The sequence below is a fragment of the Lissotriton vulgaris genome, chromosome 8 (genome assembly GCF_964263255.1).
Source record: "Lissotriton vulgaris chromosome 8, aLisVul1.2, whole genome shotgun sequence".
Classification (NCBI taxonomy): Eukaryota; Metazoa; Chordata; class Amphibia; order Caudata; family Salamandridae; genus Lissotriton; species Lissotriton vulgaris.
In genome coordinates this window covers 1,011,804,822-1,011,876,910 of record NC_141696.1, presented here as the reverse complement: position 1 = coordinate 1,011,876,910, position 72,089 = coordinate 1,011,804,822, and positions in this window count along the sequence as shown.

Here is a 72,089-nt window from a genome sequence, read left to right as displayed (position 1 = left end):
CAAGGCTGATTTGCATATGTCCTTGTCTGAACTAGGGTGGTGTGGAGTGCAAAAAAACGATGGATTTAGACCCAGATCTCTGTACTGGGGTGAATCTATGACATTGTTCTGCATTCTGTCCATCAACTGTTATTTTTACATTTGTCACCCCGAGTGGGATGGGTATGCTCAGACAAGAGTCCCATGCTCTCCACACCTCTCGAGTCAAGCTATCCTGGCTAAAGACGGGTGATAGCCAGAAACCGGTCCTAGGATGCTTGATTCCAGTCCAGGAAAGACATGGCTTGGCAGTTCGGGCTGGACTGTTCCCATGAGGCACATGTCAAGGCTGATTTATATATGGCCATGTCTGAACTGGGGTGGTGTGGAGTGCAAAAAAACGATGGATTTATGCCCAGATCTTTGTACTGGGGTGAAGGTATGACATTGTTCTGCATTCTGTCCATCAACTGTTATTTTTGCATTTGTCACCCCGAGAGGGATGGGTATGCTCAGACATGAGTTCCATGCTCTCCACACCACTCGAGTCAAGCTATCCTGGCTAAAGACGGGTGATAGCCAGAAACCGGTCCTAGGATGCTTGATTCCAGTCCAGGAAAGACATGACTTGGCAGTTCGGGCTGGACTGTTCCCATGAGGCACAGAGTCAAGGCTGATTTGCATATGGCCATGTCTGAACTGGGGTGGTGTGGAGTGCAAAAAATGATGGATTTAGGCCCAGATCTCTGTACTGGGGTAAAAGTATGACATTGTTCTGCATTCTGTCCATCAACTGTTATTTCTGCATTTGACTACCCCAAACGGCATGTCTCAATCCAGATTCGGTGAGGGTTCCCTGTATTGCCGTGCAACGAGCTTCCCGTCAAACTTATGGAAGTCCGACCTCCGGTGCGTTCCAAGTGGATGAACCAAAGATCCAGGTCAACTAGAGGTTGAAGGCAGGTGGCGTGGCTCTCGCGGTTCCTCCCCGTCACCTTTTCTCCGTTCGCACTTAGAAACTTTTACGGAGCTTTTTCTTGCGGGTTCCTTCGATGCTCTTCACCAGGCCGTAATTAGTGAGGGTTTGCCGGCCTCAGATTTTGCCTACTCCCTGTCAAACTCTGTAAATCAGACCTACAGAGCTTTTCAGCGAGACAAACTGGACTGCAGGCCGGCTCGCTGTAGAAGGCAGGCAGATTGGCTGGCCAGGTTGAGTCGGCCCACTAATGTAGCTTTTTCCCAAAGTTGCTCCAAACTTGTCCAAACTTCTGAACTTCTTCTTGAAGTTCCCCAAATGGTCCCAAAGTGTCTCAAACTCACTCCAGGGTCTGGAAGCTCCAAGATGGTCCTTGAGAGTTGAGGACCTCAGTTCCCACAATCCACTTGGACAAAACCCTTACAAATCCACTCGTAATGCTCCAGGTTGAGGATTCTTGGTGGTGTTGTTTCAGGTGAGCTCTGTTAACCTGTAGCTTGCAGGGAGTCCCCTCTTTAGTCCTTTTACAGCAAGGTAGTCCACAAGGCTGTAGTACTAGATGGTGCAGAAGGGGCAATCTTTAGAGCGCATGCCTTTCTTAGGTTTCAAGCAGCAGATCTGAGAGACTCTGCTCCTCTCAGATACTCATTCCAAGTTCACTGGGTCAAGCAGAAGATCATTCCTGTCCAATTGGGACAGGGTCAACCCCAAATTTATAACCGCAACCTGCAAAGTGTGGCACTATTTTGTCCCAGAGTGCACCAATTCCTTCGAATTCATCATGGCTAATTTTCCAGCAAGAGAAGAGTTGTCTAAACAAACACACCTAGGATGGTTAATCTCCATAGTCTTTCCTCCTTGAATCTGCTCATTCCTTCCTTAAGCCTAGCATCTGGCTGGGTTCAAACGAGTAGGGTTGTAAATGACCCTGGTGTCTTTCTCTTACCTTGAAGTCCATTGTTTATGACTCCTCCCCCTGCTCTGGCATTCCTGTGTAACTGAACACTACCCTACCAGCAGAGCTGGTTAACTCCAGGGGCTTTTTATCACCTCTTCAAAGGAGCCTGGCTAATCCACTTAACTCAGACTAATCAGGACAGACCTCTGGCAGGCTGAATCTGGGCTTACACACAAGGAAGTCTTATAACTTCTTGTCTGTTCATTTTAGGAGAAATTCAATAATATCATATTGTTGGATTTAATAATACCATTCTGGGAAGTCTTTGAATGCTTGTTTTATCATTCTCCTAGCAGGACCTATTAGTTAATAACTTCTTGCCATGTTAATCTATGTGTCAGGGGATTTGCAATGGGAAAACATGACTAGGGCCAATTTTTATAATAACATACTTTATAAGTGTTCTGCTATATCTACAGGCCCCCCACCCCTTTAACACCTAGGAGAGACTTTAGGGGTTCAGAATATGTAAACATATTGCAGATCCTCCCTCCACAGTGATCCTAGCACCAAAGTCAATTTTGTGCAGCATTTAATCACAATGTGTGGAGTAAAATGTGCAATTATACTTAATTAATGGCATATAAAACTCATTTTATGAGGGTCCTCCAAAATAAATACCTGACCCCCACCCCTGGGATGCCTAGGGGTCACCCAGGTGGTACCTAATATGCCCAAACATTGTAGGTTATCCATTTTTAGGTCGAGTTTGGGCACAATTTACTTTTTAAAAGCAGTCCTGCAACACAGAGCTACTTTTAAACTGACCTCAGGCTTCAGCACATATGCAAATGCAGAAAGGGCTGCTGGTCTCTAAACTGGTATGCCCTATTTTGCACTAGGGACTTAGAGGTAGTTTCAATCCCCCTGACATATTATGTACCAGGACCTTATAGGGTAGGTCATACCAATCAAAGGAGTACCCCAGCCCATAGTGTACCCTAGCGTATGTAGGTGTTTTCACTGTATTCTAAGTGTCTCTTTTAGCATACCACTGGCCCTTTGCCTGGTTAGGCTGAGTCCCGGGTCAGTCGGAGTCAGTTACCACCAGTACCAGTGAGCAAAATGTTGGCCCAGGGCACAGGATGACTTTGCAACAGTGTATGTGTGAGTGAATGGTCATCTGAGTGCTTCTAGGAATGAGTGAATGAGTATGTAAGTGGTTGTGGGAGTGTGTGAGTGGGTGTGTTGGTAGTTGTATGGGTGTGCCAATAGCTCTGATGAGATGCTGTATAAGTGAGTGACTGGCCGTCTGTTTGTATTATTGATTAACTGGGTATGTGAGTAGCGGTATAAGTGATTGTATGGCTGTGTACGTTGGAAGGATGAGTAAGTGGCTGTATCACTAGCTGTATGAGTGAGTGAGTGGTTGTGTGAGAGGCTGTATGACTGAGTAAATGGGTATGTGAGTGGCTGTATGTATGAGTCAGCTGGAGTGTGACAGGTTTTATGGATATGTGAATGGTTCTGTGGGTGGAAGAGTGAGTGCATGAGAGACTCTGGGGATGTGAGTGAGTTTGTGAGTGGTTCTGCAGATGATGTCATCAATGAAGTAATCTGTGATGTCACTGACCATGTCACAAGTAATTTAAAATGTGAGGACATAAGCAGTACATTGTGGGGGTGTAAGTTACAGTTAGGCCAGGTACCCTCAACTCCTGAATTTCTATGGGTTTGTATGAGTGAAATCTGAGCCTAGCTATATCATTTTTGTAACCTTTGATTTTTTCAGTAAATTTCCAAGGTAACTAACTAGTGAAGAAATGAGGCGGGGCTTTCCACAGTCTCCCAGAAATCCTGCAGTGTGAGGGTTACTGGAGTTAACAGGATGGGTTGTTGGCACCCAAGACTTCTCAGCATTCAAGGGGACTTCACACCCCAACAAGCATTGCGACTTGAGGCGTGTTTGCAGAGTGGTGGAGAAAGTGGGCCGGGCCTCCCATGAGCTCTCAGCAATCCCCACTGTGTGGGACTAACCGTGTTGTATAGCTTTTTATGACCCTAGTGTAATTTTCCCGATTCTTGCCCTTATAGAGGTATAATTCACATTACCCTTATATAGGTATATAAATCATAACCATATTTAGACCTAACCAATCCAGTCCAAATATGACAGGGCTACTTCCACTAGCTCAAAAAAGCCACAACGATTTCTTGGAAAACTCAGCTTCAGCAGTCAGGGACATCCCCTTTCTTGAATATTGATTTATCCTAGAAATCATGGCGTTGTCAAAGAACTACCGTTCTTTGGTGACCTTATTATGCCCGAACATACGTCAAACAAGGCACCTTCAATGTATAACTATGCCTACACTTGCCCTAGCAAACACACAGTGGTTTGGAGCAGTTCGACTATCTACTTGCTCGACTCATCTCGCTACAGCAAGTGCTGAAGGAAGCCGACCCTCCAGCTGACGCACTGACAGAGAGGCTGCCTTTCTCTCGCTGACAATCCAGCTCCAGTTTTTCCAAGCTCCCCTTGCGGGGTGTTGGAAATCGAGTCCGGAGACAGAGATACCAGACCTCCTTCATTCTAAACCAAGAAACGGAGCTGATTAGACCCTAAGTGAAATCTTGGATAGATTCTTAACAAAGAAACTAAAACCTATGCTACACCATTACGTCTTCCCTTGTACTAGACTTAGGTTAGGTACCTCGGGGTAGGCGTATTTTAGAAGCACCAGTTGAGTACTTTTAGTCCTTGTCATTTATGTATGTATTTTATGGCTTAGAAACCATACCATGCTTTTACAGTATTATTTTATAATACTCTTCTTGCTGTACACATTATACTTTACAGCCAGTATTACGATTGCAGCACTTCATTTCTTCTGCATGAGAAAGAAGACTGTTCAATAAATACTTTTATTGAAAACGCCCGTCTCTCTATTTCCTTGCACCTCTGATGAAACGAAGCATGCACGATTGACTGAGTAAAATATCTATCTATTGTTTCCACGACTCTGAAGATCAGTTTTATTCTTGGGGAAACAAAGTTATCATGTTTATGCGGTTGTCAGAAACGAATCCCTTCTTGTTTATTCGAGAAAGTTTCTAGTGACCGCTGAGCTAGCTGGCACTCACAATTAAGTCTAATATATTCGATAGAGACCTAGTCGAATTAAGTCCTACGTCAAATCTATAGGATATAATATTCCAACGCGCAGAGCCTATTGGGAATACAGGAACTACACTACATGGCGCCCAACGTTTGGTAAGGCACTAATTTAATGCTAGATACTAGAGTAACTCAGTTGTGCTTTTCACAGAGACCCCTTTCTCCCGTAAAATACTCCAATAGACTTCTGGAGTGGGTAAAAGGCTAAAATATCCGCCACAACTGAGTAGGATGAAAAATCCTATGTATTAGTTTTTGGTTTGATTCAACGTCGAAGGATACATTGTTCCAAAATATTGTGCACCTTATCTTTGTTTCCTTGAATCTAGCTCTGCAAACTTTTAGTCAACAAAATGACTGAAAACAAGACTGGTGGAGCTGCAGCCAGACCGGGCTTAGACTTTACAGGTTTCCAACAAAATGACCCGGATGCTATAATGATCCCAGGAAGATACGGGTTCATGTACTTAACTTTTAATGAAGGTGAAAAAGTACCAATTGCTTATAAATCACACTTGTACACACAAGCTGAAATGAAATTCACTTCAACAGAAAAAATTCTGACAGCGGTTCAAACTGCTGTAGCAAAAGAGAGAGCTCTCGCACAGGGAAAACGCATAAAAGTCGTAACTCCTATACCTGCCTTAGAGGCAGTGACAAAAGCAAGCATTCTGAATGCAAAGGCTTTACATCCGAGATGGATACAATGGGTTAACTTTCTTGCTGCAACAGACATTGAATACGTCTTTGACCCCTACTTGAAAACTCAAGAATTTTTACAATATGAACAAGAATGTCCTCTGCCGACTGAAATTCTCCCTCTAGAACAGTACAAATGTAAACATTGGGGGTAAACAAGCTTATAGTGCTGCTTGCACGATTGTTAAAGGTCACTGGTGCGATGGTAAATTCAGACCCATGGTCACAATAACTCAATCTCTAGGAGATTGTACAGCTCAGCAAGCTGAACTGCAGGCTTTCAAGATGGCGCTTGAAAATACCGATCGCGAATTCCCCACACTCATAGTGTGTGATTCTTATTACTGCATCCAATCTTACAGTGAATACTTGCAGAACTGGGTTCAAAACGGCTTCAAAGATGCAAAACGTGAAAACAGTTGCTTTGGGAACAAGTAGTTCAATTCCAGAAAGAACTTCAAAAGACTCACGGGATCCATACACTGAGTTATCAGTGTGATGGTGTTCCAGTTGAAGGGAATTCATTGGCTGATGAAGCCGCGAAGGCAGCTGTGCAAACGGCCCTTCTAATTACAGATAAACCATTAGCATTTGTTTATCTGGACCACTGTGGTCCCTTACAGAGGGATGGCAACTATATCATGGTCGCAGTGGACTCATGCTCAAGATTCATTTGGATGTGGCCTCAGCGCTTCGCTGACACCCGAACTGTTATAAAAGATTTGCTAGTCTTTATCGGCACATGCGCAATCGGCATGCTACATTCTGATCAGGATCCTGTGTTTAGCGCTCGAGCTTACAAGGAGGCCATGGCTAGTCTGGGCGTTGCATTGCGGTACTCAAGTCCATTCCATCCTGAGGGAAATTCGGTTGTGGAAAGAAAAAACGGTGACATAAGCAATCTATAACAGCTAGTGTACTAGGCTCAGATGATGGGTGGATCAAACATCTAGTAAGTGTCCAACGTAGTCTTAATAATCTGCCAAAAAATTCTCTGGGTGGAATCACTCCATATGAAATACTTTTTGGTACTAGAATGATTGTCAAAGACCTCGATCGTCATACTTCAGTGGTAGGACAAAAACCTTTTGATATCAAAGACCGTTTGGCTGTTTTGCAGGACTTAAATGAAACAAGAAGAAGTCTAAGCAACACATTACAGAAGCCAACAACCACTGAAGAAAAACCACCTGTCCCAGCAAGACCTGTCTGGATTCCAAAGATTGGGGATCTAGTCAAAGAAAAGATCGCGGATAAGAAGGAATCTGGGCCTTCATATAGAAAACCAGTATCTGTGCTATCAATCTACGGGTCAAGAACAGTGTTACTGCCGCCCCTTGCTGGAAGAAAGGAGAACAGGTTTGTATCAATTGTCCTGGTAAAACCACACCATGTGGCTGATAATAAGTAGTAGGCCCAGTGGACTCCAAAGATGTAGCAGACAACCAAATCTGGCTACTATCCAAGAGGTTCAAACTGAGAGACTCATCACGTTTGAAGAATCTGCAGTAAGAAAAGATGGACTATGCAACAAAGCAATGGAAATTGTGCCTCTTGAAACCCAAATAACAGTTCGTCAAGACACTCCTGTTTACAATGATGTAGCCTCGGACTACACTAATATGGCAAGTGATCCAGTAGCTCCAGCGATTTCAAGTAATTTGGATGCAATACCAACAATTGACAGAACTGCCTCTGGCTATTTCATCAACTTTGATACATTTTCTGAGGATTCCAGTGAGCCCGAAACAATGCCAGGAAACAAAACTTTCACAGACAAAATAACAGCACTTTTGCAGCAACTAGACTTATCTGGTTTCACCATGGGTTGAATTCTGGATTGTGTTAGGTGTACTTTTTCTCCTACTTTGGCTCATTCTTGTTTTAAGTTTGGGAAAGATGATAGATGGAAAATATAGTAAAATGGACACAGCAAGTAAGAACATCAACTTGCTCCTGAAGCCACACAAATCATCTCATCGTGAACAAAGAGACCTAACATCAGTGAACAACACAGCCGTTCCTATACCAGGTGGTATAGCATGGGACAGAACCAATTATGACATTCATTGTCTGGCCGAGCTGCTGAAGATTCAACATCAATTCAAGGTTTCGCTGAGTGACTTTCTTTCACCCAGCACATTTTCTGATGATTGGGACTTTGAGACTGTTAATAACATGATGTCAAATCTAGAAATGTCTGCAAAATTTACAAAACATGAACACTTAGAAGGTTCATCAGATTATGCCCAAATGTATTGTTATATTCATTTTGGTCATCATTACTTGCACAAATCTGCAAGCCCTAGAAATGTTTATACTTTCAATCAATGGGAACATTGTCCAACGCCATCAAAAGGTAGCTCAAAAACATTCTATAACAAATTTCCATACTTCTCAGGTTTTAATACCACAAATCCAGAAGAATTTTACTTTAAAAATGCTAATAAGACAGGAATGAAAAGTATGTTGACAAATACAAAGCAAATTTATTCTGCAGCCTTTTGTGCCCAGTTGTCCTCATTAGGTTTTGACTTTTGAAGAGACAACATAGAAACGAAAACTGTCTGGGGTTCAAAAGAAGGCAAGTGCAGGGAATATAAGCCTTATTCTGAGCCTGCATTATTCCTGAGCAAATAATGTTTTTGAATGACACTGTTCAACAAACATCACGTCTTGGCCTAGCCAAGATAAAAGATCTAAACAAACCGAGCATACCTGTACCTACAGCTGATAGTAAAAACACTTCAGAGGGAGGGGTCGACGTAAAAACTATTTTACTTAAAAACAGAACTGATCCTGATTGGAAAAATGTGTTAATCTGGCCCACAGACATTTATTTATTTTTATTTATTTTATTTAATTTTAAGAGTTTTATATAGCGCTGGCTAGACCCAGAGGTATAAGAGCGCTTTACATGAGGTTCCACAAAATTAGGAGGGGGCAGGGAAGGTGCGAAAGGGAGGACAGGGGAAGAGACAACAAGGAGAGACGAAATGAAGTCTGTCTAAAGGCCGACTGGGTATGTGACTACCAAGGGAGGGAGTCCACGGCCCATCTCCCCTATAGCTAAACCAGGTAGCTCCATCGGGCATCAGACAAAATAGTTCAGTCTCAATACATTGAGAGAGGAGAGAAGGAGAGACATAATAGAGGGAGGATGCGGGAAGAGACGACAGGAGAGACGAAAGGAAGTCTGGCCAAAGACCGACTGGGTAGGTGACGTCCAAGGAGGGAATCCCCGACCAGTCTCTCCTATAGCTAAACCAGGTAGCTCCATCGCGCATCGGACAAAATAACTAGGTCTGAAATGACGAGGGAAAATTCACAGATAAGCAGGGTGGGGATTAAGGGCCAGAACAGAAGAGGGCAGAGGTCAGTAGCAGGAAAGTAGAGAGGAGGAGAGCGGGGAGGAGGGAGATACAGCGGAGAGATGAAGGAAAGCCTGTCCAAAGTCCGGCTGGGTAGGTCCTATTAAGAAAAAGGTTTTTAATGGAAAGGGGGAAATACCAGGCGCACAGCCCTATGGACACACAACCGGTAATGTAGTGGAAGTAGTGGTGGTGTTGCAAACAGGCGAGGGGATAAGCCCTGTAACCCCTCAATAAGTGTGTGGTAAGAACCACACGCTCAGACAAATACCAATTGGATGCCTATTGCACATACCCGGAATACAAGAGTGTAGACGTTCTGCCTTAATAGACACACACAAAACCAAATTATAGCTGTTAGAGAAACACCAATGTCCTTGTGGTTAAATCTTCATTAAATATTCTTGATTGCCAGCCGACACGTGTTTCGTCACGGGAATGTAATAATTCCGCGACTCATCAGGGCTGGAAGGATACAAACAATATATATGGAGCATACAGTAATACAAAAAAAAACACTTTTGTTGTATATGTAAAGTGACTTGGTGGTTATCCTGTGTCATTGCAAAATTCTGAAAAAACGTGACATAGGGCAATTCGCTAGTGTAGACTAAGACAGGACCCCACATACGAATGTGGGCGGTAGCGTGTAGAAGAAGGTGCATATTTTACAAACCGACATACAATTTGAGAATGGGTGAACAAAAGTAGCGGTGCCTAGAACCGAGTTTCAGATTGAGACCAAGTTGAAAGAGCAATTCAGCGATATAAAAAGAGACCCCTGTGAGTAAAGTGGAGACACAAGAGGGGAGGGAGGAGAAAGTTGGCGGAACAGCGACTATCCGTTTGGGTGTGCTGTATGCTCAATCATCCTTAATCTAATTATACTCCCCTTATACTATTAAAAGGTGTGCATTTTACCTGAAAAGGTTGAGGTGAAGTGCTCTAGGTCTGTAGGGGTTCAAAAATAAAGAGAAGGAACAAAGGAGGAAAACGGTGTTTAAAAATTTGAAACAACCGTTAGATTCAACACAGTATTCCAAAAGTGGAAGTTCCGTTGGATTGCATCATATAACGATGACCATAGGGGATTATTTGTAAGAAGCATAGTGGAGACTCACCGCTAGGCCGGTGATACTTCCAACCTGGCCCCGCTCAGGACCAGGTGAGCACGCACGGTTCTTGATCTTATCCGTGCGTTGCTGTTAGTGTGTATGGGTAGGTAACAGAAAAGAAACACCAAGGCGGAAAGGAAAAAATGGGGGGGAGGGAGAGGAAGTAATTTAGGTTGACGGTAGCTAAATGGATGAAAATGCTAATTATTGTGGAGGGATGGGGAAATTTTCCACCTTACCTCAGGTCAAATGCCTTGTGGTTAGTTCAGTAAATGACTCCGGTTAGAAGTTAGTAACAAAGGTTGCTTAGCCTCTCTTCAGTCTATGCACGAGTTACTGGAAAAGTCATTAAAAAAAAACCCATAGAGGTCAAGTGGTGAAAGCGAAATGAAAGGCACAAGCATAATGTGCTTTCATCGCGCATCCAGAGAAAACTCCACATTCATAAAAGGTACCTCTTGTGTAGATATGATGAGTTGCCTCATGTACAGTTACACCTCGTGTGTAGGTACGAAATGTGAAATGCTGAGCAGGTATTGGGTCCTCGGGTACGGAGGCTCCCTGTAGATTCCTGACCCTGCAATCAGATTTAGAACATGCCAAGGAGAGCGAGCATCATTGCTACTCCTTATCTGCATATTAAACCCAAGGTGAGAGAAGCTCTCATCCAATATTCAAGTTTGAAGAACAGTGCCGGTCGTGCGGTTTTCCTTAATATAAACGCTTACCCAGTGCGGGACTGGAAATTCGGAGCTTCTTTTCCGTAGCGTCTTTGAATAAATCAATGAGGTTGTGGGCCCTCGGGTGCGGAGGCTCACTGAGTGTTCTTTGCCCTGTAATCACAGTTAAAGTCCGTCAAGGAGAGCGAGCGTTATGGCTACTCCTCGATATGGCTCTCGCCCTGCTTTTATTGTACCATTTATCAAGTCATGATAGCAAAGTGTGATTAATTCTAACTTCATTAGCTTACCGGATGCGGGGGAGGGAGAAGTTTGAAACGTCTTCTCTGTTGTTCCTCTCGAGAATCTGATTCCGGGTTCGGACACGTGACCCGGAATCCGGAAGTGATTTTAAAGGGGTAATCAGACCCGGATGAACAAGACTAGAGCGGCAAGCGCACCTAGTGTTCCCAGCCCTGTCGAATTAAAGTCGTCACATGACTCGTCAGTGCACGCCCGCTGGACAATCAAATTAGTTTTATGATGTCCGTATTAAAATGCTCTGCACTATTCAAAAAATATTGAAAGGTGATATAAAAGAGAAGAGTGGGAGGAAAGAAAAAGAAAATGGAAAAATAAGGGGCAAGGTGTATCGGGTAATAGAAAATGAGTGACTTTCAAGCAAAAGTACGCTATGTTCACAATGGGTCATGGTGGCTTAGATCCACATACTTGAATTGACGTCATATTAATACAGTTTAAATTATTTATAGTATATATAAAATATCAATCTTTTCTCCTTGCAATAGAAGTGTCAGGTATCATACTAGGCAATACATGCAAGCGTTGTGTGCAAATTCTTGTCTGGCAGTCTAACATAAAAAGTGGTTCCTAGAAATTGCAGTGGGCATTTTAAAGTATACCTGCCAGAGTGGGGTTGGAGAGAAAAATTCTTCTATACGTATACATGAAACTATTGTTTAAATACATAACAGTAGGCAATGACAATACAAAACATGTGCCCACATGCATCAAGCATTTTTGGAATCGCAAACGGTGCGATTCCTTAAAATCGGCCGTTTGCGATTCCAAAAATGCTTTTTGGGATGCATCATTGCTTTATCTTGAAAATCGCTAATTTTGCGATTTTCTAAAATGCGATTGCATTTAAGGAATCGCAATTTTGCGATTCCTTAAATGCAATGCATCATTCTTTAAAAAATTGCGATCTTGAAGATTGCAAGTGCAATTTACCACGAGGTTGAACCTCGTGGTAAATTGCGAAAAATGTTTAAAATGGTCAAATTTACATTTTAAACAATGTCATGTTACAGACACACATGTCCTTAGGACATGTGTGTGTGAAACATCCATTTAAAAAATCATTTCAGGGGTGCAGGGGGGGGTCCTTTGGACCCCCCCTGCACCCATGGAATGCATCAACATTATGCGAATTCAAAATTGCGAATTCGCAATTTCCATTGATTCCTATGGGCCTTTTGGTCCATAGGAATCAATGGGAATAGCGAATTCGCAATTTTGAATTCGCTTAATATTTGCGATTCGGTAAAAATTGCGATTTTTACCGCATCGCAAAAATTATGCACTTTCTGTGATGCATCCCGTTTTGCGAATCCATATTTGCGATTCGGTAAAAATCGCAAATTTGGAAACGCAAAACGGGAGTTTGATGCATGTGGGGGTAAGTGTTTTGGTGTGACCGAGATTGTGATTGTTTAGGTTGCGTCGTAATTTATCTCTCATGGAAGTCTCATAAAGTAGATAACTATCTGGACAGACACCAGAAGAATACTTATTGGACAGGGATTTTTCTCTATTATAGCACAATAATGCAACATATATTTAAAACCACACCTATTATTTATGAGCAACTTTTAAGTGCGTTGGTCTTATAGTTAGTCACCTAAGAAATACTTAAGCTCCTGGTCATAATTGTATAATTGAGGCCCTGCTCTACTGTACGTAGGCGCAGAATCCACATGGCTTCTAGGCGTCTTCACTTTAGTTCTCTGTTGCCACCCCGAATTCTTGGTTGTACAGTATAAATTCGAAAGAAAGTTACTTTCTTGTCCGTCATTTGATCCTGACATGCAGCCGCATGCAGTGCCACCGGGTATTTCGGATCTTGTTTTTGGATGTCCCTCATGTGTTCGGAAATTCTGTCCTTCAAAGGTCGGATCGTACTACCTACCTATACTTTCTTACAGGCACACTCAATATTGTATACTACAAATCTTGTTGAGGAATTAATGTTAGTCCTGATATTGTAGAATTCCCCTTTGGGGCCCTGAAATTGTTGTGTGTTATGTTTTGCCCACCAACACATGGAGCTAAATCCACATTTATAGAATCCTATGCTACGGGTTGTCAGCCATGTGGTTGTTGTGGTTCCTCTAGGAATAGTTGGACTTAGTCTACTTCTGAGGGTTCTGCCCCTCCTGAAGGTGATCTGTGGGTGCTCTCCAATGAAATCTTGAATATTCCTGTCAGCTTTGAGTATATTCCAGTGTCTTGCAAAGCTCTTACGAATAGATCGATGCTCACTGTTAAAACTTGTGATCATTCGTATTTGGGTTGAGTACTTCTTTGGTTTAGTATTAATCTTGAGTGTGTCCGTTCTTTTGATTTTTTTGATCCTTCTTGTGGCTTTGTTCAGTGTGTCATCTGTATAACTTCTCTTTCTGAAGCGATCTTTCATTTCCCTCAAGTTACTCGTGAAGTTTGTATCCTTACTGCAGTTTCTGCGTGCTCTTAGAAATACTCCATAAGGAATTGTGTTGATCTGGTGTGGTGGATGAGAGCTTGTTGCGTGTAGAATTGCTTTGCATGCTGTGCTTTTCCTGTAAAATCTACTGTGTAGGTTGTCATCTTTTATGAAAATCTCTAGGTCCAGAAATTCTACACTTTCCAGACGTGCTTCCATAGTAAAACTCATCTCCCAAGTGTTGTGGTTCAGGTATTTGTGAAATTCTATCACATGTTCCTCTGTACCAGACCAAATGAGGAAGCAATCGTCGATGTATCTTCCCCAAAAGAGTATATAGTCTATGAAGTTGGCGCCTTTGGGTCCCCAAATCAAGTCTGTTTCTAATGCGCCCATAAACAAGTTAGCGAATGAAGGGGAAAATTTCGAGCCCATGGCTACACCTTTAGTTTGTCTGTACCATGAGTTGTCGAACATGAAATAGTTATTTGTGAGGATGAGCTCCAGCATGGAGACAAGCATGTTAATGTGTTGCCACGTAGTGGCAGGTCTATTGTGTAGCAACTTGGTAAATACCTTCATGCCCAGATCCAGGTTAATGCTGGTGTAGAGTGCTACAACATCTAATGTGGCTAAAATGTTTCCTGATTGCCATTGTACATTAGCGAGTTTGTTTAATATGTGTTTTGTATCTTGGATAAAAGACGGTAGGTTACGTACTAAGGGTCCTAGAAATAGATCTACGTACTCTGCCAACCTCTCTGTGGGGCCACCAATGCCTGATATAATGGGTCGACCCGGGGGTAAAGGGAGGTGTTTATGTACCTTGGGTAATGCATACATCCAGGGATAAGGTGGTCTAAAATCCTTCAAGTAAAGGTATTCGTCCTCATTAATTAGACCTTCCTCCTTCCAGGTGCCCAGTAGTCTGTTAATTTCAGTAGTAAGTGAGGCCATGGTGTTGTGATCTACCTTTTCAAAACAAGTAGTATCTCAAAGTTGACCCAAGATGTCTTCGTAGTAGTCCTTTTTATCCATGACCACCACGCTGCCCCCCTTATCCGCCTCCCTGATAATGATATTGTTGTCTTTAGTGAGGTCGTTCATAGCTTGTCTTTCCCCTGCCGTCAAATTGTCATTGTATTTAAAGGTTTCTTGATCTTTCTTGTTATCTAGTTTCTCTTTATCTTCCAGAACTCTTTTATGGAAATTATCCATTTGGATTTCGATTTGAGTCCACTCACAATACTAAAGTCCGATTCAATATTCAGTTTCTCAAGTAACCTTTCCATATCTTATGGTGTTTGCTCTAGATCTGTCAGAGAAAGTAAGAGCTCGGTCGCTTGAATATCATTAATGGATAGAACACCAGATTCAAACTCAGTTGGGATGTTTTTAACTGCTTTATTAGATTTTCTGTTGTTTGCTAAATATTTCTTCAGTTTCAAATTGCATACAAACTTGAACAAATCAATTTTCAGTCTGCAAATGTCAGTAGTGGCAAAAGGATTGTAATTAAGGCCTTTACTGAAAAGGGAAATCATGTTAGGGGACAGGGTCTTAGAGGAGAGGTTAATCACCTGTACTTCTCCCTCACCTGTATCTGTTATTTCTGGGTTGTGCCCGATCTGTTTTTTTTGTACCCTTCCACGTTTCCCCCTGCTGCCCCTACGGATTTTGGATCTTGGATTTGGTTGCCCCTTCTGATCCATTGTATTTTGCATAAAAAAGGCAATTTATCCTGTCCTGCACTGTCCGGGTATTCAGTCTCATTCTCACTAATGCTGACCTCACTCAGTGATGAGTTGCTGGATGAGACTGAGCTAGGTCCATCCTCATTCTGCCTGGTCCTATTTTGGTGTAGGTTTTTGCTAATCATGTAGTCATATTTTTTTGCATAGGTAAATATCCTGCCCTCGGTGTAGTCTGCTTCATCCCGTTTAAGTTGCCTGGCTTTACGGTTCTTGATTTCATTTTGGTGTTTGAATAAAATATCATCAAAAATTGTATAATTCTTTACAGTGGCTTCAGGAAGATTGAGATCCTTAATCTCTTTTTCGAAAAACCGCAATATCTGACTGTAATTTAGTGACTTTCCGGTCTGAGTTCTCTATGAGAATATCCATAAGAATATTCGAGTTACTTACTAATGCCCCCTCCCATTTGCCTAGAAAATCACTATCTAGATCGTCGTAAGTTGGGAAAATTTGGGCCCTTAGGCCCCTAGGGATCCGTTTGAGTCTCATGTATTGCTTGAGCACGGTGCGATCCCACCATTTTGAGTTTTCTTGCTTTTTTAATTTCTCAAGTTTTACAAATTTATCCCTGAGACCTTCTTTTATAGGTTGGTTTCCACTAGTGGTTGCCCTTTGTGTAGACATACCTTTGGCAAGATTATCAAAAAGTCCTGCTGCAGCTTTATCCCTGTTCATTATTGTACCAAGGGTTGGATCTGCCTAACCCTTCAATTGTTCAGAATATGGTGTGTGGCGGCTCCCCCCCCCTTTGAACCTAATAAGAGAATCCTATTAAGAAAAGGGTTTTTAATGGAAAAGGGCAAATACTGAGTACACAGCCCTATGGACACACAACCGGTAATGTAGTGGAAGTAGTGGTGGTGGTGCAAACAGGCGAGGGGATAAGCCCTGTAACCCCTCAATAAGTGTGTGGTAAGAACCACACGCTCAGACAAATACCAATTGGGTGCCTATTGCACACAACCGGAATACAAGAGTGTAGAATTTCTGCCTTAATAGACACACACAAAACCAAATTATAGCTATTAGAGAAACACCGATGTCCTTGTGGTTAAATCTTCATTTAATAATCTTGATTGCCAGCCGACACGTGTTTCGTCACAGGAATGTAATAATTCCGTGACTCATCAGGGCTGGAAGTATACAAACAATATATATGGAGCATACAGTAATACAAAAAAAAAACCACTTTCGTTGTATATGTAAAGTGACTTAGTGGTTATCCCGTCTCATTGCAAAATTCTGAAAAAATGTGACAAAGGGCAATTCGCTAGTGGAGACTAAGACAGGACCCCACATACCAATGTGGGCCATAGCGTGTGGAAGAAGGTGCATATTTTACAAACCGACATACAAGTCGAGAATCGGTGAACGAAAATAGCGGTGCCTAGAACCGAGTTTCAGATTGAGACCATGTTGAAAGAGCAATTCAGCGATATAAAAAGAGACCCCGGTGAGTAAAGTGGAGACACAAGAGGGGAGGGAGGAGAAAGTTGGTGGAACAGCGACTATCTGTTTGGGTGTGCTGTATCCTCAATCATCCTTAATCTGATTACACTCCCCTTATACTATCAAAAGATGTGAGTTTTACCTGCGAAGGTTGAGGTGAAGCGCTCTAGGTCTGTAGGGGTTCAAAAATAAAGAGAAGGAACAAAGGAGGAAAACAGTGTTAAAAATTGGAAACAACCGTTAGATTAAACACAGCATTCCAAAAGTGGAAGTTACGTTGGATGTCATCATATAACGATGACCATAAGGGATTATTTGTAAGAAGCACAGTGGAGACTCACCACTAGGCCGGTGATAATTCCAACCAGGACGTTACAAAATCTTCGTTCTGGCTATGTGCCTTGGCGTCTAATCAACACCACATCATTGTTTACTGGATTTAACCTTACAGATAAACAAATCTTTTTGCCACAAATGGGAGCAGATAATACGGTACAGAGCATAGAAAAACTGGGAAGATTACCATTAACTGTTTCTGAGCAACCAGCCATAGAATGGATAATACATGGCACCATGACGCTGCCAGTGACGATTTACCAGTTTCACTATTGCTTGGTACACATACCAGCAGGCCTGTATGAAAGGTTGGGTAAACAATACATTAGGTCAACCTGGGATTTACCATACACACACAAATGTTAGAGTGGGGGAAAACAAATATTTCTAAGTGGCACACAATGTAACAGCACACTAAGCGGTACACTTTTATGTCAGTGTATTAATTTACATTGAGCCTGTGATGGTTCTTCGACCAATTTATCCTAGCACCTGCAAGGTTCTCTGGCAGCTGTGATAGATACAATTTTTAGGCAGCTTTCCAATGGGAGCTACATAATGTTGAATGATCACAGCTGTTGCGGAATGATGCCAGGAATTGCCTATCTCAAAAGTGTGTCAGCCAGGGTAACTTGTTGTATGCATGTATTGTTTCTTAAAGGAAAGACAGATGGGGAGTCGCCATTATGTCCTTCACTGAACATCTCTTCTATTCGAATTGATACTTTAAGCAGAATGAAAGCCATTCCTTTACAAAAAAACTGTGCCAATGATCTCATCCATCAAGACATATGATCTGAAAGTTGCAAGGTCCTCTGCGCGATACATGCCTTATTATCAACAAACTGTTTGATACATTTCACAGAAATGTTAGGTTATATCTTAAACATGTCTGATACCAGTGGTATTGTCCACGTATTTAAGACAATTTTTTGGGGACTGTTAGCACCTTTTGAAGCAGTCCTCAGCATATTTCGAAACTTCGTGCACTCAGTGTTTGGCGGACTGCCTCTCGTTTTGGGACTCACAGCTGGAATTTTATTTTTGCTACTTCTACTTCGATATGGCAAGCCAATCCACCAACGACGCCCAGATTACCATCAAGAACACTCTCCTGGTAATGAAGTGGTGTCGTGAGTGCATAATCCAAATTTTGGGCTTGGCTCGTTTAAGAGATCTGAATACCACATGGTTTCTTTCATTCAGACCAATCTGTCAAAATTGCATGTTACCTTTTCTACGATGCCTGCTATGTGGAGAGGAATGCGTGCTAGACATCTGTCTAACACTTCCATCAGCCCTGCCAACGGATGTTGACTCTTTGCTTGGTTCTGTAATGGCTCATGCATTGTGTTGTCCCCAACAGCTACCTATCCTGATGACGGCATTCATGGAGGTCTCACCGGCACAACCAACTGACGGTGAGATACGTGGACCGACAGGCACACAGGTACCATCTACTGCGAACATTGCTAATGCAACTGACCCTGACGGCGATGCTTCTCATCTGTGTACAATTGATCTGCTTAACGAGGTAGTCCAACTTTCCCCTACAATAGTAGACACATTCTTTTCAAACTTAGAAGACTTCATGTTTTCTCCTAACAGCAAGAATGACTTTTGAAGTTAGCACACACCATTCTGATGAACTCTGAATACGACTTTCACTTTTCAAAACAAAACTTCTAACTTTAGAACTAGATTTTTATTAAATTTAACTTTTTTCAAATCGAACTTTTTTTGGCACAAAGTAATCTGCTTAAAGAAGAACTATTCTTAGAGAACAAGAATTCTTGGAACACTTCCAAGAGACAATATTTGACCTTGTTCACAACCAAAACAGTTTATATATTCTGTCATGGAATGGTCTCGACCTTTCTTCTGTATTTTAGAGCCATTTCATAAATGTTATTCCATGACTCATTCTGATAAGCATTTTTTCCAAATGTCACACTACATGCTTTATATGAAAATAATGTTTTTAAATATACGTGCAGCACAAATGCTAATTTTCGTGTACAACCATTTCAAATGCATTTTATATATTTTTGGTGGGATTGTAAACACATGATTTAGATATGTTTTTGCTTAGTATTTAGTAATATCAAACATAATTAAGTGGAGTGGGTGGGCCTCCCATGAGCTCTCAGCAATCCCCACTGTGTGGGACTAACTGTGTTGTATAGCGTTTTAAGACCCTAGTGTAATTTTCCCAATTCATGCCCTTATAAACGTATAATTCACATTACCCTTATATAGGCATAGAATTCATAACCATATTTAGACATAATCCATCCAGTCCAAATACGGCATGACTACTTCCACTAGTTCCAAAAAGCCAGAATGATTTTTTGGAAAACTCAGCTTCAGCAGTCAGGGACATCCCCTTTCTTGAATATTGATTTATCCTAGAAATCATGGCATTGTCAATGAACTACCGTTCTTTGGTGATCTTATTATGCCCTAACTTACGTCAAACAAGGCACCTTCAAGGTTTAAATATTCCTACATTTGCCCTAGCAAACACACAGTGGTTTGGAGCAGTTCGACTATCTACGTGCTCGACGGATCTCGCTACAGCAAGTGTCCAAGGAAGCCGACCCTCCAGCTGACCCACTGACAGAGAGGCTGCCTTTCTCTCGCTGAGAATCAAGCTCCAGTGTTTCCAAGCTCCCCTTGCAGAGTATTGGGAAATCGCGTCCCGAGACAGAGATACCAGACCTCCTTCATTCTAAACCAAGGTACGGAGCTGATTAGACCCTAAGAGAAATCTTGGATGGATTCTTGGCAAAGAAACTAAAACTTATGCTACACCATTACTTCTTCCCTCGTACTAGACTTAGGTTAGGTACATCGGGGTAGGCGTATCTTAGAAGCACCAGTTGAGTATTTTTAGTCTTTGTTATTTATGTATGTATTTTATGGCTTAGAAATCATACCATGCTTTTAAGTAATATTTTATAATACTCTTCGTGCTGTACGCATTACACTTTACAGCCAGTATTATGGTTGAAGCAGTTAATTTCTGCATGAGAAAGAAGACTGTTCAATAAATACTTTTATTGAAAACGCCCGTCTCTCTATTTCTCTGCACCTCTGATGAAACGAAGCATGCATGATTGACTGAGTAAAATATCTATCTATTGTTTCCACGACTCTGAAGATCAGTTTTATTCTTGGGGAAACAAATTTGTCATGTTTATGCAGTTGTCAGAAACTAATCCCTTCTTGTTTATTCGAGAAAGTTTCTAGTGACTTTAAGCAGCTGTCACTCACAATTAAGTATAATATATTCAATAGAGATCTAGTCGACTTAAGTCCTACGTCAAATCTATAGGATATAATATTCCAATGCGCAGAGCCTATTGGGAATATAGGAACTACACTACAACTGGAGGTAACAGGAGGCATTCTTGGGCCCCCAAAAACCCTTCAGCATCGAAGGAGACTTCATCCACCAACCAGTAGTGGGTCAGGAAGCGTGTTTGTGTGGTTGCGGAGAAAGGGAACAGGACTCTGATGACCTTGAAGCAATGCCACAGAATGGGGTTTATTGGCAGTTTATTGGCGTTAGGAGGACTGATTGTTGGCTCTCAAGGACCCTCAGCAGCCAAAGGGACCTCATCCCCCAACCAGTTGTTAGCCAAGGGGCCCCTTTGCAGAGTGGTTGAGAAAGGTGGCGCGCCTCCAACGACTTCCCCCGTTGTTTGTCTTTACATTTTTTTATATTTGTTAGGAAAGGACCGCACGGCCCCCTCCCAGGGCTGATTTCTGCCCCTGGGACTGCATCCCCCAGGGCCACGCCTTGTTAATAAAACATTTTATTAGGGAAGTGGGCAATGCCCCATCCCCCAGCGCCCGGCCTTGGTTTTTTATTCGTTTTTATTAGGGGAGAATGGCTATGCGTCCGCCCTCCCAGGGTCGATTTCAGCCCTATGGACCCACACCCCTGATCCCCAGTTGGGTCACCTGGGTGCCCTTAGGGCACCTACTGTGCAACTGCAACATGAGGGAGCCTCAAGGCCCTCACGTTTCCATCCGGCTACCCACATCATGCGGGAGCCAGAATTTTTGTGACGGACAGGAGGCTGCTGAGAGGTCAGAGCAAATGTTTTCATCTATTTCCCTGCATGCATATTTTGCGTGCAGGGGAATAGATGGAAACTCCACTTTCTGCAAGCCAGAGCTGTCAGTTCCCACCAAGTAAAAGCAAACTGCTACCTCCTGGGGTTGGGCACCTCAGAAGGTAGCTGAAGCCGATCCTCAAGGTGTGGCAGTCATGCTGGACCCCTGAATTAGTTTGTAAACATTTGTAAACATTTGTCCAAGGAGATGGCAGTCCCTGGCAGCAGAGGGAGCTGGTGAGCATCAAGAACGCGAGGACGCCATTCTGACCTGGTCGGCTGGTCGCGGGGTGTCTGTTTGTGGTCCCAAGGTTTGGGTGAGGCTGTTGCTGTGGCTTGGAGACCTGGGGGCTGCCACAACCCCTGTACCGCTGTACCGCTGTACCCGCGCTGACGACTGGCGTTGCTGCGCCGCCACCACTGCACCGCACCTCACGCATTTGGCAGGCGCGGCTCTGCGGTTCTGCGGCTCTGCGGCTCCACGGCCGGACTAAGCAGATGAGTGGGGAACACGGGCGGCAGGCAGCGTGTCCTAGGCTGCCAGTAAAGTAAAGTAAAGTCGCGTTTGGAGCGGGGAGCTGTGACCTGGGTGCTGGTAGCAGGTCTGAGAGACCGCATCCCCGAAAGGATGCCTGAAAAGGACTTTAAAACACGGACAGAATGCTGCAGTGGCTCAGTGGCTCCTAAGGAAGAGCGCTAAGGAGTTCTAAGGAGCAAAAGTGAGTCACCACTCCGGAGGATCGCCATTCTGCATAGCTGAAGGACCCCCAGCAAAGCTTATTTTCTTTACTTACTTTTCATACTTGCTGAATCTTGCTGGAAAAACGGCAAAAAAACGGGAAAACAACAGTAAAATAATTGGTATTGTGACGACAGAGCCAGTGAGCCTACTACCCTTTGCCTGGTGCTCTCCTTCTCAACAGTCACAACTCAGTAAGTACAATTGGGGTGACTGTGAACTGTGAACTGTATACTGTGAATCGGTGAACTGTGAACTGTGTACTGTGGGAGCTGCAGGGGGGGAGAAAGGTCTCAGAAAGCTCTTCGAAAACTTGGATAACTTTGATAACTTGGTCCTGGTAAGCTAGGTGGATAACATAAAGGGTCACCATTATCTCGCCGAGGACCCTTGCTATATTTGCTATATCACTACAGTGCTCAGCTTTTCCTTCCCGCCCTTGTCCTTGCTCCCTCCCTGACGGCAGCTGTCCATTATCTATAGGGCAGACGGGCTTGGTAGGGTGAGCGCCCAAGGGTGAACGGGAGGCAGAGACATGTAGCAAATTTGAGCGGTCATCAGTGGGGGGAATATATACCACCCAGTTTCTTTCCCCATGACAAACTTGGATATTGGAGAAGCCTGCCCACGATTCTTATTGAAAAGTTAAAAGAATAAGAAATCGGGGGGTCGAGGGCTTGCACCGGTGAAACGCAGGTGGGATGCAGGTTGTATGTTGGCGTGAGCGCGGAGATAAGCGCTGGGAAAACAGCGCCACAGCAAATTAAAGATTCCCTGGTACACAGCAGCCCACAGGTGGTGTCAGGCTGTAAGTGGGTTGAATGCAGGCGTGAGAGCTGAGAAAAAAAGTGCTGTGATAACAATGCCGCTGTAACTCACGGGCCGCAAGTTTAGAACAATAGTGTGCTTTCCAGATAAGAACTTTTTATCCTGCAATAAACTGTTAGCAGCAGCTTGAATTCTAACTTAATTGTGTATACCGCCCTCGCCAGAACCGGGGACCGGGGATAAAGTGCGGACTTTATAGGAAGAATGTAAGGAATGATGCGCTCTGGCAAAGTGAGAACAACGGGAACAACTGTCAGACGTACAAAGAAAATACAACAGCCAAAGGTGAAAGCAAATATTGCAGGAGCAAATCAAATTTTAATTTCCCCAATAGCCAGAATGTTCGCAAAATCAGGAAAAATCCCGGATAAGTTTGAGTTCATGAAAGATCCAGCTGGTGCTCTTATCACTATGCATAAGAATAGGGAAAACGATCAACTTCAAATTCCAATAAAGCCGACGAGTACGGAAAAATATAGTAGACAAGTCATCCAAAGTACTCCCCAAAACGGAGATTGCAACTTACAAAGGAAGGAGCATGAATTCCAAATTACAGACCAGGATATCTTAAATGTAACTATCTATCCTGATACAAAAAATGATAAATCAATTGATCTAGAGAATTTAGAAATATTGGATATACAGGATACACAAGACGTACATATTAAAAGTGGCACGATGGAAACAAAGCTAGCAGTAATTCCCATAGATGTAAATGTGGAAATTATGAAAAAACCTCAGAATGCAGTTGATGAAAACAAGACCAAATCAACTAGTACATGAAGGGCCCCATTAGGATGACGGGCGGACTTAGTCCGCCCACCATCCTATCGGAATTGGGGACCGCCCGCCATAAGGGCAGGGGTCCCGTGGGGGGTATGAGGATGCGCCCGCCACAGTGGCGGGCGCATCCTGCATTGTTACCATTGTGGTGGGCGGTGCTCTCAGCACCGCCCACCACAATGCTAAAAATGCACATTTGCATTTACATTAACAAAGCGGCAGGCACCGCGCGATGCCTGATGCTTTGTTAATGCAAATGCAGAGGGGTACCACAGGTACCCCCCGTGTGCTCCCCCCACCTGTCCTTCACTCCGGGGGCCCGCAGGGGGCCCCCAAAGTGAAGACCGCATGCCTTTCCATGGCGGCATCGCCGCCACGGAAAGGCATCTGTTCTGGGCAATGCTAATATGGCTGGCGGTGTCTAATAGACACCGCCACCATATTAATCCTTTTCCGCCCGGCCGCAAGGCGACCAGGGCGAAAAAGCGGCGGACGGTCTTTCCGTCCGCGGCGGTCCCCCCCGGGGGAATTTAGGTGTGGATGGCGGGCGGATTGCCCCCGCCAGGCCGGTGGCGGCTACCGCCAGCCTGGCGGGGGCAATCCGCCAGCCATCTTAATGGGGCCCGAAGTCACAATACTGGGTATGACAAAAAAGAAGAAAATGAAATGCTGAAAATATGGCAAAACAATAAAATTGAGGATGTGTTCCCAAAAGCAAACACCTTCCTTACATCAGATTGTGCTTCACTAACGGAACAAATAAACAGAAGGTCAACTAAAAGTGATCTAAAAGAAACAAAAATGCTGGATGTTTGAATAAATTGGGGTATATTCTATCAAACATCGACACTAACTCTAGAAGCGTTAAAATATCAATCGAACAAGAAGGACATTCAGATTGACCTACTCACAATGATGGCAAATGCAGTTACAGGGATAGATAACAAACTTACACAGCTTAACAATCTGATAATCAGGGTCTAAAATGATAAACAAAAAACGGACATTGAATGTATTTGCACCCCACGTATGGATAAGCTTGTAGCAATACCTGATGTTTTGCATACCATAATAGAAGACACAAAAAAGGCTATAAAAAAGAAACTGGCCAGGAAGTGAACATAAGGAAATATAAATGGGAAGAGATGGAAATAGCAAAAAAGGAAGAAAAGAATTCCACGTCAATAGTGGATAAAGAAGAATTAGCAACATTGAGGATGTCCCAGGAAAAATAAATTGTACAGGATGAAAGAGACTTGTCAATAGAAACCCAACTAAGGGATGAAACACACGAGGAAACAACTAGTATAGTAACAGAGGTAGATTATGATTGTAAAGAACATGACCCAAACGGTTATATTATGTCAAAGCGACAAAGGAAAAAACTATGCAAAGCAAGGAAAAATCAAAAGCCTAATTACTATAAGTATGAGGAGTCAACAAAAACTGATGGTACAAAAACAAATAATGGATTGCAACGAGAAAAATCAACTGAAGAAAAAACTTCTCCAATAACTTAAAATGAGCCTAAAAAAGTATTCCCAATATTCGTACAAGAACCATTACTGGAACAAGCATCTAATAAAGAGGCTAAAAAAGGACAAGAAGTGATAAAAAAAACAAATGACTACAACTAATCCACCACTGATTACAACAAAAATAAAGGAAGAAGATGAAATCCAGGAGGACAATTTAAAATACGACCATACGAATGGAATGATTGACAGTATGCCATTAAAAATAACTATAAAACCAAGCGAGCAACAATATCAGCATCACAATGTGAACACAGAATCAGGTTTGAAAGTCAACAAGAATGATGTAGCAAGATTGAGTATAGAAAGAACAGTAGAGCCTAAAATCAAATTTCCGTATTGGCATCATTTGGTAATTGAAAAACGGGAAGGAGAAAAATTAATTAGATATAGAACAGATCACATAACAGAAGCTTCATACAAAGAAAACCAACTGACAGTTGAGAAAATACAGCTCATATTTAAACCTGAATATGAATCCAGAGGTAGGTATGACACATTGAACAGAGGGAACATCCTTAGATTATTTAAATCAATTCCAGCTTTAGACAACATTGGGAACGATGATATTATTTCTATTGAACTCATTGCCGATAAGAATAGTACCCAAGAACTGACACTGGTCACATTAAAATCTATGTCAATAGCAGAGCAAATATTAAAAGAGTTTTCAACATTTAAGGCCTGGGGAATATTTATCACAAAGCAGGCGCCGAAAGTCTATCCTACTCCATTTATTAATGAGACAAATCTGGTCCAAACAGAAAAAAATACCAAACAAAAAGGAACAGTGTTAAGGAATGCCCGGGGGAGAACCATTAGCACATCAAGAGTGGCATCGCCACCTTCCACAACAGAAACAACTTCACGAATAAATGAAAAATGGATTGCACAGGCTCTGCATAGTAATGTAGAACAATGAAGGAATAACATTCCAATCCCCCAAACAAAAGTAACTGATTTGAGAATGTGTTCATGGAACATAAATGGAGTAGGGACAACGCTCTCCAATGCCGAAATAAGGTCTGTTCCTTTACCCTGTCACATCTTATTCCTCCAGGAAACCTGAGAAGCACACCCATTTGTATTGGAGGGTTACGTAGGATACTATGAAAACGCAAGTAAAATTCATAGGTATGGACGCCCGAGTGGGGGGTTAGCAACTTTCATTTCCAGTAGCATACAAGCTGAACATGAGCAACTTGTAACACATAGTAAAAACATTCGTATAGTCAGACTGAAATATAAAAATACAGACCAAAAGGATAGGTCATTAATTATGATCAATGTATATATCCATCCAACAAAAACAAGTAGAGCAACCATATGTGCAACCCTTAACACCATACTGTTGGAACACATCCTAGAAAATCCATTAGCGGACTATGTGATGACTGGGGATTTAAACCTTAATTTACTAATACCGTTCATAAGGGATGATGTCTCACAATCACAAGACCTTCAGTGGTCAATTCCGCAGCAGGACCATCAAGGCGTCACGATTAATCAGGCACAAATCCAAATTGGTATAACATTCATTAAGGATATAGAAGCATTGGGATTGCGAGTCCTTAATGGCCGATTTAAAGAGGATACACCCCCACATACACGTATATCGCACATAATGCAAGCACTAGGATCGACTATACAATGGTTTCAATCAACATATTTCAAAACATAAACTCTTATAGGTTAGCTAAAGTTGGAGATAGTGACCATTGCCAGCAGATAATAACTACCAACATTAGACACAATATTAACCAACCGTTCCATACTATGCCGGGGTATACTGGAACAATAAATTATAAAAAACTAATTTGGACTAATCTGAATAAGGATAGAATGAATGAAAAAGTTGAGAACATTATAAAGAGCTGCTTTACTGAAAATACGACGGGAATAGCAGTTGAACAGTGGGTGGAATTCACTAAGAAATTAGTGAAACCCCAAACTCAGATTAACCCCAACAAAAGGAATGTAAAATGGAAAGAAGAAGGAAAGGACTCATACATAAGCATGGGCGGAAAATCCGTTCCGCTCGCGGATTTTGCGGATTTTCGGTAAATTTGCAATCCTCGAACGCTCGCGAATTTACCGAAAATCCGCAAATTCGCACGCAGCGGATTTTTTTTTCTTGGTGATACAATTTTGCGGCGTGCGGTGTAAGTTCGCAATTGCGAACATGTAGGTGCGGCGGGCAGCAACAATCTCGCACTCGTGAAATTACAAAAATTGCAATTCTGCACAAGAAATCTACTAGCAAGCAGCATAGACCTTCTGAAAATGATGATTTTTATCAGAATAACTCCTCAGGTTGACATTTGCCTGCACTTTTTTGAATTTGAGGCCTTTTGATTTTCTTTGGATAACTTTTGGATTAGAAATCAACTTTCTCATATAACCTTGTTTGGGGCATTACAGTTGCTGTAATGCTGTTCTGCAGAAAAATGAGTTTTGCAAAAGTGAAAGCATTCAGCAGGTTCAAAAGTTCAAACTCATCATTAGTAACCATTCCCTGTAGTGCTTCCTGATAAGGGCCCCTCCAGAGTTCAGTTGCTAGTTGCAACAATTGTATGACCCTGCTCTGACCCTCACAGCAGGCTCATAGAATAGCTACAAGTAGGCCACAAAGGTCCTGGAAAAAAAAATTGCACTGCAACAGAAAGCAAATTACAGATAAGGAAGCAGGTGCCAGACTGGAATTTAAAAACAGTGATACATTAATAAATCAACCCCAAATTAATTCATGTCAGTTGAAGCAGGCAGGTGTGCTTGCTTTTTCCCCCCATAATCTACAGTGATCATGAACCAGAGGGTGGTTTGATGTACCAGAGGGTGGCATGGGTGAAACAGAGGGTGGCAGGGGTGAAACAGAGGGTGCTGGGAACCTGTGATCATGAACCAGACGTAGAAACAACATAATCGCGACCGTTGCGAGCCGACATGTAAGTTCGCAATTGCGAACTGGTACAAAACCCTCGCGAACTGGCAGAAATCCTTGCGAACTGGCAGAAATCCTTGCGAACACAAAAAAAAATCCGCAAATTCGCGAGAATTCGCGGATTTTGCGGATTGCGAGTTCGGAAATTCGCAAAATTCGCGAACGCCAGATTCGCAAAATTCGCCCATGCTTACTCATATATGATTCTTCCGTATACAATACCGAAGTTCAAAAGAGCTCGAAGCAGAAAAAGAAGACACATAAAAACCACAGTAACTAATGAGGAAATCTTGAACAATCTAAAAGCATTATATCAATACCTGAAGAAGCTAATATGGAATGAGAAATGCCAAGCTAAACAGGAAATGTGGTCTAAATTATTTCATGCGAGGAGGCGTGGCCAAGATGGCGGTGTGAGCGGACGTGCCTCTCTGAGCTCCCGCCGCCGGCCGCTGAACATAGCACCTGTATAGCCTTTGTCCGGCCGAAAGTGACCCCAGGGGGCCCCTGGCAACAGCGCCTCGCCAGCGACGACCTCCAGGCCCGGTTCTACGACCGAAGGCGGCCTGACCCTTGCGGCGTTCGGCCGCGGAGGCAGTGGCGGTTGGGGCCTGGCGCGCCCCGAGAGTCCGGAGCACATCTAAGAGCGAGGCCGAGGGGGGCGGAGCCACGGTGCCGCCGGGGATCGCCTGCGGCAGGGACCAGCGGAGGCGGCGGATCCGGCCCGCACGGGGACGTGCGAGGCCTCCCACGGTCCCGCGTGGGGGCTTCTGCGGACCTGCCGCCCCCGTGAGAGATCGGCGTGTGCATTGCCTGACTGCCGCTGGCTCCCGCCGACGGACCCGCGTGAGCCCCTGAAGCCCACGGCGCAGCCCCTGAGACCCGCGGAGCAGCTCGGCGGAGAGGAGGTAAGGGGGGGGTGAGACAGTGGTACCAGCCCCCCCCTCGCACAACACCTGTGGCCCGGCGCGCCTGACCGAGGCGACATCGGCGCGAGTGGCGCTACTCCTAACGGCAGCCCGCCATTTCTGGGCGACCAGACACAGGGGCGGCGGTGGAAAGCAGCCTGGAGGACCCAAGCGAGCCCCTGAGACCCGCAATCCAGCCCCTGGGTCCCGCAGCACAGCCCCTGGGACCAGCAGCATAGCACAGCGGTGTGGAGGCGCAGAGGGGGGTGAGACAGTGACACCAGACCCCCCCTCCCTCACACGACCGCCATTTTGGGTGACCTGACGCTGGGGCCGCGGTGGAGTGCGACGTAGTCCTGGCCCGAGCCCTGCGGCCCCCCGACACCGTGAGAGGCACTAGGGGCCGGCCGCCTTCCAGCCCACCCTCTCGCGCTGCGGCCCGGCGCACCAGCACGCGCACCTGCCCGGGCACCACACGGGGGCTGCATCGAGGGGACAACTCGAGAGAGGAGCCTTCCGGCGGCACTCGGCGCCCGCCTGCCTCAGAAGCTTGACGAATAGCCCGGCGCTGTCCTCTCAACCACGCAGTAGACCTGGGCGGCGAACCTAGCCCCTACCCGGACACTGGCCAGAGGACGCTCCTGGACACCACGGCGAGCGGGGGGTCCCGTTCCTCGGCGTAGCTCCTGCCTGCGTAGTAGGCCCCTGGCGGATCCCTCATACTTGGGCCCCCCCTGCGAGGGCCGCATCGCGACGCTGACGCCCGGCTGGGCGCACAGCCATCGCTCGGGGAGCGCCACCTCTTCGCTGCCCGTGTGCCGGACGCCGGGGGACACAGCAGCGTCTGCGGCCCGAGCAAGCAGTGCCAATAGAGGATTGCTGCCGGGCAGGGGACACCGTGGGAGCCATGTCCAACGCTAGGACAAGGAAGGACCGCTCCATTGCCGAGCTCTTCACCCCTGGCGCAGTGGGGAAGAAGACTGATGTCGCAACTACCAGCCAGCGCGCAGGCTCCGAGAAGAAGAGCCAGGCCTCGCCAGCCCAGGGGCAGACGGGCCCGGAGGACCCAGTCACGCGCTCCTTTCTGGAATCGCTCTTCAAGGGACTGCGCGACGATATCCAGGAGCTGAAGAAAGAGCTCCAGGACGAGATAAGGGAGGTGCGCCGGGACACCGACGCCATTGGCGAGAGGGTGGCGGAGCTAGAGACGAAGAGCGACGCAAGGGATCTGGAAATTGAAGCGCTGCGACAGGAACTAGCGCGCATACACGACCAGCAAGTAGACCTCCAGACGCACGCCGAGGATTTGGAGAACCGCTCCAGGCGGCATAACATCAGGATCAGGGGGGTGAAGCACTCCCCGGACACGGAAGATCTCTTTCGCTTCACTCAGGGCCTGTTCAACCATATCCTAAGCCGGCCGACAGACTCTCCCTTGGGCCTGGACAGAGTGCATAGGACAGGCCCCCCTAGAGCGGCTACGGCCCACCCGGCCGACATCCTAGTGTGCGTGCAGGACTATCGGACCAAAGAGGAGATCCTCAACAAGGCGCGCCAGATGGCGCCGGTGACCTATGGTGCGCACTCCCGTGCTCTTTATCAAGACCTCGCGGCGCTGACCCTAGAGAAGAGGCGCATCTTCCGACCCGTCACAGCAGAACTGCGGCAACGCCACATCTCCTACAGCTGGGGACACCCCTTTCGGCTCGTTTTCAGGATGGGCAATAATCTACACCAGGTCCGCTCCCTCAAGGAGGCGTGCAACCTCCTGAACATTGAGGAGCCGACCGAAGCGGAGAATCCGGTAGCCGGGGGCACCCCCAGTGCAGAGGCACCAGGAGGATGGCGGCAGCAGCGGAGGCGCCGCGGGCCGCGGCGTCCCGCCACTAAAGAGATCGCAGACGGCCAACGAGCAGCAGTGGAGACCGTCGCACAAAGCCTGGTGAATCAAGAAAACGACTGACCCGGGCCAGGGACCCACGAACCTGAGAGGTTACGGCTCGGCCGAGACGGCCCGCGCCGGCGGCGGGGGTGAAGCCTCGCTAGCCCGCGTTCTTCCTTCGCCGGCCCTTCGATGGCCGACCTGGACGGTGGCACGCACTGTCCGCCGTCACCGTTGCCATCGCCTACACTCCAAGTGATTTCCTTACCACAGGTCCAGCGGACATCCACCTGGATCTGGGACTATGATGGTTCAGACTTCTTTATGGTTGAGTTGACATGGGCGGAGGGGGGGGGGGGGAGGGGGGGATATGGAATGGCATCGATGCTTGCACCCTTCTCAAGGTTCGGACACTGCGTCCAAGATGATTGTGGGGAGGGGGGAATTGCACCAGTTGGGGTTGGGGGGGAGTTTTGGGGGGAGGGGCGGGGGGGTTCTCCTTGTCCAGGGGGTTCGGTCGCCGAGAGGTGCCCTGACGCGGCCCCCAGCGCGGTGTTTCCCGCGACCCGCGGGCCCACAGTCACTGCCGCCGGGCGGGCTTGGCATTACCCGTACGTTCCCAGATATGACACGACACCTCATAGTGCTTACGCTTAATGTGCGGGGTCTCAACAGTCCGAACAAGCGCAGGGCGATACTATCTTATCTCGAGCGCTCCAAGGCGGATATCTGCCTTCTCCAGGAAACACACCTTGTGCGCAGCGACCAGCATAGACTCAAATCCCGCGCGTTTCCGTGGCAGTTCTTTTCCTCTTCCCCGAAGAAGTCCGCAGGGGTGGCGATCCTAGTGGCTAAGTCCTTTGAGGGGAAAGTCCTCCAGAAAGAGGCCGAAGTTAGAGGGCGGCTCCTACTCTATAGCTTCCAAATCGCGGGCCACACCTTGCTTGTGGGCTCTGTTTATGGCCCAAACGAGGGTCAGGAAAAGTTCCTGCATTCAGCTCTAGAGACCGTTACGGCCACCACACACGCTCACTTGTTGCTGGGGGGGGACCTCAACATAGTCTTTCACAACACAGCGGATCGCTCAGGTCAGAGATCCGGTCAAGTAGGGGCGCTCACGGCGGCGGGTCACGCACACCTGACAGACCTGGGCCTCATCGACCTTTGGAGGCACACACACCCCCAGACTACTGCCTACACGTATTACTCGGCTGCGCATAAGACGTATGCGAGGCTAGACTATTTTCTGGGCTCCTCGCAGTTGGCGTTACAGGTGGAGAGCGTGGAGATACTGCCAGCCGCGCTCTCGGACCACTCCCCGGTGGTGGCGACGGTTCGGGTGGGAGCCATGCCGGCTCCACAACGGCACTGGAGGCTGCGGGACGGTCTCTTGCAGCTGCCTGACACCCAGGCCCGACTCACGACAGCGATTAACCGTTTTCTGGAGCACAACGCCAATGATGACACCACCAAAGCTACCCAGTGGGCAGCCCTCAAAGCGGTCCTGCGCGGGGAAATCATTTCCATCGCCACGGCCAACAACAAGGAGAGGGAGCTGAAACGTGCCGAGCTCTCCCAACGCGTGGCGGAATTGGAACAGATGCACCAACGCACGGGGGCAGCCAGAGCATGGCGTCAACTGTGCGCCGAGCGGAAAATGCTAGCGGCCTTGGACCAAGACGTAGCGGAATACGCCGCTATGCGCCTCAAACACGTCTACTATACCGGTGGCGACCGCTGCGGGAGACTGCTGGCGAGTAGGCTTTGGGCGCAAACCCAGAGGCAACAAGTGCGCTCTCTCCAGTTGCCCAATGGCGACTTGGTCACAGAGAACGCGGCGATTGCGACGGCCTTCGGCAATTTCTATGCGGCGCTCTACGACGCGGATCACCTAGACCCTGACGCCGGCCCAGCCTATCTGCGGGGTGCGGAACTTCCCACCCTTACCCAGGCCCAAGCGGACTTTCTGGAGCGGCCCATAGGCCTGGAAGAAGTCATCTCGGCCATTGCCCGCCTCAAGGTCGGGAAATCCCCGGGACCCGACGGCTATACTGCGGCATTTTACAAGACCTTCTGCCAGCAGCTTGCCCCCCTCTTGCGCGACCTGTTTAACACATTTGACACGCCCGGCGCCATACATCCGGACTTGCTGGAGGCGTCTATCTCTGTCATTCCCAAACCGGGCCGCGATCCGGCAGTTTGCGGCTCCTACAGACCCATATCGCTGCTGAACGTAGACCTGAAGCTCTACACTGGCATACTAGCGAGCCGCATCGCCCCATATATGCAACAGCTGATAGACCCCGACCAAGCGGGCTTTATTCCCCAACGGCAGACCAGCGACAACACCAAGCGGGTGCTGCACCTCATTGAGGCCGGATCGCGCACTAAACCTGGTTGCATGTTGCTCACCATCGATGCGGAGAAGGCCTTCGACAGAGTACACTGGCCATACCTTGACCAGGCCCTCCGTCACTTCGGCTTTGGAGAGAAACTCCGCCACCGCATCTTCAACTGCTACCGCCGGCCCAACGCCGCGGTGAGAGTGAACGGGCATACCTCCCCGAGGTTCGACATTGGCAGAGGCACGCGCCAAGGCTGCCCGCTGTCGCCGCTCCTATTCGCATTGTACATGGAGCCGATGGCCCAGAGGGTGCGGCAACATGCTCTCATTTCGGGCATCAAATTTGGGGCCGACACACATAAGATCAGCCTATACGCCGACGACGTCTTACTGTCCCTCACTGACCCAATGCGATCCCTGCGTGCTCTCTTTGTAGAGCTCCACACCTTCGCCCTGGCCTCGGGCTTCAAAATCAACGAAGCCAAATCTGAGGCCTTGAACATCTCACTGAGCCCGGATGTGGTGGCCGAGATTAAATCGGAATTCCGAATCCAATGGTCGGACGCAACCGTCCCGTACCTGGGCGTTCGCCTGGCTCCTACTGTCCGAGGCACTACGCGGGTCAATTACGAGGCCCTCACCCGCAAGCTCCGGGAGCAGATACGGCGTTGGGAACCACTTACGCTGTCATGGTTAGGCAGGATTGCCGCAGTCAAAATGACACTGCTGCCGCAGATTCTGTACCTGTTCCAGACGCTCCCCCTGAACCCCCCGGCGGGTTGGCTTCAACAAACCCAATCGGAACTGTCCCGGTTCATCTGGAACGGCCGGCGACCCAGGTTCAAGCATACTCTCGCCACCCTACCCCCCCGCGAACGGTGGAGTCGGCGTGCCCGACCTCACCCTGTACTTCCAGGCGGCACAGCTGCGCACCTTTGTGGAATGGTTCCAGCTGGAGTCCGGTAAGCACTGGCTCTTCCTGGACCAGGCAGTGGCCGGCCGCACCCTTCAAGGCGTGCCCTTCCTTCCGCGCCGACACCGTCCCCCTAACTTGTACGCCTCTGAAATCACCAGCACCGCCCTGCGAATGTGGGATAGAGTAGCCGTGGCCAAGGGGCTGACCACCTTCCCCTCGCCCATGACTCCCATCTTCGAGAATCCGGACTTCACACCGGGCTTGGACACCGGCACGTTCACGACGTGGCGGACGACACCCTGTCGTGCGGCGGGACACATGTTCGATATCAAGGGCATCCTGCCGTTCCAGCAGATCAAGGCGGATTACGGCGTGGCCGAATCGGAACGCTTGCAATACCTACAGGTGCGCCACTGGGTGCTCCACCCCTCGATCCAGCCCGGAGCCCGACGGCACCTCACGCCTTACGAACGATGGCTACTGACACGCACCTCGGATAGGAAGTTGATATCGGACCTCTATCAGCAGCTCCTCCTCACGCAGGCACACACATACAATGCGGGCCAGGTCCGGTGGGAGAGGGATCTAGGGAGGCAGCTCACTAGGAAGGAATGGGAGGGGGTATACCATAGAGCCAGACACTCGGCGCACCACACTGGTCTTACCGAGACATTGACTAAGGTAGCAACATACTGGTACCACACCCCTGAGAGACTACACCACTGGGATGCCCGAATCAGTGACAGATGCTGGAGGGGATGTGGGGAACTGGGGACACTGGAACACCTGCTGTGGAGCTGTAAGGCGCTGCGCCCCTATTGGGACCCTATCCTGGATCTTATAGATGCACATCTAGACACACAACTGCCGCGCTTCCCAGCGTACATTCTACTAGGCCTCCCAAACGCACTCATGTACCCTCTGAAATCATGGCGCGGGCGCCTGATCGCGCTTGCGCTTGGGGCCGCGGTCCAAAACATCGTGGCGCACTGGAGGGCGACACAGGCTCCGCATCAACTGGGGTGGCTTCACCGACTATGGGCGATCCTGGGCATGGAGAAACTATCGCTGGCAGCATCAGGGAGGGGGGCGGACTTTGCGGAACTCTGGCGGCCATTCCTCGCCTTGCTTACCGGGGAGTTTCGGGAGGTGAGCTGCCCACGCTACCTGCGTCTGCTACGCTTGGCGGACACACCTCTCCCGGACCCCAAAACACACACTCGTAAGCGCACAGGCCCCGCGCGCGTGGCGCCCACTGAGTGTTGAGGGTGGTTCACAACCTATAGCTGAATTCCGGACATGGACAAGGAGAAGGGAGGGCTGGGGTGGGGTGGGAGGAGGGATTGTTTGAAGTTCTTGTTTCTCGTGGTTTTCTTACAATGCACTAGCACTGACCAGCTTGCACCGTTGTAGCACCTCTTAAGACGCGGCCGGCCCATTGGGTTGTAGGCGGCTTGCTGTGTTAATATGATGACGTACCCGCTAGCCCCAGGTGGGGTATCCGCGGGGTCGCTGGCCTTGGCCTCCCTAGAGTGGTGACGGCCCCTACTGATGTCGCTGAGGTGCATTTTTCTGCTTATGCTCAATAAAATATTTAATACATAAATTATTTCATGCAAGTAAACAAGCAAACGCAAGAGAATTTTGAAAAATTATAAACAAATTAGTACGGCCGAACAAATTGGTAGTTTCATCAACTTTAACTGAGCAAGAATGGGCTACTTTTCTTGAAAAGCATCTAAACAGTAAGGGAGCTACAAAAATCATTGCCAACATACAACAGAGCTCTATAATCAGTGATGAGATGCAAGAACAATTTATAATCTCAAAAGAACAACTAGTAAAACTAATAAAGAAGCAGAAAGATGGGGCACCAGGCCCCAGTGGGATACCGTTTACCCTTTTAAAGAAAATCCGGACTTTTGGTCGAGCTAATTGGAAAAGGTATTCAAAGAAGTTATAGAGACAGGTAACATCCCTGAGTCCTGGCGAGGATCTCTAATTTCCCCCATATTCAAGAAAGGTAATTGGGCGCTTGCGAAGAACTATAGACTCATCACTCTACGAGATACAGATGCCAAGCTGTTTGCTGGAGTACTACTAATTAAACTAAATGAATGGGTAACAGAAAACAAGATTTTGCCATTGAATCAAACTGGTTTTATTAAGGGGTTTGGAACAATGACAAACATTATGGCGTTATCACTAATAATTGAAAAATCACTCAGAGTAAAACAGCCCTTGTATCTATGCTTTGTAGATTTAAAATCTGATTTTGACTGCGTGCAAAGGAATTTATTGTGGAAAAAACGTATTGAAAAAGACATTCCAAATGAACTATTAAGACGGATTCAATTGTTACACAGTAAAACCTGGGTAAGAGTAAGGATGGGGGACGGCCGATCATTAACAAAGGAGATTCCAGCAACACAAGGGCTAAAGCAGGGATGTGTGTTGGCCCCCCTCCTTTTTAATCTATTCCTAGGAGATCTATCAGGGAACCTGGCGAACTTAATGCACATCCTCCGAAGTTAGGGGATAAACCAATATCTAACCTAATGTATGCAGATGACGCCATCCTTCTAAGTCATACTAAAATCGGTCTTTGGCGCTTAATTAACAAAACAGTTTTGTATGCTCGGGAAAATGGAATGGTAATAAATGAAACCAAAACAAAAATCATGGTGGTCGCTAGGAACATAAAACTGAGACAAAAAAACAAATGATATATGGAAAATACCCAACTGGAACAAATAGAAGTGTACAAGTATTTGGGTGTACTATTTGACCAGAAAGGCAATTATCAACTACAAAAACTGGACATACAAAGAAAAGCTAACTCACTAACTGCAGCATTCAAGTTAGCACAGAAATCGCTCGGAAATCTGACCTATCGGCCGCTTTTGAAAATTATAGGGGCTAAATTGCTCCCAACAATAACATATGGTAGTGAGGCATTAATGGGGATGGATGCGAAATTGATAAACAAGGTCCTTTCCAAAACATATAAAACTCTTTTCTATCTCCCAAATAATGCTTCACCAGCACAAATTAGACTGGAGTTCGGGTTAAACAATCAAGTTTTTGCAAGAAAAGGCCAATTTATTAAAACGTGGTATAGGATTAAAAATGACCATGATAATCATATATCTCAGCTACTTTGGCAAGAAATAAATAAGAATACGAAATCAGTTGCATGGAAATATCTCAATGATGCAGTAGAAGAGTTTGCACTAAGGCCAATCTGGAATAATATGATAAGCAATGGATCATTTAAAAAAATTGTAAATCGAACAACAAATCACCTATCACTTGTAAACAACAAAGATATGCTGGCAAAAAGAAAACATTTGTGGTCAGTAATAAATGGATACGAAAAAAAGAAAGTACAAGAATACTTGGAGATACCTTGGTCTGAAAAAAGTAAACAATGTATCGTGAAAGCAAGATTTGGAATTCTACCAGGCCTTAGTCACGCCCGCCGTGGAAAAGAACCAACAGCAGCACATTGTGTATACTTTGTAAAGGTGGAGAGGAGAATATTGTCCACCTCTTATGTATCTGTCCCGGACTCCGTAACGAAAGATGTGCATTACTTAAACCTCACTTTAATATGCGTGGAACAAGGACATGTACACAGGCATTGAAAGTCTGTCTTCATTCGAATGATATAGTCATGAACGCTGCCTTTGTAAAGTTCCTAAAAATAGCATCTACAAAACTGGGAGAATAAATTAGAAAAAATGCTTTTACGAATATTTTTTAAAGAATTTTTTTAGGATATAACTGCTTTTATTTTATTGTATTTATTGAATATGTTTTTTTACTGGAAATATTGTAAGATTTTAAATAATCAAACAATAAAGAATGTACCTACCCTGGGGCTTCCATTTGACCTAGGAGGGGCCCCTGTGTGCCTTCCCTCCTATTTCACTTGTATGTCCATGGGACCTGGCCCACCAGGGGGGTAATTAGAAAGAAGTGTGGGAGCCTGCACTTGTTTTTTTTACCATGTGTGTGTGTATTATACGAGCTGATATACAAAAAAATCTCTTTATTAATAAACTACTTATTTATATAAAATATATATAAAAATGAGCACTAGCCCTTGTATTATCATAGTACTGTATAAAATAAAAAAGTGATAAAAATAAGGTTGAGCACTTGCACTTTATATAAGGTTTATGAAACCTGTTTTTTTTCAGTGAATTTCTAAGGTTTTTTAAATGCTATTTTCTAACTATAACGCGGCTGAAACCTATTTTTTTTTCAGTGAATTTCAAAGGTTTTTTAAATACTAATTCCTAACTACACCGTGCCTGAAACCTATGGTTTTTTAAGTAAACTTCTGATGTTTTTTAAATGCTAGTTTCTAACTATGCCTTCAGAGGTAGGACATGTGAAGAAAGAAGAAAAAACGCACAGAAAGAAGCAAATGAAATGCAGAAAGAAACAAGACATGTGCAAAAAGAACCAACAGAGGAGCAGAAAGAGGCCTTGTTACAAAATCATCCTGTGCCCAGAACCTTTTCAGACGGGTACTGGTGTTAACTGACTCTAACTAACCTGGCCTAGAGCCAGGGTATTCTAAAAGACACCTAGAATACATTGAAAACCCCTACATACACTAGGGAACACTATACGTTGGGATACCCCTGTGATTAGCATGACCTCCTCTGTAAGCCCCTAGAACATACTAGTCCAGGGGAATTTAAACTACCTCTTAAAACGTGCCACGGGTTGCGTTTGCACACTGGTAAAGGGAGGGGTGCCTGAGGTAACATGTGTGCAAACACGCCCTGTGGGCATTTTTAGTTGGGGAATAAAGTCCCCTTGACCTTGAATCCTGAGGGTCCCTGGGGGCCAACTAACTCACCAAGTATATACAGTAAGGGCCACGTAGTTGCATTGCAGAGAGGTGTCAAATGGGTCATGGCCTCGGACCACCTCTCTGCAACACAGCTCTGTGGTGCTTACTGGAGGTACATGGTGGGCTAGTTAGACCCAGGGACTCTCAGGATTAAAGCAGAATTCGTTTCCCTTCTTAAAAGATGCCACAGGGCGTGATTGAACACGTAACATCAGGTCCCATCCACACCCTCACCACTGTGTAAACACGCCCTGTGGCCTTTTTAAGTTGGGAGATTAAGGCCCCTTGAATCCTGAGGGTCCCTACGGTCCAACTAGCCCACTAGGTACCTCCAGTAAGTGCCACAGAGCTGCGTTGCAGAGAGGTGTAAAAAGCAGCATGGGGTAGACCACCTCTCCGCAACGCAACACAGTGGCGCTTACTGGAAGCACCTGGTGGGCTAGTTGCCCCCAAGGGGCCCTCAAGATTGAAGGGGTATAATTTCCCCTACATAAAATGCGTCACGGGGTGTGTTTGCACATGTCACCTTAGGCCCTGTCTCCTCCCTTCACCACTGTGTAAATACACCCTGTGGCCATTTTAATTTGGGAGATTAAGTCGCCTTGAATCTTTAGGGTCCCTAGGGTCCAACTAGCCCACTAGGTACCTCCAGTAACCGCCGCAGAGCTGCCTTGCAGAGTGGTGTAAAAAGGGGCACGGCCTGGACCACCCCTCTGCAAAGCAGCGCAGTGCACTTACTGGAAGCCCCTGGTGGGCTAGTTGGCTCCCTGGGGCCCTCAGAATTGAAGGGAAAATATTTCTCCAACCTAAAACACGCCACAGGGCATGTTTGCACACGTCACCTAAGGCCCGGTCCCCTCCCTTTACCACTGTGTAAACATGCCCTGTGGCCATTTTAAGTTGGGAGAATACATCCCCTTGAATCCTGGGCGTCCCTAAGGTCCAACTAGCCCGCTTCTTTACCTCCGCGGATTTTGCTGATTTTTAAAAAAGAATAAAAACAATTGTGGGCTCTGGGGTTCCTTGTGGGACCCCCTTAGAAGGCCTTGGGGGTCAGGGTGTTTCTACCCTGCCCCCTTTTCTCTTCTTTCGCGTTTGTTTGACTGATTCTTGTGCCTCAGTTCTACCAAGGCACAAGATGGCGGCCATCACTTCCTGGTTTGGAGTGTTGACAATCAAACTCTTAATAGGAGCTAAGAGGGAATAAGGAAAGGGTCGCCCTCCCCTCAAAAGCTGTAATTAAACAACAGACCCAGTCCAGCGGCGTCAAGATATATCAGTGACTCTAAAGGAGGGGCAGTCAAAATATACTGCTACCAAACGCTCTCTTATACACTTTATAAGGAGGTGATGCACTGTACTCCGCCCTTGTTAAAAGGCACACCTGTTCTCCCCAACAGTACCACAGAACAACAAATATTGTGACCCAGAAAAGTTGGTCGCAAGAGTCCACACCATAGTGTTGGACTGAATTCTTAATAGAAAAAATGAGCGAAAAGCAAGTGACTCCTCACGGAAACACCACCAACGGGGTAACTGGTATGTAATTTCCAGACAAGCCCCTGTCTCATCATCGGTAGTCACTTGCTTCTCAAAGAAAATAAGAAGAAAGAAAAGAAGTGTCCAAAACAAACATTGTGACAAACAGTGGAAAGCAGAAGTCTCTGCTGGTGAACAACACAAACGTAAACAAGTGCCTAAAAACACAGCACACAATTCCCTTAACCAACTTTATTCATAGGGAGGTGATTATATGCTGTTTGTATTAAAAAGGCTGGTAGCTATTCATGCACACCATTACCTAATGCCAGTGCTGACATGTTTCACTGCTATTATACCTTAATCAGTTTCATCAGGGCCTCACTCATATGCTGCCACTCCACTTTTGGACACTAGTTCTGTTATGCACCGGAGTCAGCCAAGTTAGCCGTCGGCGGAGGAAAAGCGTTTTCCCGATGTCATGACGAAACTTAAAGACCAAGTGAAGGGGAAAACTTACTATTGGAGTACCCTGTTACCTTTCTGATACTGGAGCGGCGGGTATGACTAACTTGGCTGACTCCGGGCCTTGGGACCCCTCGGCAGGCCCACACGGTGCACTTGGGGGTTCTCCTTTGGCAGCTTCTCTTTCTTGATCCAGTTTGCCGCCATCTTGTCCCTCGAGGGAGCGCACAGGCAGGGCAGTGATAGAGGGAACGTCAGCTTCGGTCCACTCACAGCGATTGGCGTGGCAGCACTACTCCCGGTCAATCGCTTCCATAATCCGACGCGTTTGGCACTAGCGCAGGGACCAGGGCTGTGCCACGCCCACCACTTTACCCCGGGTCTCTTCAGGATGTAGGCCCCCTAAGGCCCCAGGCCGCAAGGACGGGCACTCATGCAAATCCAGGCCGCACGGCGCACCTCGAGACCAGTCGCACTCCACAGCACCCAACGCCCACCGACCTTTGGTGCTGACCGCCGACCTGCGGACCGATCTGCTGGCTGTTCAGGGGGCCTCCCTTCAGCGCCGCAGCCCATGCATAACCGGTTGCAGGGGTGACTGGAGGGCCCACCGACCCTCTTCTAGGCTCCACAATCCGCCAGAAGTAGTGCTAGGGCTATGGAAGTAGGTCCCTCACCGCTCCCGATCTCCAGGTTAATTCCCCGCCGGGTACAGTACACAGCCAGGACTGTCCCAAGCGCCACCAGTAGGTAGGGTGCAACACCATCAGGCGGGAAAGGGCATCTCGCATGGGCGGGAAGAGGCAAGGGTATTCAGGGCCCACTGACCCTCTGTGTGCCGCCAGGTATCGACTGAAGCTAGGCCAGGGGCAGGGAGGGGGCCTCACCATGACTCCAGGCACCCTCCCCAAGGTCCCTGTGCCACATGTGCAAGGATCAGGCCTCAAATGTTGCTGCGATGCCCACCAAGTTCAGAAGCCCGTCAACTGCCGGTCTCTAGGGTCCAGTGCCGTCCGCCGATCTGCGGACAGGTCCCTAGGGCCCCTACACTCACTCCTCACCTCTGAAGTCCTTGCGGGGGCAACGTAGAGAAAAACAACACCCCCGATGGGCGCCCGACAGCACCGAGGCCTCACTCGCCTCCCGTCAGCCTCGGCCGCCCTTCCGCTTTAGCAGGCCACCACCGCAACAGCTCGGTCAGGCGTCGCTCCCGCAGCACTCAGCTAGGGATGCCCGGCAATCTTCGGCGATGTCTCTGCACTGCCTCTCTGGCTCCACGGCCACTGTGAGGCGGCTTGGTCCACCTCACTGCCCTGTAGGCCGATGCTCTCCGCCTACCACGAGGTCCTCCAAGGTTGTGGCTCGTCCAGGCAGCATCGCGCGTACCCCTCTATGCAAGGCGCCAATGTCGAAAAAAGCACCACCATTCGCCGTCGGACAACCCCAGGGTCTCGGGCGCCGCCGTTCAGGGCTAGAATGGGCACCTTGCTGGGCTTATTACAACGTTGTGCAAATTCGGCGTCGGAGGGACTGAACAACACGTCCTACTCCGCGGCCATCTTGGCCACGGTCCCCGTTCGGTTAATATTAGAGGAATATTTGTAAGTTTCAAAAATCGAACACTTAGAAACATTTTCAGCAAAAAGCCGGCAATGATATCCTATGAAAGGAAATTCAAGTTACTGGTAAGTATGGTTAAAATTACTTTTCAGGATCAGTACTGGGCTCAAAGATGCAACACTGAGATCTCTCCTGATAACATGTGAGTAAATCGGATTTCGTAGTTCGGCAGATTTTAGAGGAATATTTTAAAGTTCCAAAACTCCACACTTAGAAGAATTTCCAAGTGAAACCAGGCAATGTTAGCCTACAGAAGGATATTCAAGTTACTGGTAAGTACGGTTAAAATTACTTTTCAGGATCAGTACACTGCTCAAAGATACAGCACTGAGGTCTCTCCTGATAACAGGTGAGTAAATTAGAATTCGTAGTTCGACTGATTTTAGAGAAATATTTGTAAGTTTCCAAAATCGACACTTAGAAACTTTTTCAGCAAAAAGCAGGCAACGATATTCTATGAAAGGAAATTCATATTACTGGTAATTATGGTTAAAATTACTTTTCCTTATCAGTACTGGGCTCAAAGATGCAGCACTGAGGTCTCTCCTGATAACAGGTGAGTAAATCGGATTTCTTAGTTTGGTTAGGTTTTAGAGGAATATTTTAAAGTTCCAAAACTCCACACTTAAAAGAATTTCCAAGTGAATCCTAGCCTATGGAAGGAAATTCAAGTTACTGGTAACTACTGTTAGAATTACTTGTCAGGATCAGTACTGGGTGCAAAGATGCAGCAGTGAAGTCTCTCCTAATAACAGGTGAGTAAATCTGAATTCGTAGTTAGGCTGACTTTACTTCGGTCCGTATATATAGAACCACTTTCCTACATCACCCCCTTCCTTCACCACTGTACAAATATGCCCTGTGGCACGTTTTAAGTTAGGGAAATAATTCCCCTTCAATCCTGAGGGTCCCTAGAGTCCAACCATCCCACTAGGTGCATCCAGTAAGCGCCACACAGCTGCATTGCAGAGAGGAGTAAATAGGGGAGTGGCCTCTAAAACACCTCTCTGCAATGCAGCTGCCTGGTGCATACTGGACATACCTGGTGGGCTAGTAACCAACTGGTACAGCAGTTTACACAACAACTGACAAAGTGATACAGATATTCACACCGTTTAGTCACTATCCAATATATTTAGTGAGACACTATAAACTAGTCAAGTAAACAGTCAATCACACTGCTACTAAATCCTCCATCTAGATATTTATATTTATATATCCATTCATTCTTCAATGCAGATTGCTATGTATAATACATATTTAAATAACAAACCAAACCATATTCACTGGATGATTTCATCAGTGATGCCATTTGAGATGTCATCAGTGATGTCATAAGTGATGTCACTGTATGAAAGTTATGGGACCCCCTCTAATACAATAATTTGCAGGTCAGGGAGGAGAGGGGAAAAAATAACAACCAATATAAGAAAAGCTCCCTTGTGACCTCTCTATTTCCTTGAGGGTTTTAGCCTCTAAATTCAGACATGGGCATAACCAAAAACACAAATTCACATATCTCTGAATTTCATATTCTTTTTTATTTAAATTATTTTTTCATTCTTATTTCTTTTCACATTATTTGCATTACAAAATTCATCAGTTCATGCCTCATATACACAGTTTAACAGCAAAACACCATTATATATAGTTCACAATTTCATATAATGATATATTCATAACCTGGTAGAGAACTAACACAATCAATCCACACATTCATACTTAATACACATTCACACCCCCAAACTATCTGTGCAAGTTTACACGTTTCATTGGTTCTTGTCTAATACCCAACACGGGGCCACTACAAACTGTAGGATTTAACATAGACTTGGTCAACGCGTTTCGGTGGCAAACGGCAACAATAGGAGCCACCTTCATCAGGACCCGCCAGAAATATCACCACTTGTTCTCTACACTGTGGTTCTTCCAGTAAGAATACATATAAAAAGACCCACAATAAATGTTTCAGCCCATGTCAAGTACATTAAATGGACATTGATTGGATCAAACAGCAATTCATGAACATATACAAACACCACCACCAGTGCCACCTTATACCCGGGAAAAGTACCCATAATTTGCATCGACACATATAGCAACATTCTTTAAATTTTTTACACCCACTTACTCGGGGCAATGAGGGAAACTATTTCACCTCTCAAAGTGTCTTTAAATCCCTTTTAACCCTGTCATGGCTCTCATATACACTCTCTATTGGTTTTAACCATACTCTGTTAATACTTACTCTTATTAGATCGTTAGTACAACCTATTGTTGCTCCACATTTAAGCACATCATTTAGAGTAATGGTTGCTTATCCAACAGGGCTCTACCATGGCTGGGTAAAGGAAGGAACAAAGAATGCTATTACCCTTCTACCACCACGTGGGTTTAAGAACTTTAAACTGTCAGCCTATTTACCTCAGAAGTCTTAGCACAGGAGATATGGAAAATCACTCAGGGTTGCAATTAGTCAGCAAGAACTTTGTATCATACTGGATATAAAGAAGAGCAATTATCTCTCTACCCCCACCGGTGGTGTCATTTCTAACCCCTGGACTCTAAGCTTGGTTACCTTGGATATCTCATCCCAGGGCGGCGCTTTCTATCCTGTCCTGGTTCCGCAAATACGAGCCACTCCCAAATTAAAACGCACCACAGGGCGCATTTGCACAATGTTGAACGAAGTTGCGGGCACTGGGGTAACATATGTGCAAACACGACCTGTGGCGCGTTTTGAAATTATTACATGTATGAAAAATATTTAATTTTCAGAAAGACACACATTCACTGGATGATGTCATCAGTGATGTAATTTGAGATGTCATCAGGGATGTCATGAGTGATGTCACTGACCATGTCATGAATAATGTAATATGTGATGTCATCAGCAAGTTAGCTGAACTAACTATAACAGGGGAATTTCAATAGTTTTGTACGAGTGAAATGTCCAGCTTACTATAACGCCCCTGAAACCTATGGTCTTTTCAGTGAATATATATATATATTGCCAGTAGGTAGTTATAGTTAGGACCTAGTTTCCATAGGAAATCCGCAACATTCTATTGGGAATAACTTTGGCGCCGGTTGATGAATCTTTGCGAATTTCTCATAGAAGATGGCCCGCTCCTTTCCTGAAAATTTTGGGGGGATTCATCAAGTTGAGGCTGAAAAAAACGGGGGTCCCAAAATGTGTTCTCCCCATGTTATTTTCCATAGGACGATTAGACACGGCTACAGCCCGAATGGCTGCACGGAATTACAAGAAATTTGGCAAAATGGTAGAGTCTGATTCGCAGATCACGCTTTTGCTTAAATGGTATAAATCCCTCCAGTAGTTCCTGAGAAAATCAAAAGAAAAAATAATATATATATATATCTGTAAGCGTGCACCGTGCGCGCACCGTATGCATACCGTACGCGTACTGTACGCGCGTACCTTCCCATGCACAAGCTGCATGCTGATTGGCTGTCAACTGTCTGTCAACACTCCAAACCAGAAATTGTTGGCAGCCATCTTGTGCCGCGATAGACTGAGGCACAGGAAATCAGAAAAACAAACATGTAGAACTCAAAAAGGGGGCAGGGTAGCAGCACCCTGACCCCCTAGGCCTGCTCAGGGGGTCCCACAAGGACCCCAAAGGACCCCAAAATTTTAATTTTTTTACAAAAATCACGGGGTGCATGTACGCTTACGGTACGCGTACGTACGCGTACCCCACGATTTTTTTAAAAAAATCAAAATTTGGGGGGCCTTGGGGGTTCTTGTGGGACCTGAGTAGTCAGGGTGCTTCTACCCTGCCCCCTTTTTGAGTTCTAAACCTTTCTGAGCACGAGCTGCATGCTCATCGGCTTTCAACACTCCAAACCAGGATGTGTTGGCAGCCATCTTGTGCTCGGTAGACCAAGGGACAAGAAAGCAGAAAAACAAATGTGTAGAACGCAAAAAAGGGGCAGGGTAGAAACACCCTGACCCCCTAGGCCTGCTCAGGTGGTCCCACACGGACCCCCAAGGCCCCAAAAATGTTTTCAACAAAACCCGGTCTGCTTTTTTCAAATGACCCCCCAGTGGGGACCAAATTCCAGGGGCATAGTGAAAAAGAAGTGTGGGGGGGCACCAACCCCCCCCCACACTGCCCCAGGGACCGCCACCCCCCGGGCCAAAGCAACGCAGCCCCCTGTCGCATACTGGAGGTTCCAAGGGGAATTGGTTTGCCCTCTGCAAACGCGCCAGGGGGCTGCTTTCCAGTGAGGTGTAAAAAGGGGCGTGGCCTCTTTACACCTCTCTGCAACGTAGCCTCCTGGCTTATACTGGAGGTTCCCGGTGGGCTAGTTGGCCCCCAGGGACCCCCAGTATGTAAGGGGACTTAATCCCCCAACTTAGAACACACAACAGGGCGTGTTAGCACAGTGGTCAAGCTAGGGGGCGGGGCTTGAGGTGATGTGAGTGCAAACATGCCCTGAGGCGCGTTGGAAGTTGGGGAATTAACTCCTCTTCAATCCAGAGGTCCCCTAGAGGGCAACTAGTCCAACAGGTATCTCCAATAAGCGCGACGTAGCTGTGTTGCAGAGTGTTGTAAAAAGGGGCGTGCCCTTTGAACACCTCTCTGCATCACAGCTGCCTGGCACATACTGGAGGTACCTGGTGGGCTAGTTGGCTCACAGGGGACCTCAGGATTAAAGAGGAATTAATTCCCCAATCTAGCTCACTACTAGTCCTGAAAAGTAAATGTAACTGTACTTACCAGTAACTTGATATTCCTTCGATAGAATATCATTGCCTGCTTTATAAAATATATATAAATTAAAAAAATATTACATTAAAAAAATATATATTATGATTTAAATATTTTTAAAAACATGTTTTTTCAATTTATATTAAAAATATGTAATGTCATTTAAAAAATAAAATATCTAAAAATAAATAGTTTAAAATAATGTAGTAAATCTGTATAAAAAAATATAACAATTAATACATTTAATAATTATCATTTACAAAACATTTGAAATTCACTGAAAAAACCATAGGTTTCACACACGTTATAGTTAGGAATTAGCATTTTAAAAACCTTGCAAATTCAGTGAAAAAACCATAGGTTTCACACTTGTTATAGTTAGGAATTAGTATTTAAAAAACCTTGCAAATTTATTGAAAAACCCATAGGTTTCACACATGTTATATTTAGCTGGACATTTCACTCATACAAAACCTTTGAAATTCCCCCGTTATAGTTAGTTCAGCTAACTATAACTTGAGCGCCCGCATTGCAGTGCTGATGACGTCACATATTACATCACTCATGACATGGTCAGTGACATCACTCATGACATCACTGATGACATCTCAAATGACATCACTCATGACATCACTGATGACATCATCCTTGTGAAAGAATGGCAGACCTCCTCTCAGCGTAATATGACCTTTGATACACACATTTAAAAAAAGAAACTAAAATTTTCAAAAAAATGGAGATACCAATACCAGTTACAACCTATTCAGTAAGTCTACCATCTATATACACATCCACTCATTCACTAACAGTTCTATATAGTCACTCATACATGTACTCACTCATCATATGTACTGATACACCTATACATCCTGTTACACACCGACAGTCATCCATAGAGTTACTCACACACATACTCACACATGCAAATAAACTTCAAACATCCATTTATTTGCATATACAGCTATACTCACACTACCACACTTACTTCTACAGAAACCTACACATACTTACTCTCTTAAACAATCACTTATACAAACACATACTTATTTAAACAGGAACTCTTCCAATCTCTCACTCTCACATATACTCACTTATATACATCAATACTCACATACACTAGATTAAAGCATATGTAGTTACTCATAAAGATACTATTGAGACAGTCATTCACTCAGTAACACACCCATACACACACTCATCCACCCATACAGTCCTGCACACTTGCTGCCTTCAAAACACATACAAACAGTGAGTCAGTCATTCATGCATCTATGTGCTAAGTAATACCCCCCACCAAACCATACAGACACTCATACTGATACTCAAAAAAACAACTAATAACCAATATACACACTCATGTAGCTACTCACCAACCCATGCAGCCACGTATACACAAAGTGAGAGACTGATACATATATTTAAATATTTAAATATTACTCGCTAATATATGTATTCACTAAGATACACTTAATAAGTGAGTTAACCAATCAATTTTCCAAAAAAAGACATCCATTTAGACACTTATTTAACCATTTATTCTTCCATCGACCTTTAGATATACATATATAAAAATATTTATTTTTCAGAAAAACACACATTCACTGGATGATGTCATCAGTGATGTCATGAGTGTTGTCATTTGAGATGTCATCAGTGATGTCATGAGTGATGTCACTGACCATGTCATGAGTGATGTAATATGTGACGTCATCAGCAGTGCATTGCGGGCGCGTGAGTTATAGTTAGCTGAACTAACTATAATGGTGGAATTTCAAAGGTTTTGCATGAGTGAAATGTCCAGCTAACTATAACATGTGTGAAACCTATGGTTTTTTCAATGAATTTGCAAGTTTATATATATATATTCACAGAAAAAAACATAGGTTTCACACCAGTTATAGTTAGGAATTAGAATTTAAAAAAGCTATTAAATTCACTGAAAAAACCATAGGTTTGACACCAGTTATAGTTAGCTGGAAATTTTACTGACATAAAACCATTGAAATTCCCACGTTATAGTTATTTGGACTCACTATAACTTGCGCGCCTGCAATGCACTGCTGATGACGTCACATATTACATCACTCATGACATGGTCAGTGACATCACTCATGACATCACTCTATTGTGCTCCCCACTCTATTGTGCTTTATAAGTCCCTAATAACATAACATTTTGAATTTTTCTTAGAATAGTGCAGTGTGGGGTAGTTTGCAGTAAGGCAAACATAGTTTGCTGCAAAAGAGGGAAGATTATCCCACTGGGAACTTTTTTCTCATTGGATAAGAGGTGTCCAGATATCACGCTTACCTACTAACTAGTGAACACTACAAAAGTGACACCTCTCCCATAGCTGATCGGAACATATCTCTGCTTGTAGAAGAACAGAAGAAGATTGCACTTGCTGTCTGTGACTTGGGTCGGCACCTGAGGGGTTGTATGTGCTCCCACTTGTACCCAGGGCTGAGAAATGGAGTCCAGTGGAGAGTTGCCTGACTTCCTTTGTTGGTACAAAGACACAACAACCTGAAAGATCCCATTAACCGACCAGTTGCAGTTGGACCTGGACTAGAATTTGTCTTGGGCCCTAAGTGTTGCACATAAGACCCCGGGAGCAACGGAAGAGACTAAGAGGAAATGCTCCAGAACGGAGAGTATGAAATGTTGGCATAAAGTTTGGACAATACCTTCAGATCTTCAATGTGACCTTGTGACAAAGGTGCCCGACTTCAAACAGAGTTTGTTACATACAGCTTCTAAACTTGACCTTCTGGAGACTTTTAAGCTCCAAAATAGTGACTAAGTCTGAATGAAGAAACTTGAGACTGTGATGGAATGAAAAGTATTCAAGTGACAGGACAGACTTGGGCTGGGGAAAAATCTGAATTTTCCCACAAAAACTATGGCTTCAGCTGGACCTCATATAATGGCTATCTGACTTTGAGGGGATGAATAGAGCCTGAAGCATTTTTTCTTCCATAAAGAGAGTATGTCAGAAGGGATAAGCTTTGAAATGGATAATACCCTTGGTATATTCAACCTCCACTCCATCGCAGGCAGCTTTAAATCGCACCTTTGTCACAGTCAGTCATGAACAGTGACTTCTGATTAGCACTTTACATTTGTTGGCTCTTTTTGACCTAAACCTTTTTTTTTTAATTATGTCTTCTGTTCTTTTGAGTTTTTAGTCACTTTAGTGTCATTTCTCCTATTAAAGTTTTATAAATTGTGGGATGTTTATTTTGTTATGTTCTGATTTTTAAAGTGTTTGGTATTGCTAAATACTTTAACCACATTAAGCCTGTCTGTTGTGTTCTAAAGGTACAAGGGATTGAGCCCAGCAGGTTTTTTTTTATTAAACTTTTGTGTTGGACCTGGGAAGATTTGGACCTATTTCATGGGAGAACCTAACATCCTCCCCAACGAATAACCCATTTTCTTGCAACCCTGTTAATGCTAAGCAAAATGAGCAAGTATAGAGCTGTACTTGCATTGAGAAAAGGACAGTTTCCCAATAAATAGCATGTGCCACATTGCATCGCTGTACAATCACACAAAGTCTTACTAAATCTGGGCCATAGAGTTTTCATTACATTTTGATGGATGTGCAATCTGTAGAAGATTTTGTGAATAGCCAAAACAAGCAAAGTTACTCAAAAATGCTAAAGTAAATTACATGTGGAAATTACTCAAACATGTAATCCACCTTTGTGAATATCCCCCATGCCCTTCAGTTTGGTGTATACATGTAGGTTATACTTCTGGAGTAAATTTACACTCAGATTTTGTGAAGAGTCAAAAAGTAGTTAATTTATTCGAAGTGCAAGTTACTTTTGAGAATCAGGCTCAATGTGCCTACTGTTGAGCTACCTTATAGATATTAAACAAACATGAAAAAACAAGGGCACTAAAGCTGAAGAACCTCATATTCATTCCTAAAAATGCTCAAATTTAATTGTAATATTGAGATTCTTCGGGGTATATTTCTACGTCCGTCCCTTAGTGTTAGTCGTAGGGCATCCTGAGATGGAAGTTTCTTGCTGTACCTGTGAACTTAGAAGGAGCAAGAGGACGTTTCTACAAATGGCAGCATTGGAAGCGGCACTGGCAGGGAGTATTGACTTGATGACAACTTTTGCAAGAATGTCAACTTGTTGATTTCTCTGCTGACAGTCATAGCTGGACCAAAAAAGTAAGACTATCACTATTACCTCTGGAAACATGCTGAAACACCAAAGTGCATTAAGAACCTTTTTAGATTATTAGAGCCTGCTGGCAGGACATGTACAAGATTAGACAAACATCTTCTTCAAAAGAAAGGAAAAAGGTCCCATGGCAGGTTCTTGTGCAAGTAACTGAGAAGATTCTCAACTGCATGCCAAGCAGTGTCCAGAGTTTTCACCAGCTAGTGAGTGTTCAGAGGCTGACAAGGTTCCTTCCGCACTTGGGCAAAACATGTCACAGTGCAGAAAATGATGAATCAGGCTATTATAGCCTGATTCATCATTGTTAAATCCGGTCGCAAAGGGCCAGATTCTGAGAATCTGGCCCTTTGCGAGCGGTATTTTTGCATTTGGGATTCATCATCCCAAATGCAAAAATCGCTATTTAAGAATTCGCATATTTGCAGGGAACAGCATTTAAGGAATCTCTATTAGAGATTCCTTAAATGCTATTCTTGAAACATTTTTAAATTGCGAATTTGCAAAAATTTCCCGCTATTTACCGCGAGGTCAAACCTCGTGGTAAATAGCGGAAACTTAGAAAAATGCATTTAAATGCATTTTTCTAAGTTTCATGTTACACACACACATGTCCTTGGGACATGTGTGTGCGCAACACCAATGTAGCATACATTTCAGTGGTGCTACAGGGTGTCCTTTGGACACCCCTGCACCCTTGAAATCGCAATTTCAATATGCAAATCGCTAATTGCGATTCGCACATTGAAATGTCTTCCCATTCATTCCTATGGGCCTTTGGGCCCATAGGAATGAATGGGGAGATATTCCTTAATTGCGATTAGCAATTTGCTAATCACAATTAAGGAATAATTAGAAATCGCAATTTATTTAGCGATTTCTTGGTGAATAGCATTTTGCTATTCCTTAATAGCGATTCCTTAATAATCGCTATTAAGGAATAGCAAATACTCACCTTGATGAATCAGGCTGTAAGGAAGAGCTTTTAGAAGGCAAGTTTGATTAATATTAGTTCATGGACATTAGATTCCAATGTGATCATATCGCACTGTCTATCGTGAACCGTTGCACTAATTTCATTCAGCCTAGCTTTATTCACCATGCTCGTTAAATACCTGTAAAAATTAAATCAAATTAAAAACTTCCTTCGCTGGCTTTTGCGTTCATTATAGTTGTTGGCACACATGTTACAGCCCTCTAAGCAAGCAGTATTGATCATTACCTTAAAGGAGTGAACAGAATGAATCTAATGTACAGTCTGGTCTCGTGATGAGTTCAGTTTAGTTCAAAGGCTTTTAATAACAGCATGAAGGACCAACCTTAAGCGCTCCTTCCTACATGAATGTGCGCTATTGAAAATGATGAACCGACGGCAGCGTTCATGGGCACCATCGAGATACAAACTGAAGGGAATATTTGCATAATGTGCTGATCTGGCTTTACTCCAACAGTCAGGTTTCCAATGACTCCAGCACTTCCTGTCACGGGGCAGTAAAGAAACCTTTTCCTTTTAAAAAGTCACTGAAGAAGAAATAGAGCAAAGGAGATGCAACAAGAAAGATATGAAAGAAAGAGCAAGAACTGAAGAGAAAGTCAGAGAGCGAGGAGTTAAATGAAAGCCTTTAAATTATGCGCGGAATCTATCAATTCAGCATTAAACAGAGACAGAAATGCGTCCTTCGAAGATTGACTTCTTATTCATTTGACACACTGTAAAGATCTTTGGTTGATGATTTTCCCTCATCTATCCCTCTACTATCCTTCACAATCAAAATAACTGCTACTCGCCGAAAACGCACTTCAGCACCTCATCAGGGGTAAAGCTCTTTTAAATGCAAAGCTTTCCCCCTCTTCGAACCTGACACTATCTTTCTCAATCCAAATAACTAACTAACATATCCACCACTCAAATTACTTTCCTTGTTCACTAAACTATTCATCATTAATCCTTTATGGCATAGGTACTGTACTCACAAACATTTTCCCGAGGGCTGCAAAGTACTGTCTGTGACATACCTGAGGGCCGCACCAATGCCAACAATGGGAGGTCGGGTGATGGAAGGTGAGCGTAGGGTGACTCGAAGCAGATGCATGGTGGGGACAACAAACCAAGCCTTCATGTCACTTCAGTCTGTCACTTATGCTCTATTCTCATGCATCAATAATTAAAGTCAAAGCATTAACTTATAATGTAAAATGTGAGGAGGAAAGAGATGCTCATCTGGTGGCTGAGTTGCAAAATGTAAAACTAGAAAAACCTGGTATCAGTCCTGGCTTCCCTAATTGATGAAATTGTGTGATCCTAGGCAATTTGTTAATTTCACTTTGCCTCCTATTTCTTCATTAACACATATGGGAGCCCCTTAAAATACATGAGTTAAGGAATAGGATATGTACTGTACAAAACCTGCTCGTATTTTATTTTATAAACTATAATGGTGTATCAATTATATATAACAACAAAGGCTACACACAAGGGGCCTCATTTATGAGGCTGTGCGCCACTTTTACGCCGCTGGTGCGTCACTTTTTGTGACGCACCAGTGGCGTAAAAAATGCGCCTTGTTTCGCCATATTTACAAAGTGACGCATCTAGATAGATGCGTCACTTTGTAAACCCCTGCGCCACATTATACCTGTGCCAGGTATATTGTATGCAAGGGGGGCGTATTGACGCAAGGAAGGGTCGAAGAAGTGACGCAGTGAAATCGATTAGATTTCACTGCGTCACTTTTAGGACGCCGTTGCGTCATAATCTTGCGCCTGCCTCACTGCAGGCGTAAGACTGACGCAGGCCCTTTCACATGGGGCTTGCCCCATGTGAAAGGACGCATTGCTGGAGTTGCGTCACTTTTGTGACACACTCCAGCAATGAGTCACTTTTGCGCTTACAGATACGTCAGAAATACTGACGTATCTGTAACTCCTTGCGACATGATGCGTCATACATTAAATATGACGCATCAGGAATGTCGTAAGGAGTGCGCACTGAGAAGTGACGCATCGCTGCTTTCACGCAGCGATGCGTCATTTCTCATAAATGAGGCCCAAGGTGCTCCTGACAAATGACTTCCCTCTTTTTCAGAATGGGGCAACATGAAAGTTTCCAAGATCATGTTTGAAAACTATCACAGCTAATAAATGCCTCTCAATGGATTGACAATCTGATCTAATAAGGTAAAACGCTCGAGCTAATGTGTAAAAACGTTCAAATAAAATGTGCAGGATTGTTTTGCAGCTTTCTGAATTTTTATGCTCTGTTAAGTGAACAGCAACTCATTGCTGTTGTTCACCAGGGGGCGGCAACTAAAGGTCAGGAAGGTCACATGCGCGCCAGGGCTGTACTTTGAGTTTCCCTGCTTTATGGGGTCCGGAGTAGCATGCTACTCGCAGAAAAAGCGCTTCGACGCATCGTCAGAGGTAGTAAGCGCTATATAAATGCATTATAATTACAATACAATGCAATATCTTCTCAACCTCCAAAGCAGGGATTAGATGACATAGCAGGTTCTGTCTGTCTGGTTTTTATTAAAAGCCTCTTAACGAAGCATTGTTGTGTTGTAGTGGAGTAAGAACTTGATGTTCCTATTGCTGAAGCTTTAAATCCAGAGGTGGCGCTTGCGGGCCTCGCGCGTGTGGCTGGGAGAAAGCCCAGAGATTTCAATAAAGAGCACTTAAGCCAATGAGCTGTCTCACACTTCTTAAACTGTCTGTACGTTTAACACGAGCCCCGTGTTGTCGTACAATGAGATATTAAAGGTCAGTGGTCTCCGAAGGAAAATGTCATTTCTGCTCATTAGCATGAAGCAAATGAGGTCGCCTGCTTCCAGCAGAAGTGAATGGCCCTGACCTTTCACAGTTGGTCACTTGCCATGGACGGTATTTGATGCATGGATCGAGCTTTGCGCGAGGGCAACCGTTCATACTCAGATTTACTGTTAGTACCACTTGGGGAAGTGCTAAACTCTTAATAATACTTTGTTGTAATCGATTGATTATGATGACATTATGTAAAAGACCACGGGTTAGAAAAGGCCATTAATATTACCACAAGCCTCGTGTGTACATTTATTTATGAATTCCTATATTTATTTTCTTTTTCTCATTGTATATTTCACATTTTCATATTACTTATTCAATGTATTCCCGTTTCTATATGATTGTTTCTTTGTTTATATTTAAATGTTCGTAAACATGTGTAAACCGTTCATTGTTGTCCTTTACATGCATTCTGTGCCTCAATCTTTCATTTGTTTACCTGCTTCTTGCAATCTTGCAATTTACAGCCATTCTGTCTATAATATATGTGTATATTTTAGATACAAGAAAGACATGCGTAGTATGTCTTTCTCCGGGACGGCGTTCTGATTTGTAAGGCTAACTTTGTGTCGCCGATATTTTTCCAAATATATGACTTTAGATTTTCAGACTCTATAAACTATTTTATTCTAGCCTTTACACAAGCGTTGCTGATTGCCCATGTATGCTATATTGTGCGCTATATTTTTCCTATATTCCATAATATGTCATACTTTGTTACCGTTACAAATTACATCTGAAGACACCGAAGTAACATAACTCTTCTTGACAAAGTGAAACTGAATGGAATAAAAAATGTTGTCATACTTCATGTGCTTCAAACCTTTTTCCATTTCTGAAAGGTTTTCTTTTTTTATCAAGATTCTAATTTGATAGTCGGAAACCGATTAATTTCCCCCAGAACTAAATCCAGCATTTACATACAAAACTAAGAGGTAATTTTAGGTAACTTATTTATTATTTTTCTCATAGATAAGCTTTGTTTTCATCAGTTGATTTAGTGGAAATACATTGGTGGGACAATTTTGCAGTTTGTTGAAAAAGAAGATCAGGCAATATTCCTTTTTTTATTGAGTTATTATGTAGAGCGCAACTCCATTTTTAGCACTGATTGAACGTGGAAATTATATAAGAAGCAGTAGAACAAAATATGTGTTTATGTATTTATTTGCCTATTAGTGAACTTTCCGCAGCTGGAGGAGCGCTTTCTATCAGACAACAACAATCTGTTTATTCGGCAAATATAGATAATGACAATAATACATACAAACATCTTAATAAGCAAATACAGAATAGAGAAAAAAATCGTAATATCATAAATAAAAACTACAAGGATCAGTTGTACATGTTCCCAGACAACACTCTAGGTACACTTTCATTATAATTGTAATATCTTAACAATTAGAGAGTTCTTCATAGACCAATATGTACAATATGACATGGTCAGATCTAAAAATGGTGACATTGAGCTTGATGTAATTTAACTTGTGCAAGAAACAACAATTAAACTAGTGCACATTTAACATAAATATCAACCTGCTATTTGTATCCCTTGTGACTTTCTGTCAAACTTTTATCATTTAGATGAAAAGCGTACAAACTGCATGTGTGGTCACTGTATCTTTAAGTAAAATCAGGGATAAGAACAATGGCCTACATGGCTTAAAGCCTTTTAGCCAAATTATCCTTTTCAAATACATCATAGTGCGAGCCTTTTATTCTGCTCTTTGCAGCATTGAGTATAAAGTTATTCTTGTCATTAAACATCATGGGCCCGATGTAGGTAAATATCATATACCGACTCTAGAATACCAAATTTTACCGATTCGGTATTCTAGATTCGGTAAATGAGATTTAGGAAATAATTCGGTAATTTTTACTGAATCGGTATGATTCGGTAATTACTGAATCAGTATTTACCGATTCGGTAATTGCCATTGATTCCTATGGACCTTGAGGCCCATAGGAATCAATGTCAATTTCGGTAAACTTACCGAATTGTCAAGGGGGACAGGGTGTCACTTTGACAACCTGTTGCACCCCTGATTCTGGCATGTGGCCATGTGACACACATACATGCCCTTAGGGCATGTATGTGTGCCACATGGTACAGGTGTACATGCACAGATGTGCATGTACACTGGAATTCGTTATTTACCACAAAATATTATTTTGTGGTAAATAACAAATTCTTAAGGGCCTGTGGCACTGTTTTCAGTGCCACCTACATCTAGATTTACCAATTCGGTAAATTTACCGATTCGGTATTTTACCAATTGGGTAAATTTACCGAATCGGTAAATTTATAGATTCTGTAAAATGTAAGGCCCCTACATTTCAAAAACCAAATACTGGTTGGTAACTGCCAAAATCATCCGTTACTGACCGGTATTTGGTGTCCTACATCGGACCCCTATATCGGTTGCAATCAAAAAATTCTTGCATCCATTGTTTGACATATACACAGAATTCTTCATCAGACAGCAGCTTTTTATCCAATGACCATAGAGCCCTTTGTCTAACCTCTGAGGCCCCCCTTAGCTTAAATATCAGAGGGTTATGATGGGAATATAATTGGGGCAGTTTTTTTAATATCTAAGTTGCCTATCAGTAAATGGGAGGCAACAAAGTAGCCCAGCCATACAAATTTCCTTCGCGGATGAGAAAAGTATGTAAAACCAGGATCTTTTCATTGTTTTTCTGGCAGGCGAATAAAACCTTATTTTCACTGTAGCAGGGTTAGCTGTTCCATATGAAAGTATTTGGATACATTGTAGAAGTTAAAATGTTATCTCTGCCTAGGAACCAATGTAAATGTTTATTCTTGAACATTTAAAATAAATATTGCAAGTGAAATTCATTGGTACGTCAGATTTGTACTAAATATTTTACAAAAGATACATTTAAAAAAAACACCTTTTATCCTTACTAAATCCTCTAGGAACCAATTTACATGAGCTTCAAATTGTCACATAGGAGCTGAATAGCTCCTTGATAAGGTGTGACCTTGATCCCAGAACTGAGGCAAAGGTCTTGGGTATGGGAAGATGTTCTGTTTGTTACACAGGATGACCATCTGGGCAGTGTCCAGAAACTTAATTAACTTCATAGAGGCCTACTCTCTCAAAGGCTGATGTAGCGGGCAACTCGGCCTGCACCATATTTTGTTCCTCTAGGCAGCCGATCACCATTTTCAGTAGGTGAGGAACTGCCCTCAGAACTGGTTGTGAGTTACAACAGAGGAGGGTTTGCTCAGTTTCCTGGTCAAATCTTTAAAGTGGGCCTTGCAGCTCTACAACGGGGACAGAAGGTTCTGCCATGTTGGATTTCAGTAGAGAGGGGCACTGTGTGATTTGTCTGCAGTAGGGCACACAGAAACTGCTGCAAACGTGGGTAGGGTTAGCCCTGGGAACAATTTCTCTATTGGTTAGGTAGGGGCCAAAAGACACCCTCACATCCAGGCTAGTGGCAGGCATGAATGTGGCATCCCTGGGCACCTTCTCCAGAACACTAATGGACCAATGAAATGCAGAAGGACTGCAAGGGCACACACACTAGCCCCAGACTTGCTGGGGATGGGAACTAGAGGCACGGGGCCTAGAGACTAGCCAGCCTCCAATACAATCTGTAAACACAAAATGGGCTGCTCCCAGTTAAGATTCCTTTAGTATCCTACAGACTTTTATTGTTGTGCATCACCAGTGGGGGCATCTTGCAAAAAGTGGCAGACTGGCCTCACATACCACCCGGTGTCATACTTCGACGTGGAGACTGAGAGGACAATCATAGAGACCACGGCTGGAAGCGCTGAATTCAGACAAAAGTCACAGTAGGCCCTTCCACCCTTGACCTCCCATGGAGCAAGTAGGATAGGAATTTAGTATATACTCACCCCAGTACTACACTGAGAGGGGATTTAGACACCAAAAAACCCCTGTCCCTTAAGGGTCACTTCCTCTGAGCACTACGTGCAAAGGGGCTGTGCCCACTTTTATTAAAACCCTTTTGTCCTGACAAATGCCACGTACCCTTCGGGGACAAGAGGGCAGAAACATGTTGATCACACTTAAAACGGTGGAAGGAGAGTAAGCTCCCATGTCACCGTTCACTTAGTTATTTTTTTTGTTTAAGAAGTTTTTATTAGCATTTTTGGATTAAATACAATACATATGTCATAACAAATTGGAACAATAATAATATCAAGAAAGACTACTGAAACATATGCAATGAGCAATAAAACAAATAAGAAAATGGTTATAGAGAGAAGGAAAAGGAAAAAGGGAGAGACATATAGAATAGAAAGAAGGGTAGAAGAAAGAAAGGAAAGAAAGAAGGGGCAAAAGAGGGGAACGGAAAAGAGAGAGAGGGGAAGGTAAGAATAAGTGGGAAGACAGAGAGTGAATTCAAGGAAGAGAGTTGGAGGAAAGATAAGTGGTAAAAGGGAGCCAAAGGAGATCGGATTTACTTTTCAGGTGGACAGAAGAGGACGAAGCAATAGCAATCCTATGTTCATCGCAAACAAAATTCCACCAGGTATGAACAGAAATTTTAGAATTGTCTTTATAACATAATAAAATAACTTTAAATGCAAGAGAAATAAACAAGTCCAACAATCTCGCTGAAGAAGAGATAATATCAATGTCAGATGACAACGATCCCAGGAAAATAGTCTGTAAAGATAATTGGGCAGAACAGTTAAAAACTTGCATACATATCTTCCAAACTTCCTTCCAAAATGATAAAATAGGGAGACATTCGTATAGTAGGTGTTTAAGTGATCCAGTTTCTTTAGTACACAACCAACAAAGTATAGAAGATGTTGGGGAAAACGTATGAACACTTACAGGGGTGATAAGGACTCTATGATAAATGAACAGTAACAATTGGGTAATACGAGCAGCAGGAGATACTTTAAACAGTTTGGACCATATACGATCCCACAACAGAACAGAGAGAGAAATATCAAGGTCAGTTTCCCATGCAATCTCAACAACTGACTTAGGACGATCTGAACCGGTTGACAATAATAGTGTATAAACAAGGGCAGCCTTAGGTTGTTGAGTGGAGAATAAGGGATATAGTGAAGAGGTAGGAACAAAAAAGGGTAAGGCATCAGGCATGGAAAAGGAAGCTAAGTGTGACTGAATGGCAGACATAATAATGGTGTATTCAGAAATATATGAGGAAGGTAAGTTAAATAAATTTTGTAATTTCGGAAAAGTAATGAGAGAGTCATTATCAAAAAATTGATGAACAAATACAATATTCTTTTCTTTCCAGTGCTTGAAATAAAATGATTTACCTTTATATCGCAGAAATTTGTTATACCATACAACAGATAATAAAAAACATTGCAACGAGGAAAGATCAGAGGAGAAGACATTGTGTAACACCGTTTGGGAGTATTTTAAGATAGGGTATTTAGTCAAAAAAGAACAGTTTGACATAAAAACAATATGTTGAAAGGAAAAGTCTTTCAGTAGGGAGCGTTCTAGAAGAACCCAGGTAGGTACAGGGGTGTCAGTAAAGTCATAGGCCAAAGAAAAGGATTGTTTAATCAGAAAAGCGGAGTGATACATTTTAAAGTTGGAAAAGCGAACTCCACCTTCAGATTTAGGACGAATCAGCTTTTGCAGTGCTATTCAGGGATGCTTGCCATTCCATAAAAATTTAGAACAAATACTGTTTATGCGGGAGAAATAGGAAAGGGGAGATTTGAAAGGGAGCATAGATACAGTATAAAGAACATGTGGGGCAATCATCATTTTAATTGTGTCTAGTCTACCCTACCAGGAAAGAAATAATGGGGACCAGATTTGAAGAAGAGAGTTGATTTTCTTTAGGAGAGAATCAAAAGTAAATTTAAGGGTATCTCTCAAGGAGGGTGCGAACCAAATACCGAGGTATTTATTTTAGAGGGACACCAAGCAAAATCAGTATTATTAAACAAGAATTGGTAACAAAGTGAATTAAGTGGGAGGACTTCCATTTTGCACAGGTTCAATTTATATCCCGAAACAGAGGAATATAACCAGACCTCATCCAGAAATGGTGGAAGGGAGGTTTCAGGATATGACATGTAAACCAGCACATCATCTGCATATGCAGACAATTTAGTTTCAGTAGAGGACAATTTAAAACCAGTGATGTCAGGATTGGAACAAATTCTTTCTAAGAAGGGTTCGAGACAAAGAATAAATAATAGGGGAGAGAGGGGGCATCCTTGACGAGTACCTCTAGATAAGGAGAAGGATTTGGAGAATTGATTGTTAACAAAAATACTGGCACGAAGAGAGGAATAGAGAAGTTTAACCATAGAAATAAAAGAGGGACCAAAACCAAACCATTGTAGGGTACAAAACAGGAATTGCCAGTTAATACGATCAAAAGCTTTCTCAGCATCTAAGGATAGTGCTGCTAAAGGGGTTTTAAGATGTTTGCTGTGGGCAATGACATTAGAGAACACACGAGCATTGTCTGCAGCGAGTCTACCCTTAACAAAACCCACCTGGTCCGTTTTGATTAGACGGGGGATAAGGGAATCAAGGCGGGACGCAAGAATTTTAGCAAACATTTTGCAGTCATAATTAATTAGGGATATAGGGCGATCATTTTTGCATTGGGTGTGGTCTTTAGCAGGTTTCGGGATTATGATAAGTAGTGCATCCAAAAAGGACCCAGAAGCTTTCGCACTCAAAATAAAGGAGTTGAAGAGTTGAAGGAGTTTAGGAGCAAAAAACGTGTGAAACGAGGAATAAAATTCTACAGGTAGGCCATCCGGACCAGGAGCCTTTGATCGTTTGAGTGAGTTAATGGCTCGAGTTACCTCCTGTAGTGTAATTTCTTCTTCCAGGCCCTCAAAAAAGGAAGATAAGTTTACGTCAGAGGGGTGGGTGTCATCAGTATATAAAGAATGATAATAGGAATGGAATACGTCAGCAATGTCTTCATCTGCCGTAACCAATTTATTTAGAGAGTCATTAAAAATGGGGCCTACATTTTTACGTTCAGATTTAATTTTCAAATAGTTTGCCAACATTTTTCCCGCTTTATTTTGGCCACCATGGAATTTGGATTTAATTTTAAGGAGGGTGTTACAGGCCTCATTGGTAATAATATTGTTGAGTTCTGTTTTGGCTAAGATTAAGTCTTGAAGGGAGGAAGAGGATTTAGATGAGAAATACAGATGTTCAAGGTGTTTAATTTTACGAAGTTGGTCATCGTATTTTTTCCTTTCGAGTTTCTTCTTTTTAGCAACATAGGAGATGGTAAATGCTCGGAACGCAGCATTGAAAGCATCCCAATTGTTAGGAATGGAGGTATCAGAGGGGTCGTTAAAGGTAAAAAATTAATTGAAAAATTCCACACTTTCCTTCAAAACAACTGAGTCAGATAAAAGAAAGGCGTTAAATTTCCAACAACTAAATTTAGAGGAGATAAGGGAAAGATCAAGTGAGGTAGAAACAGGGGCATGGTCAGAAATAAAAATGGAGCCTATTGCAGATTTTTGAATGGAGGGGAGTAAAGATTTACTAACCATAATGTAATCAATTCTAGAACGGGTGTGATGCACAGGAGAGAAAAAGGTATACTCCAACACATCGGGGTTACATAACTTCCAAGAATCATACAAAGGACGCGAGGCAATGGCAGATTGGAAGCTCTTATGAGTTTTGTCAGGTTGAAATTTACTAGAAGATAATCTATCAGAGAAAGGGTCTTACCATTTTTTTTAAATCACCTGCAATTAGGAAATCAGGGCAGTCAATGGAAGAAATTAGGGTTTTAATAGCATTCCAAAACTTAGGGTCAGGACGTACCGGAACATAAACATTCAGGAGAACCAGTGTCTTATTATGAATAATAACCTTAGCCATTGCCCAACGTCCTTCATCATCATGTTGAGAGGAGATAATTTGTACATTCAAAGCTTTGTGAAATAAAATAGCAACCCCCCCTTTTTTAAGAAGAGCAGGAGAAAATACAATCTGACCCACCAACTGTCTCTTTAACTTGAGTGATTCGACATCAGAACAATGCGTTTCTTGAAGAAAAACAACTTGAGAACCAATTTTGGATAAATGAGACAATACCTTTTGACGTTTGACTGGGTGACCAAGACCTCGAACATTCCGTGAGACAATATTACACACCATTTAGGAGAGGGGTGATGGGCGACACGCGGAGAGAACATACGATAAGGAAAGCACTACAAAAAAGGAAACAACAAAAACATAAAAAACGTATAAAGAGGGTTCTTAAAATATTCATAGCACAAATGTAAAATCTGATCAAAAGAACAAAATACACCATGAAGACGAATAATCGAGATAGAGATTGCAGAGGAAAAGAAAGAGATGAAGTGGTGAAGACAAGGAAAAAGGATGTAGTAAGAAGAGAGGAGATAAAAGAGAGAAGCGGAGTGGTAGAAAAGAGAACAGATAAAAGACAGAGGAAAGGAAACAGATCAAGGCACACAAGCCTGATCAGAGAGATAACAAAGAACAAAAACATCAGGGGCACGGATACGTCGAGAAGGGGAGACATCCCCACGAGCAACCGAAAAAAAGGACGAATAAAAGGGTAAAGAGAAGATTGTAAGAGCGAAGAACAGGAGAATATGAATAAAAGACAAAAGAGGAGATTCAAACATAGATAGAGGAGAGAAGTACTAGCGAGAAGGAAAAAGAAAACCACAAGCAAGAACATTAAGAAAGGTAACAAGAAATAGGTTTAAGCAACAGTGTCCATCGTTGAAGGAGAAACACTCTGGAGATAAGCATGGAGCTTTTGAAGATCATCAAATGAGCTGGTCCGACCATTATGAGTGATCTTGCAGAAACATGGATGAAGAATGCCATATTGAATGGGAAGTTGCCGCATAAGAGGTCGCAGATTCAAGAATTCTTTGCGTCGGGCATTAGTCGCAGTCGAGAGGTCTTGTGAGATGTGGTGACCAGACCACTGGAGACGACGTTTCAGTCTAGCAGCTTTTAAAACAGACATTAGCTCTGTGAATTCTAGAAAGAGCATGATAATGCCCCAAGGTTTGTTAGAGGCAGAGATAATACGGCCAAGGCGGTGAGCTCTTTGAATGTTCAGAGGGTGTGACGCAGGTTGAAGATCCAAAAGTTCTTGTAGAAATTTTTGTAAAAAAGACACCATGTCAGAACCTTCCAAATTTTCCGGAATACCATAAACGCGTTGGTTGTTTCTTCGATTGCGATTTTCCAAATCCTCCGTGTGCAGCTTAAGTTTGTGGATTTCTTGCTCCAAAAGAGGAATTTTAGTCGAGACATCTTGAATGTCACTAACCCTTTGCTCCAAATTTAAGACTTTGCCCTCCATTAGAACCCAACGGTCTTCAATCTGTTTGAGCCTGTCATTAGTTGCACTCATAATTGGTTGGAGGCCGCAAACCTCTTCAAGTATTGAGTCCAGAACAGGATTAGAGGAAGACTTAATGGGAGAGGGCAGGTCATTCTTAAACCGCTTAGGTTTTGTACCAGTGTGAAACAATTTGGAGTCATTGGCCATGGTAAAAGTGTGAGCAGGGGCCAAAAGGCGTGACAGAGAATAAACAGTAAAAAGGACACTGCACAGTAGATAGTAGATATGAATAGTATAGAGATACTGAGTCAGCTGGATGAAATGGCATTGAGGTATGAGGAGAAACAATAGCAAGGTATCTCGTTAAAACTTTCAAAAACTGATATCCATCCTCATAAAGTGCATTGATAATGAGTAGGGCATGAGGAAAATTAAACGTTATGGTCGCAACAGCAAGTGGTAGAATACTTGTGGCACATTGGAGAAGAGAAAAAAGTCAGTCAGACCAAATGCGACATTAGTAGAATGGCGGTATCCTTTTCTGCCAGAAAACACTGAGTCAGTCATTCAGAATAGATATGGGGCAAAAAAATAGCAGAAAACAGCAAGAAAAATGCCATATTGGTGAAGAAGATGGACAGAGCAGACGGATATTGCCAAATAAGTGGGAGGGAGTTGAAGCGGTGAGGAGAACGACGACACGGGCTCAGCGTCCAAAATGGCGGCCGCCCGCGTCGTGTCAGAAAGAAAAGTTACCGCTAAGCATGCAGACTCCACACCACACGTAATCCACTTCTGTCGGCAACATCAGGGTCGCAAAGCCTTCCGCCGACAGTGGAGCAGTCTCAGATGACTCAAAAGCAGGAATTAGCACTCTCACGGCATCCGTGAAGAAAGTCCGTCGTGGAGCTCACGGAGAGTGCGTCTTCACCGTCCGGCGCGCAAGCCACGCCCCCCGTTCACTTATTTTTAATACCATGCACTGGCTTCTTGAACAAATATGGTTTATTGTCAAGTGTAATGGTTTTTAGATCACCTTTCACTACATCACGGGTCACCACTTAGCTTAAGTAGTGCATCCCTGTCTCCAGGTGTATGCCCGCCCTCTATCAAACGAAGTTTTTAGAGGGCAAGGACAGCCTATGATGAAGCATGACACCTGGCGGTGTCTGAGGCCAGTCTGTCAATTTTTGCGAGATGCCCTCACTGGTGATGCACCTCAATACAAGTCTGAAGGATACTATAGGAATCTTAAATAGAGCAGCCCATTTTGTGTTTACAGAAGAAGGACTTCACCTGCTGCTGAGACCCATTAGGAGACCTGGGAGCCTGGACCTGATTCCACATGAACCCAGAACAAAGAAATGGAATCCAATGGTAAATTGTGTGGCATCCTAACCTAAAAAATGGAAATTAGAAACCTTCTGCTCACCTTTTGCCTGGTGATTTGTCGAGGGACTTAGACTAACCTGCCAGATGATCCAATGAGGAATCATCACACATAAGCCCACACACATAGACGCCCACTCCCCTGGAACCGGAGGAGAACTCCGCATGTGCGGCCATTTTAAATCCCCAGCGGTTGAGTGCCTTGCACGCCGGTCCAGTTAAGTGTGTTTCCTGAAGTAGAACCACTGTAGGGGCCTTCCACTTTAAATATTGCAGGACTAAACCCCTCTTAATTTTATGATCCAAACCATTGACATTCCACGATAATACTGTCAAGGGGGGTGATCATTCGAGGTGCTTGGGGATTACGTCCCGTCAGTTCGGTACTCTGCATAGTATTTGTGATGTGGAGTGTCGCGAGCGATGTCGCTGTCAGTGTATTTGAGTCTGTTGTGTGGCCCCTGCTTTCCCAGCCATCCTATTATCAGTTGGAGGAGAGACTGTATAACCATAACCTGTAAACATATGCATACAAACTTTGCATAACTCAGACGCGTACCCCCACCCTGCCTCCCTGTCCGGTGGTTCACAACTGTCCACCTCCCCAACTGAGCAGATTGCTTACATTCCCCGTTAACTGTATAACTCGGGAGGATGAGACCTCGTAGACCCCATTCAGCCCCCCATACGGAATTAGTCCCATTATTGCGTATTAGGTCCGATATCTCCTACCTCTTGCCGTCTTCACAATTTGGTCAGCTGTGTTCACCCAGGTTCGCGGCATATGTCAATTGTACAATGGATCCCCCCATCCCTGCCCTTGCCCCCCCACCAGACTCGGTTGGTATTAGTGACAATGCAGGCGGGATCACCAGTTCAGTCATACATTCTTGGTTATTCTGCAACCCACCGAGGTGACATCTTCAGTGTTCATCCAGTGGATGCCGTCTGCCCTCCTCCGGGACCTCGCGGGCTGGTCCTCGATGTTTAGGGCCTCTCGCCGGTCGCCAACCCTCTAGCCAGTCTCTCGCCTCCCCTGGGGATTCAAAGAACTATGTCTTCCCTTCTGATTCTACTCGCAGCCGCTCTGGGAATAACACTGAGTACTTGAGTTCTCTTCTCCGCAATTCTTTTTTAACCTCCATAAAGCTCCTCCGTTGTTGAGCCACCGCCGCTGTATAGTCTGGATAGAAGGCGACTTCCGAGTTTTCAATCTTAATTGGAGGGGCCACTCTTGCCGCTTGTAAAATAGCGTCCCGGTCGCGGAAGTAAAAAATGCGTGCCAGAATGGGTCGTGGAGGTTTCCCCGAGCGCGGCTTCCCACCTGGCACTCAGTGGGCCCGTTCCACCGAGAAATATTTCAACAGGTCTCGTGGTTTCAGCTGGTTGTGGATAAGATCCTCCACGAAGAGGTCAAGGGCCGAGTCTCCCGTCGTCTCCGGCACACCGACTAGGCGTACATTATTGGCCTGGATCTACCTTCCTATTCGTCCAGCTTGGCTTTCAGCGTCATGTTATCTTGCTCCAGCTTGTGCATTCTGATCTGCAGATCCGCTGTATTTGCCGACAGCCCCATCGTTGTTTTCTCCACTTCTCCTAGACGATCCGTTACTTTGGCGAGGTCTGCTCGCATGAAGGAAATATCAGTTGCGATTGTGCCCATGGAGGTCTGCATCAACTGTAGCGTCTCCATGACGTCTTTTAAAGTGATTTAACCCGTGCCCCCCGGGCTGGGCGGTAGTTGGGTGGATGACTGCGGTGTATTCCCTTTCGCTGTGTTGGCGCCATCCTTGTGGTAGGCATACTTGTCTAGTTTTGGGGTCTGTGCCCTTCCCCCTCTGCCGCTCATAATGCCCCCTCCTGCGGGCAAAGTCCGGTGGTCACCCCTCACGCCCCTGCTCACTGTTCTCTGGCAGTTACGTACTGACCGTTAGTCTCCTTGCATTGTGGCGTTGTATCACGGTCAGGGGAGTGGGTGGCTGGAGTGGGTGTCACGGTAATTGAGGGCACTCACCATGTGCCTCCTGAGCTGATGATAGCGCTGTTGGGGTGGCTGGCCCGCCTGATTCACGTCCTGTGTACTGTTGCTCACCAAGCGTTCCTCTGGGGAGGGGGAGGAAGGAGGGGATTACTGATCTCGGCGGGCCCCCAACCGGCCCGTTGTCCGCTGTCCCTGGCGTTTGCGGCCCTCAGGGGTACTTGCAGACTGCTTGTACCGTGGTCGCTGACCCTGAGGTGTTGGCCCCCGCGGCAATATTTTTATTATTACTGTCCCGTTGACCGCTTCTAGCCTGCCACGGACACTTGGGGCGGTCTCCCAGTCAGTTGCACTGTTTTGCGGGCCTCTGAGCTAATCGAGACCCCAGCTCCGGCGGGAGCAGTAGGCCTCAAAGTTCACCGTGGCGGATCTTCACCTGTGGAGGGTTGGGGGCGATGCAAGTTGGCGCTTTAGGAACCGGACGTGTTCCGATTTTAAATTATGTGCAGTAGGTGCCAGTGTCGGGCAGGATTCGTATCCGGATTTCGGCGGGAGGCTCCTAGGGTCCTGGAGCTCTCCTAAGCTGCGGCCATCTTGCCACGCCCCCTCCAAATCTTTCTTGGGTGGGGTGGGGTGGGATTAGGTTTGACAGGGATTAAGGACAGCCAATATGTGAATTTGAGAAGAGGAGTACAAGTAAGAGGGTGTGGGAGAGGATTGGGTTATAGAGGTAGAAGGAGGTGGAATAGGTAGTGTACGTGTGTCTCTGTTTGACAATTGAATGTTGGTCTTGTGTAGATTGTGAATGTTTGAATGTGTGTGGTGTGGCTGGAGTCTGGTATTCGGTGAGTGTGTATGTTTGGGTTTGGTTGGTGTTGTTTTGTGTGTAGGAGTGCTTTTTTATGGGTGCATTTGTTTGGATGAGAGTACTGTTGAAGTGGTTAGTGTGGTTGTGCTACATGTGTCTGTATGTTTGCCCATTGCGTATGGGTTGGGTGTATGTTGTGTATGTTTGGATGTGTCGTTTGGCTCGTGTTTGGCATTTAGGTGAGTGTGTACATTTGGTTTTGGTTGGTGTTGTTTTATGCGTAAGTTCGCTTTTATGTAAGTATATTTGTTTGGATGAGTGTGCTGTTGAGGTGGTTGGTGTGGTTCTGGTGTGTTTTAATGGTGGTTGTGGTACTTGTGATTGTGGTCATGGTCGTGGTAGTTTTGGGTATAGTGGGGATGTGGATGTAGTGTTAATATTATGTGTATGTTGTTTGTGTGTTTCTTTGTGTTTGCATTTATGTGTGTCTGTTTGAGTGGGTGCTTTTAAAGAAATGAGTGTTCTTGGGATTGGGGTGGGAGTTAGGATTTTGGCTGAGGAAGGGACCTGAGATGGGGAGCAAGGGTGGGCTTATAGGGAGCCTGGGGTGAGTGGGGAAGCTATTTTTGCAAGCAATCTCTGCATGCCATACAGTGAACTGTGAATGGCATCCAGATATGCAACTGTTTGTTGCATTTGGCATCTAAGATCCTGCATGCCATTCACTATAGCGGTCTGGCCATCAGAGATGCTGTGTAAGAGGTCAATAGTCTTCTCACTCAGCACAGCTGGGATGATAGATGCAGGGGGTAAAATGCCTGTGGCGATGGAGCCCCTAGACCGTTTAGGGAGCTGGGTTTGGCTAACTGTGAGGGGAGCAAGAAGGAGGGTGGAGATGGTTCTCTAGGTGTTGGCCCGGGATGAGATTGGTACAGATCCTGAAGGGTCCCCCGCCACTAGGGACAGGTCCATGTGAAGCCCTTAGAATATGATGAAGAGCTGGTGGCCTCCGTTCCAATCCCCTAACGCTCAACGCCACTGTGTCCATTGGTGTCAGTTGTTTCACCATCTGCAACACAGTGGCCAGATGCTCACCAAATTTTTGGGCCCTGTCCACCACTTCACCTGCTCCTGAAGATGCTGTAAAGACATATACAATAGTTTTATTGTATCAGTGTTAATATAACTGACCATGAATTTTTTCTCAAAAAAGTATCCCCAATTTCTAATGTCAAAGCTTTGAAACTTTGCTTTTAAATTTTGCCTTATTTAAGTCATTATCTCCTGCATGTAGGGAACTTCTTCAGAAACCATTTTATCACAGTTTAGTTATTTCCCATCATTGCTAATAGATTATTTTTGATCATTTCTCATAACCATTTTCAGTTCTCACCAGCAACTGTTTAACACCTCCTAATGGTTCTGATTTGTTGTTTTGATTAGTGAACTTATGTTACAAAAAGTAATATAAAACAAAAATCCTACTGCAAATTGTGGCACAAGGCCAAAAATCTGATATATTTTCATTTTTTTAAATAAAAATTGTAATCAATGTGCATCAATATTTACTGCAAGGTTGAACCAACATTTTCAATAAACTGAAAGCCTGTTTCATTTGGGCCTGTTTCATTTGGGCAGTTCACAATGGTAAAACTAAGTTCAAGTAACTTAAGTATTATTTCAATTTTATAATTAATTGTATTTATTCTGTACTTAAGCTGCTCATGAACGTATCACTCCCTATGTATTTAATTAGTCTACTGAACTAATTAAAAAATAATTTTTTCGGTAATTTCAAATTCCAATTTCCTACTACAGTATATTTAAATACATAGGGCTTGATATATGTCTAACCAACTTTAGAACAGAGGTAAAATATGTATAATTTGACTCCAAAATTATCTTACATTTTTTTAATTTAGGTTCAGCATTGTGAAGAATTAAATATATATGTGTTTGTGAGTTTGTATTATAAATATGATATATTTTTTAAATTAATATAATGATCATTTTGTAGATTGATATCAAATGAAGGTAGACTGGTCACAGGCTCAATTTGGGTCAGAGGTGAGGGTTGTCGCGTGCTTCGGAGGTATCACCTAGTCGGACTTTATGTTTGTATTAAACGAAGAAATGAAAGCATCCCCTTTCTCTAGGGAATGGCCCTCTGGGCACTGCTTTAAAGGATCAGGACGATCTCTCCAATGTTAAGACTCTTTGTTCGTCAATTGATTTTTCAAAACTTTATCAATAAAGTTCATCATGTTTGAATTTTAATAAATCATATTCATGACTTTCAATGTCGTATTTCACATCCAAGACATTGTTTGTGTTTTTAAATCCATAGAAACACTTGAAAAGGCATGTTCCCAATGCATTTCGTGCCCTTGACAGGCACTTTGTCAGGGAGAATCTGTTAATAAATAATAAATCACTTTGAGGGTCCACAACATAGAATAACTGTTGTCTCATGTCACAGTCTAAACAAGCAAACCAAATCTAAACAGTATCGTCGTCAATTTAAAGAATGATAGCACATTGTTTGCGGAAAAAGTAGTGAAAATCGTGAGTTGATAACATAGCGCCATGAATAATAAAATGAAACCACTGCGTGTAGCTTTTTGTGCCTAAATTGAGAAATAAAACCTAACACCCATAAACGTGCGAGAGAAAACGCATTGTTGTCTCAAAATCAAAGGTCCCGCTTGAGCCAAATGTGACTTAGCCTATGTCCCAAATTGGATCAAGTGCGCATCTTACCGTTTGTCAAAGTGTGCAGTCTAAGTGTGTCTCCAAATCGAATCAACAACTGAAATGTGGCAAGCCTGTTAGTATATGCCGGAGGTCAGCGTGGTGTCAGCGTGTGATCAAAAGTGATGACGGACTACTAGCCAGTCAAGAAAATAGGTTCGGCCATTTTGTAACGGGGCAGAACTTATGTGAATAATGTCGGTCATTATGAAAGAGTGAACAAGACAGTCCCGCATATCAAAGGAAATGTGACGGATCAATGTTAATAAATAAAACGGAGTGATCCCTAAACCGCATCATTAAAACAGAATCAATAAAACAGAACAAAACGGTAGGACTAGGTGAAATAAACACATATTCACACAGATTTCAAAATGTCACAATATATCACTACTTGTTGTAAGGTACACAGGTAACACGAGAGTTCCAAGCGGTCATTGAGCCCATAGGGCTTCAAAGAGTCAAGTCTGTATATCCATTGAGTCTTTTTTTGCAAC